Genomic DNA, 72089 nt, shown 5'->3' with positions numbered 1-72089 from the left:
CATTTGAACCCCGATGCGATCATCCTCAATGGACCTTTCGTCTTCTGCGAATGTTCCCGCACATGCGCAGGGGCCAGGAACCCAGGAAATTTTAAATCTCCTTGTACACTCTCCCTATGTACGCTGTACAAAAAAAACTGTTTTGAAAATGACAAAATTGCCAAAGAAATGAAAATCGTAATTTTGTGCTTTTGCTATGCTTAGATTAATTTAATAACTGTTGGGTCAAAATATGCAGTACACCCCTAGATGAATTCATTAAGGGGTCTAGTTTTCAAAATGGTTTGAGCACCGTTGTGCATACAGACATAATATTAGGGCCACAATGGGTATGTTTCTGAACAAGGGACAAACAGGGGTATCCTATTTGGGGTGTAAATTCTCATTTTCATGTGCACTATAGAAAAGAATCCTGTCTTTAAATGGCATATTTGCAAAAATATGAAATTTTATTTTTTCTTCTCTAAATTGCATTATCTCCTGAAAAAAACGGTGGGGTCAAAATACTCATGACACCCTCAGTGAATACATTAAGGGGAGTAGTTTTTAAAATGGGGTCATTTGCGGGGGAATCTATAATTCTGACTAGAGATGAGCGAGCACCAAAATGCTCGGGTGCTCGTTGCTCGAGTCGAACTTTTCGTAATGTTCGAGAGCTCATTTCGAGTAACGAATCCCATTAAAGTCAATGGGGGACTCCAGCATTTTTGTATTGGACTGATGCTCCTCATAGGGGATGATTTGTGAAACCCTGGAAAACCTCAGAAAGTCATGGAAACACCACAGAAACGGATAGGGAACAGCAGGGGCAACATGCATGGCTGCATCTGAGCCTCGCAGGTCCCACTGTTAAGCCAATATGGGGGCAAGAGCCTGGCGGTCACCCCCCTAACAATTTACTTGGGACAGACCATAAGCAGCACGGCACACGCGCTGGCACATCTTAGCTAAGCACCACACTAGGTGCAAGAAAGAACAATCACCGCCTGCGGGTGACAAAACTGCCACAGGCATAATAAGCCTGAGAAACCGTGACCGAGGTAGGACCCGCAATACTCTGTGTGGGAAGCACGTGAGCATAGGCGAGCCCATGAAACCCAAAGACAGTATTACACATGAAGAAATGAAAATGCCCAAACATGGCATGGAGTTTCACCCCAGCCAGGACCTCGGCCCACACTTCTGCCCAAATCATTCTGTGTATTTGTTCCAGACAGCTGAACACCGCTATGGAAAACCTTTGTGCACCCACACAGGACGGACCCCTGAAACAATTCTGTAGTAAGTGTATAGGCGGACCCCTGTAACATTTCTGTAGCTAAGGTATAGGCGGACCCCTGTAACATTTCTGTAGCAGGAGTATAGGTGGACCCCTCAAACCTTCCTGTAGTAAGTGTATAGGCGGACCCCAGAAACATTTGTGTAGCAAGAGTATAGGCGAACCCCTCAAACCTTCCTGTAGCAAGCATATAGGCAGACTCCTGTAACATTTCTGTAGCAAGAGTATAGGCGAACCCCTCAAACCTTTCAGTAGCAAGTGTATAGGCGGACCCCTGTAACATTTCTGTAGCAAGAGTATAGGCGGAACACTCAAACCTTTAAGTAGCAAGTGTATAGGCAGACCTATACACAAATAAATCTCATTGCAGTGCCCTGGACAGCAGAGCTAACGTCACATTAAATACAGGTGGGCTTCGGCCCACACTGCATGCCCTAGTCAGTCTGGGTTATTTTTTTTTTTGGCCATTAACGTTGAACACCGCGATGGAAACACTTAGTGCACACATAGTATGCACAGACCCCTGTAATACTCCTGTAGCAAAGGTATAAGCTGACCCCACTAACAGTTATGTTGCAGAAGTCTAGGGAGACCCTATTGACACTTCTGTAGTAATAGTATAGACGGACCCCAGTAACATTTCAGTAGCTGCAGTATAGGCAGAGCCCAGTATCAGTTACATTTCAGTAGTAACAGTATCGACAGACCCCTGTAACATTTCCGTTACAGCAGTATAGGCAGAGCCCAGTAATAGTGGGATTTCAGTAGTAACAGTATAGACAGATAGACAACACCTATGTGGAATAGCTAGTATTTTCTGAGACAAGACAAATTTGATTGCAATGAAAAGGATATTCAAGGTACTGAAAGTATGCACTCCTCCTCATCTCAAGCTGAAATATGAAAAGGCTTCATTCATATGTTTTCTGTTGTCCATTTCAAAGTGTTAGCAAATAGCAATCCAAGTTTCCGGCAACTACCACGCATCTTTCTTAGGAATTACCAAACATGATCACAAGTAAAGGCCTCATCATCAGTCAGTCCAAAATCATTGGAGGGGGGGTGGGGGGCTTTCTTATTGTGTCGTTTAAGGTGAAATTCTTGGACTGCCGCCAGACGGACCACTGCGAAAGCATTTGCCAAGAATGTTTTCATTGTTGGAGAAGGAGGAGGGGGATGTTTTTGAGGCAGTACATGTCCTGTCCTCGTGTCCGTGGTTATATGCACCTTCCCAGTAACCGCATTGGTGGAAAATTGTCGCGACTGTGGACCTAGTAGCGCGGTTTTATTTAGTTGGTTTTCGGAATGTGGCCAGGATTAAGTGGGCCATGGCGGGGTTGGGGGGGTGGGGGGCTTTCTTATTGTGTCGTTTAAGGTGAAATTCTTGGACTGCCGCCAGCCGGACCACTGCGAAAGCATTTGCCAAGAATGTTTTCATTGTTGGAGGAGGAGGAGGGGGATGTTTTTGAGACAGTACATGTCCTGTACACATGTCCGTGGTTATATGCACCTTCCCAGTAACCACGTTGGTGGAAAATTGTCACGATTGTGGACCTAGTAGCGCGGTTTTATTTATTTGGTTTTCGGAATGTGGCCAGGATGAAGTTGTGGAGTGTGGACATAGTAGCTTGGTTTTATTTAGTTGGTTTTCGGAATGTGGCCAGGATTAAGTGGGCCATGGCGGGGGGGAGGGGTGGGGGCTTTCTTATTGTGTCGTTTAAGGTGAAATTCTTGGAATGCCGCCAGACGGACCACTGCGAAAGCATTTGCAAAGAATGTTTTCATTGTTGGAGGAGGAGGGGGATGTTTTTGAGGCAGTATGTGTCCTGTCCACGTGTCCGTGGTTATATGCACCTTCCCAGTAACCGCGTTGCTGAAAAATTGTCGCGCCAGGGGACCTAGTAGCATGGCCTCGCCGCCATCATGTCTTTGGGAAGCCTGCATTTCCACAACCCTTTAACATAGCAGTAGCAGCAGTATAGGCAGAGCCCAGAATTAGTAACATTTCAGTGGTAAGCGTATGGACAGACCCCAGTAACATTTCCATAGCAGCAGTATAGGGAGAGCCCAGTATAAGTAACGTTTCAGTTGTAGCAGTATAGACAGGCCCCAGTAACATTTCCGTAGCTGCAGTATAGGGAGAGCCCAGTATTAGTAACATTTCAGTAGTAGCAGTATAGACAGGCCACAGTAACATTTCAGTAGTATCAGTAGGGACAGACCCCAGGAGCATTTCAGTAGTAACAGTAGGACAGACCTGAGTAACATTTCAGTTGCAGCAGTAGGGACACACCCCAGTACCATTCCAGTAGTATCAGTCGGGAAAGACCCCAGTAACATTTCAGTTGCAGCACTAGGGACAGACCCCAGTAACAGTTCAGTAGTATCAGTAGGGACAGACCCCAGTAACATTTCAGTTCCAGCAGTGCAGACAGACCCCAGTAAGATTTCAGTAGTATTAGTAAGACAGACCCCAATAACATTTCAGTAGTAACAGTAGGGACAGACCCCAGTAACATTTCATTTGCAGCAGTATAGACAGACCCCAGTAACATTTCATATGCAGCAGTATAGACAGACCCCAGTAACATTTCAGTAGCAACAGTATAGACAGACCCCAGTAACAGTTCAGTAGTAACAGTAGGCAGAGACCCCAGTAACATTTCATTGGCAGCAGTAGGGACAGACCCCAGTAACATTTCAGTAGTATCAGTAGGGACAGGCCCCAGTAACATTTCAGTAGTATCAGTAGGGACAGGCCCCAGTAACATTTCAGTTCCAGCAGTGCAGACAGACCCCAGTAACATTTCATTGGCAGCAGTAGGTACATACCCTAGTAACATTTCAGTAGTATCAGTAGCGACTGGCCCCAGTAACATTTCAGTTCCAGCAGTGCAGACAGACCCCAGTAACATTTCATTGGCAGCAGTAGGACAGACCCCAGTAACATTTCAGTAGTATCAGTAGCGACAGGCCCCAGTAACATTTCAGTTCCAGCAGTGCAGACAGACCCCACTAACATTTCAGTTCCAGCAGTGCAGACAGACCCCAGTAACATTTCATTGGCAGCAGTAGGGACAGACCCCAGTAACATTTGAGTAGTATCAGTAGGGACAGGCCCCAGTAACATTTCAGTTCCAGCAGTGCAGACAGACCCCAGTAACAGTTCATTGGCAGCAGTAGGGACAGACCCCGGTAATATTTGAGTAGTATCAGTAGCGACAGGCCCCAGTAACATTTCAGTTCCAGCAGTGCCTACATACCCAGTAACATTTCAGTTCCAGCAGTGCAGACAGACCCCAGTAACATTTCAATGGCAGCAGTAGGGACAGACCCCAGTAACATTTCAGTAGTATCAGTAGCAACAGGCCCCAGTAACATTTCAGTTCCAGCAGTGCAGACAGACCCCAGTAACATTTCATTGGCAGCAGTAGGAACAGACCCCAGTAACATTTCAGTAGTATCAGTAGCAACAGGCCCCAGTAACATTTCAGTTCCAGCAGTGCAGACAGACCCCAGTAAGATTTTAGTAGTATTAGTATGGACAGACCCCAGTAACATTTCAGTACTAACAGTAGGGAGAGACCCCAGTAACATTTCAGTTTCAGCAGTGCAGACAGACCCCAGTAACATTTCAGTAGTAGTAACAGTATAGACAGACCCCTTTAACATTTCCGTAGCAGCAGTGTAGGCTGACCCCAATAACATTTCATATGCAGCAGTATAGACAGACGCCAGTAACATTTCAGTAGTAACAGTATAGACAGACCCCAGTAACATTTCATTTGCAGCAGTAAAGACAGACTCCAGTAGCATTTCAGTAGCAGCAGTCTAGGCAGAGCCCAGTAACATTTTAGTAGTAACAGTAAAGACAGACCCCAGTAACATTTCCGTAGCAGCAGTATAGGCAGAGCCCAGTAACATTTCATTTACAGCAGTATTGACAGAGCCCAGTAACATTTCAGTAGTAGTAACAGTATAGACAGACCCCTTTAACATTTCCATAGCAGCAGTGTAGGCTGACCCCTGTAACATTTAATTTGCAGCAGTATTGACAGACTCCAGTAACTTTTCAGTTGTAGTAACAGTATAGACAGACCCCAGTAACATTTCCGTAGCAGCAGTATAGGCAGAGCAGCACATTAACATTTCCGTAGCAGCAGTGTAGGGAGAGCACAGTATTTGTAACATTTCAGTAGTAGCAGTATAGACAGACCCCAGTAACATTTCCGTAGCAGTATGGGCAGAGCCCAGTATTAGTAACATTTCAGTAGTAGCAGTATAGACAGGCCCCAGTAACTTTTCCGTAGAAGCAGTATGGGCAGAGCCCAGTATTAGTAACATTTCAGTAGTAGCAGTATAGACAGGCCCCAGTAACATTTTTGTAAAAGCAGTATAGGCAAAGCAGCAGATTAACATTTCTGGGGACAGAGTAGCGTGGGGCCGCCGCCATCATGTTTTTGAAAGCCTCAGTTTCCACAAGCCTGTACGGGAGCATCTCCAGGCTGATCAATTTGGCTATGTGGACATTTAAAGCTTGAGCGTGCGGGTGCGTAGCGGCGTATTTGCACTTTCGCTCCAACGATTCTCTTAGCGACAGCAAGACACTGCGCTGAGAGACATTGCTGGATGGGGCCGAGGACAGCGGAGATGAGGGTGTGGGTCCAGGCCAGGAGATGCTTGTGCCTGTGTCCTGAGAGGTGGGTTGGATCTAAGTGGCAGGTTGGGGCCCAGGGGGAGAGGCAGTGGTGCAACCCGGAGGCAGTGAACGGCCTTCGTCCCACCTTGTGGGGTGCTTGGCCATCATATGTCTGCGCATGCTGGTGGTGGTGAGGCTGGTGGTGGCTTCCCGGCTGATCTTGGTGCGACAAAGGTTGCACACCACTGTTCGTCGGTTGTCCGCGGTCTCAATGAAAAACTGCCACACCTTTGAGCACCTTGGCCTCTGCACAGTGGCTTGGCGCGAAGGGGTGTTTTGGGAAACAGCTGGTGGATTATTCGCTCTGGCCCTGCCTCTACCCCTGGCCACCCCACTGCCTCTTCCAACCTGTCCTGCGGCTGCAATTGCCTCCCCCTCTGAAGACCTGTCCTCAGTTGGCTTATCACACCAGGTGGGGTCAGTCACCTCATCGTCCAGCAGCCCTTCCTCTGAATCCTCTGTGCGCTCCTCCCTCGAACTTACTGCCCTTACTACTGCCTCACTGATAGACAACTGTGTCTCATCGTCATCGTCCTCCTCACCCACTGAAAGCTCTTAAGACAGTTGCCGGAAGTCCCCAGCCTCATCCCCCGGACCCCGGGAACTTTCCAAAGGTTGGGCATCGGTCACAACAAACTCCTCAGGTGGGAGAGGAACCATTGTTGCCCAATCTGGGCAGGGGCCCGAGAACAGTTCCTGGGAGTTTGCCTGCTCCACAGAATGTGTCATTTTCATGGAGTGAGGAGGCTGGGAGGAAGGAGGAGCAGCAGCCAGAGGATTCAGAGTTGCAGCAATGGACGGCGTAGAAGACTGGCTGGTCGATAGCTTGCTGGATGCACTTTCTGCCATCTACGACAGGACCTGCTCACACTGCTCGTTTTTTAATAAAGGTCTACGACGTGGACCCAAAAATTGTGATATGAAGCTGGGGACCCCAGAAACTTTCCTCTCTCCTAATCCCGCAGCAGCCGGCTGCGATTCACCTGGACCAGGAACTGGGCCTATGCCCACACCCTCACGTGGAACTCCGCGTCCTCGACCGCGTCCTCTACCCCTACCCGTTCCCCTCAGCATGGTGGATTAAGAATCGAGCAGACACTAAGTGGTGTAAAAATTTTTGTGAATTATTGCCGCGCAGTTGGTGGCTGCCAGTGGTTATACAACTCAAAATGAAGCCAGAGATAAATTATAAGGAAGGATGCAAGCAGGACTAGCTGTGCAATATGCAATTGTGATGCACCTGAAGTCCCACAGGCCACACAGTCAAATGCACTGGGTCACAGGTAGCCGTAAAAAGGATTTCTTTTTTAATATCTGTTTTTTTCAATGCAATGCAGGCTATACAGCGTGTATCGGACTTTCCCTCTATGAGCATCTGTCACCGTACACTGTGCAGGCAGCTGACGACTAACACAGAGCGGTGTAAAAAATGTGTTGTATGTTGGTGTGCACTTGGCCGCAGACAGCGCTTACGATACGCTAACTGCACCCAGCAAAAAATTTTACTGAAGGCTGAACGCAGGCCTTGCTCTGCACTATGCAGTTTTGATGCACCTCAAGTCCCACAGGCCACGCAGTGAAATGCACTGGGTCACAGGCAGCCGTAAAAAGGATTTCTTTTTTAAATTATGTTTTTTTCAATGCAATGCAGGCTATGAAGCGTGTATTGGACTTTCCCGTGTATGGGTGTCTGTCACCATACACTGTGCAGACAGCTGATGGCTAACAGAGCGGTGAAAAAAATGTGTGGTTTCTTGGCGTGCACTTGGAGGCAGACAGCGCTTACGTTACGCTAACTGCACCCAGCAAAAAATTTTACTAAAAGCTGAACGCAAGCCTTGCTCTGCAATACTGAGGTACTACAACTCCCAGCAACCACAGAGTTAAATGCACACGGTTACAGATAGCCCTAAGAAGGACCATTGGGATTGTTGTAGACAGGATTCCACACTACCACTGTCCCTGCCTCACCAATACTTCCCCTATACTACGTAGTACAGACTGCAGCCTGAGAACGCTATAGCTGTAAGGGGCTGCACGCCCGATATACAAAAAAAAAAAAAAAGTGCACAACAACTCCCAGCAGCCACAACAGTAGTGCCCTAGGTGAGCTGTGGCCCTAAGAAGGACCGTTGGGGTTCTTGTAGACACTAACCCTCTCCCTATAGTAGCAGCAGCACTGTCCCTAATCTCTGCCAACGTACGTCTGTGGCGAGCCACGGGCGGGCCCACATTATATACTCGGCTGTCACTTGATCTCGCCAGCCACTCACTGCAGGGGGGTGGGATAGGGCTGGAACGTCACAGGAGGAAGTTGTAATGCCTTCCCTGCATGTCTATTGGCCAGAAAATGGCGCAAATTTTTCAGGGAAGGAAATGGAATTGACTCGAACACCGCGTGGTGCTCGTCACGAGGAACGAGCATCTCGAGTACCCTAATACTCAAACGAGTATCAAGCTTGGATGAGTACGCTCGCTCATCTCTTTTGCTTAATTTGTAACAGAGCCGGGAGGCAGTCCACCAAAAAAATTGGTTTAAGTTAACCCTTTCCAATCCAATTTTTATCCTGGTTTTCCTAGGGGGCTTACTCTTTTTCCACTGCTATACAACGGTGCTAAATGCTGGCTAAAGCCAGTACCGTAGGTGACACATTTGATAGGCTCTGACGGCAGAGAGACTGGCAATATACAGTAAGAGAACCCTGGTGGACGTCTTCCAACATCGGAGCTGTACAGCCTTAAATCATAATATCTTACGACTTCAGACAGTGGATTGGAAAAGGTTAAACTTTTAAAACTTGTAAAACTTTTAAAAATTTTAAAACTTTTAAACAGAGCCTTTTGGGCCGTAGAAAAATTGTCAGTTCAGCGTGATTACATGCTGCTTTAGGAGGAAGAGGAGGAGGAGTAAAATCCGAGAGGGATAGACAAAACTAATTCTCACCTTTTTTGGGGTGATAGAGGATGCATTTTTCTCCTGTTGCAGCGAAAAGAATCTTTAGGATCCGCTGCTTTCTACTCGTGGGGAAGAGAAGTCTGGGGAAATCCAGCCTTTGTTCATGTTTATGAGGGTAAGCATGTCAAAGCTGTCAGTTCACAGGCGGGTACGCTTATCCGTAATGATCCCCCCAGCAGCACCAAACACCCTGTATGACAAGACGCTAGCGGCAGGGAAGGGCCAGCACCTCCAGGGTGTACAGCGCAAGTTCTTGCCATGTGTCCAGCTTTGACACACAATAGTTGTATGGAGCAGAGGCATCACGGAGGACGGTGGTATGGTCAGCTATGTACTCCCTCACCACCTTTTTACAGTGTTCCCTCTGACTCAGTCTTGACTGGGGAGTAGTGACACAGTCTTGACTGGGGAGCCATAAAACTGGCAAAGGCCTTGGAGAGTGTTCCCCTGCCTGTGCTGGACATGCTGCCTGATCCCCGCACCTCCCCTGCTAGTTGGCCCTCTGAACTGTGTCTTCTACCGCTAGCACTGTCAGATGGGAACTTTAGCATCACTTTTTTTCACGGGGGCCCTGTGGTATTGCATAACTCTCGTACCGCTTTCCTCTTCGGGAATGAGAGGGGAAAGGTTCTCCTTATACCATGGGTCGACAAGGGTGTACACCCAGTAATCCGTGTTGGCCAGAATGCGTCTAATGCGTGGGTCACGGGAAAGGCAGCCTATCATGAAGTCAGCCATGTGTGCCAGAATCCCAGTACGGAACACATCGCTGTCCTCACTAGGAGGATGCTCCTTCTCCTCCTCCTTAGCCCATACACGTTGAACAGATGAGAAGGAATGAGTATGGGTACCCTCTGCAGTGTGGCCAGCAGTCTCTTCCCCCTCCTCCAAACCGCGCTGAGATATAGACGGGAGGGTGGTCTGGCTATCAAGCAACATACTGTCATCCTGTCTCCTGTTCTAACCGCAAAGCGTCGGCCCTTATGCTTAGCAGCGTACTGTTCAGCAGGCAAAGCAGCGGGATGGTAACGCTAATGATGGCCGCATCGCCGCTCAGCATTTGGGTAGAATCCTCAAAGTTTCCAAGGACCTGGCAGATGTCTGCCATCCATGCCCACTCCTCTGTAAAGAACTGCGAAGGCTAACTACCACTCCGCCGCCCATGTTGTAGCTGGTATTTTACAATTGCTCTACGCTGCTCGTAAAGCCTGGCCAACATGTGCAGCGTAGAATTCCAGCATGTGGGCACATCTCACAGCAGTAGGTGCTCTGGCAGCTGAAACCGACATTGCAGTGTCCTGAGGGTGGGAGCATCCATGGTGGACTTGTGTAAATGTGCGCACACGTGGCGCACTTTGCCAAGCAGGACAGACAAGTGGGGGTAGTTTTTCAGAAACCGCTGAACCACCAGATTGAAGACGTGGGCCAGGCATGGCACATGTGTGAGGCTGCCAAGCTGCAGAGCCGCCACCAGGTTACAGCCGTTGTCACACACGACCATGCCCGGTTGGAGGCTCAGCGGCGAAAGCCAGAGGTCAGTCTGCTCTGTCAGACCCTGTAACAGCTCGGGGGCCGTGTGCCTCTTGTCACCCAAGCTGATTAGTTTCAGTACAGCTTGCTGACGCTTGCCCACTGCTGTGCTGCCGCGCGCTACCGACTGCTGGCGACATGCTCACCCTTCTTAATTGATAGGTAGAGGTGGCGGAGGAGGAGGTGGGGGGGTGGGAGGGGGTGGCATAACACGCAGCAGATACCAGCACCAAGGTAGGACCCGCTGTTCTTAGTGTGGGTAGCACGTGAGCGGTCCCAGGCTCTGACTCGGTCCCAGCCTCCACCAAGTTCACCCAATGTGCCGTCAGGGAGTTATAGTGTCCCTGCCAGCCAGTACTTGTCCACGTGTCCATCGTTAAGTGGACCTTCCCAGTAACTGCACGTCTCCTGCTCAGGATCTGTCATTTTCCTGGAGTGACGAGGCTGGGAGGAAGGAGGAGCAGCCAGAGGATTCAGAGGTGCAGTCCCTAGGCCGGGAGTAGTGGACTGCGTAGAAGACTGGGGGTTCGATACATTGCTGGACGTGTTATCTGCCATCCACGACAGGACCTGCTCGCATTGTTCTGCTTGTAATAAAGGTCTATCATGCAGACCCACAAATTGTGATATGAAGCTGGAGAACATAGGGACTTGGCGCTCTCGTAATCCCTCAGCAGCCGGCTGTGATTCACCCCGCCCAGGACCTCGGCCTGTGCCCACACCCTCACTTGGACGCCCGCGCCCGCATCCACATCCACATCCATGACCCTTACCCCTACTCCTCATCGTGCCGGATTAAGGATACAGCAGGGCCCAAATAAATTACCCCACTGTATAGCGCTGAGAACTGTGGCTAATTCACCGTACACAGAGACTTGTAGATACCAGAGGCTCTATGCTGCAACCAGAAAAAATTAAATCGCTGTCTTGCACTGATACCTAGGGGTCATTTATCGCTCACAGAGACTTGTAGATAAGATAGGCTGTATGGAGTGGGAGAAAACTAGAAAGCCAGTGGATAGTGCTGGTAACTGCGGCTACCTCAACCCCCCCAAGGAAAGGGTATTGTGAGACGCTCTGCACAGGGGCAGAAAACTCTTAAGCCAGTGGATAGTGCTAATAATTGCAGCTACTTCACCGCACCCAAGGAAAGAGTATTGTGAAACGCTCTATACAGGGGCAGAAAGCTCTAAAGCCAGTGGATAGTGCTAATAACTGCGGCTACTTCAACACACCCAAGGAAAGGCTATTGTGAGACGCTCTGCAAAGGGGCAGAAAACTAGAAAGCCAGTGGATAGTGCTAATAACTGCGGCTACTTCACCTGCACCCAAGGAAAGGGTATTGTGAGATGCTCTGCACAGGGGCAGAAAGCTCTAAAGCCAGTGGATAGTGCTAATAACTGCGGCTACTTCAACACACCCAAGGAAAGGCTATTGTGAGACGCTCTGCAAAGGGGCAGAAAACTAGAAAGCCAGTGGATAGTGCTAATAACTGCGGCTACTTCACCTGCACCCAAGGAAAGGGTATTGTAAAACGCTCTGCACAGGGGCAGAAAACTCTTAAACCAGTGGATAGTGCTAATAACTGCGGCTACTTCACCCATCACAGAGAATGGTATCTGTGAAATGCTCTGCAGTGGCCCAGGAAATATTGGCATACTGTTTAGCGATGAGACCTCTGCATAATGCACTGCACACTAGAGATGAGCGAACGTGTTCGTCCGAGCTTGATATTCGTGCGAATATTAGGGTGTTCGGGATGTTCGTTATTCGTAACGAACACCATGCGGTGTTCGGGTTACTTTCACTTCCTTCCCTGAGACATTAGCGCGCTTTTCTGGCCAATTGAAAGACAGGGAAGGCATTACAACTTCCCCCTGTGTTGTTCCAGCCCTATACCACCCCCCTGCTGTGAGTGGCTGGGGTGATCAGGTGTCCGCCGAATATAAAAGTCGGCCCCTCCCGCGGCTCGCCTCAGATGCCGTGTGAGTTAGATGAGGGACAGTGCTGTTTGTACCGGAGCTGCTGTAGGGAAAGAATTGGTAGTTAGTGTAGGCTTCAAGACCCCCAAAGGTCCTTATTAGGGCCACTGATAGCTGTGTGTTGGCTGCTGTTAGCAGTGGCAATTATTTTTTTTCTCAAAATCGCCTCTGCAGAGCGTTGCACCCGGCATTAGGGACAGAAGTGCTGCATAGGCAAGGAGAGTGTTAGGAGTGAGTGTAGCCTTCAAGAACCTCAACGGTCCTTTCTAGGGCCATATTTAACCGTGTGCAGTACTGTGCTGGCTGCTGTTAGCTGTGCTGCATTTTTTTTTTCTTCTCAAAATCGCCTCTGCAGAGCATTGCACCCTCCATTGATACTGCAGGGAAAGAATTGTGTAGGCAGGGCCACAACACAGTTATTATTCATTGAATATACGCAGTGCTGCCTTTTGGTGGAAAAAAACTGAAAATAATTGTATTTGTCCTGCCTCTGTCCGTCCTAAGGGCGGTGGACACGTGTCGGCTGCGTGTGCAACGTTTAAAAATCAGACGCACCCAGCTACGTTTTACACCTGGCTTCGCCATTTGCTTTCCTTAATTGGGAAAAAAAATACCTGCTCTGCCAGAGTTAATAACTCTGCTACCCTCACGTTCTGTGCCACATTAGCAGGGCCACAGCACAGTTATTAAACTTCTCATGTTCATTGAATATACGCAGTGCTGCCTTTTGGTGGAAAAAAACTGAAAATAATTGTATTTGTCCTGCCTCTGTCCGTCCTAAGGGTGGTGGACACGTGTCGGCTGCGTGTGCAACGTTTAAAAATCAGACGCACCCAGCTACGTTTTACTCCTGGCTTCGCCATTTGCTTTCCTTAATTGGGAAAAAAAATACCTGCTCTGCCAGAGTTAATAACTCTGCTACCCTCACGTTCTGTGCCACATTAGCAGGGCCACAGCACAGTTATTAAACTTCTCATGTTCATTGAATATACGCAGTGCTGCCTTTTGGTGGAAAAAAACTGAAAATAATTGTATTTGTCCTGCCTCTGTCCGTCCTAAGGGCGGTGGACACGTTTCGGCTGCGTGTGCAACGTTTAAAAATCAGACGCACCCAGCTACGTTTTACTCCTGGCTTTGCCATTTGCTTTCCTTAATTGGGAAAAAAAATACCTGCTCTGCCAGAGTTAATAACTCTGCTACCCTCACGTTCTGTGCCACATTAGCAGGGCCACAGCACAGTTGTTAAACTTCTCATGTTCATTGAATATACGCAGTGCTGCCTTTTGGTGGAAAAAAACTGAAAATAATTGTATTTGTCCTGCCTCTGTCCGTCCTAAGGGCGGTGGACACGTGTCGGCTGCGTGTGCAACGTTTAAAAATCAGACGCACCCAGCTACGTTTTACTCCTGGCTTCGCCATTTGCTTTCCTTAATTGGGAAAAAAAATACCTGCTCTGCCAGAGTTAATAACTCTGCTACCCTCACGTTCTGTGACACATTAGCAGGGACACAGCACAGTTATTAAACTTAGATTATTCATTCACTAGAGGCAGTGGGGCCTTTCGTTTTCAAAAAAGGGAAAAAATTATATTTGGCTGCAGTCTTGCGCCAATTTATTTCCTGCCTGTGAAATCAAATCACTGGTAATACAGCATGCTGAGGGGTAGGGGTAGGCCTAGAGGACGTGGACGCGGCCGAGGACGCGGAGGGCCAAGTCAGGGTGTGGGCACAGGCCGAGCTCCTGATCCAGGTGTGTCGCAGCCGACTGCTGCGCGATTAGGAGAGAGGCACGTTTCTGGCGTCCCCACATTCATTGCCCAATTAATGGGTCCACGCGGGAGACGGTTATTAGAAAATGAGCAGTGTGAGCAGGTCCTGTCCTGGATGGCAGAAAGTGCTTCGAGCAACCTATCGTCAACACGCAGTTCTGCGCCGTCCACTGCTGCAAATCCGAATCCTCTGTCTGCTGCTCCTCCTTCCTCCCAGCCTCCTCACTCCACTACAATGACACCTGCTCAGGAGCGGGAACACTCCCAGGAACTGTTCTCGGGCCCCTGCTTAGATTGGGCAGCAGCGGTTCCTCTCCCACCAGAGGAGTTTATCGTCACTGATGCCCAACCATTCGAAAGTTCCCGGGGTCCGGGGGAAGAGGCTGGGGACTTACGCCAACTGTCTCAACAACTTTCTGTGGGTGAGGAGGACGATGACGATCAGACATAGTTGTCTTGCAGTGAGGTAGTAGTAAGGGCAGTAAGTCCGAGGGAGCAGCGCACAGAGGATTCGGAGGAAGAGCAGCAGGACGATGAGGTGACTGACCCCACCTGGTGTGCAACGCTTACTCAGGAGGACAGGTCTTCAGAGGGGGAGTCAAGGGCATCAGCAGGGCAGGTTGCAAGAGGCAGTGCGGTGGCCAGGGGTAGAGGCAGGGCCAGACCGAATAATCCACCAACTGTTTCCCAAAGCGCCCCCTCGCGCCATGCCACCCTGCAGAGGCCGAGGTGCTCTAAGGTCTGGCAGTTTTTCACAGAGACGCCTGACGACCGACGAACAGTGGTGTGCAACCTTTGTTGCGCAAAGCTCAGCCGGGGAGCCAACACCAACAGCCTCACCACCACCACCATGCGCAGACATATGATGGCCAAGCACCCCACAAGGTGGGACGAAGGCCGTTCAGCGCCTCCGGTTTGCACCCCTGCCTCTCCCCCTGTGCCCCAACCTGCCACTGAGATGCAACCCCCCTCTCAGGACACAGGCACTACCGCCTCAAGGCCTGCACCCACACCCTCATCTCCGCTGTCCTCGGCCCCATCCAGCAATGTCTGTCAGCGCACCGTCCAGCCGTCGCTTGCGCAACTGTTGGAGCGCAAGCGCAAGTACGCCGCCACGCACCCGCACGCTCAAACGTTAACCGTCCGCATAGCAAAATTCATCAGCCTTGAGATGTTGCCGTATAGGGTTGTGGAAACGGAGTCCTTCAAAAGTATCATGGAGGCGGCGGCCCCGCGTTACTCAGTTCCCAGTCGCCACTACTTTTCCCGATGTGCCGTCCCAGCCCTGCACGACCACGTCTCCCGCAACATTGTACGCGCCCTCACCAACGCGGTTACTGCCACGGTCCACTTAACAACGGACACGTGGACAAGCACAGGCGGGCAGGGCCACTACATCTCCCTGACGGCACATTGGGTGTATTTAGTGGAGGCTGGGACAGAGTCAGAGCCTGGGACCGCTCACGTCCTACCCACCCCCAGAATTGCGGGCCCCAGCTCGGTGGTGGTATCTGCGGAGGTGTATGCTTCCTCCACTAAAGCACCCTCCTCCTCCTCCTCTGTCTCGCAATCAAGATGTGTTAGCAGCAGCATGTCGCCAGCAGTCGGTGTCGCGCGGTGTGGCAGCACAGCGGTGGGCAAGCGTCAGCAGGCCGTGCTGAAACTACTCAGCTTAGGCGATAAGAGGCACACGGCCCACGAACTGCTGCAGGGTCTGACACAGCAGACCGACCGCTGGCTTGCGCCGCTGAGCCTCCAACCGGGCATGGTCGTGTGTGACAACGGCCGTAACCTGGTGGCGGCTCTGCAGCTCGGCAGCCTCACGCACGTGCCATGCCTGGCCCACGTCTTTAATTTGGTGGTTCAGCGCTTTCTGAAAAGCTACCCACGCTTGTCAGACCTGCTCGGAAAGGCGCGCCGGCTCTGCGCACATTTCCGCAAGTCCCACACGGACGCTGCCACCTTGCGCACCCTGCAACATCACTTTAAGCTGCCAGTGCACCGACTGCTGTGCGACGTGCCCACACGGTGGAACTCTACGCTCCACATGTTGGCCAGGCTCTATGAACAGCGTAGAGCTATAGTCGAATACCAACTCCAACATGGGCGGCGCAGTGGGAGTCAGCCTCCTCAATTCCTTTCAGAAGAGTGGGCCTGGTTGGCAGACATCTGCCATGTCCTTGGTAATTTTGAGGAGTCTACCCAGGTGGTGAGCGGCGATGCTACAATCATTAGCGTCACCATTCCTCTGCTATGCATCTTGAGAAATTCCCTGCAAACCATAAAGGCAGCTGCTTTGCGCTCGGAAACGGGGGCGGGGGAAGACAGTATGCCGCTGGATAGTCAGGGCACCCTCCTGTCTATTTCTCAGCGCGTACAGGAGGAGGAGGAGGAGCATGAGGAGGATGAGGAGGAGGGGGAAGAGACAGCTTGGCCCGCTGCTGACGGTACACCGGCTGATTGCCTGTCATCCTTTCAGCGTGTATGGCCTGAGGAGGAGGAGGAGGAGAAGGAGGATCCTGGCAGTGATCTTCGTAGTGAAGACAGCCATGTGTTGCGTACAGGTACCCTGGCACACATGGCTGACTTCATGTTAGGATGCCTTTCTCGTGACCCTCGCGTTGCACGCATTCTGGCCACGACGGATTACTGGGTGTACACACTGCTCGACCCACGCTATAAGGAGAACCTGCCCACTCTCATTCCCGAAGAGGAAAGGGGTTCGAGAGTGTTGCTATACCACAGGACCCTTGCGGACAAGCTGATGGTAAAATTCCCAGCCGACAGCGCTAGTGGCAGAAGGCGCAGTACCGAGGGCAAGGTAGCAGGGGAGGTGCGGAGATCGAGCAGCATGTACATCCCAGGCAGTGCAACAGTCTATTAAGGGCCTGGCCAGCTTTATGGCTCCCCACCAAGACTGTGTCACCGCTCCCCAGTCAAGGCTGAGTCGGCGGGAGCACTGTAAAAGGATGGTGAGGGAGTACGTAGCCGATCGCACGACCATCCTCGGTGACGCCTCTGCCCCCTACAACTACTGGGTGTCGAAGCTGGACACGTGGCCTGAACTAGCGCTGTATGCCCTGGAGGTGCTTGCTTGTCCTGCGGCTAGCGTCTTGTCGGAGAGGGTGTTTAGTGCGGCTGGGGGAATCATCACAGATAAGCGTAGCCGCTTGTCAACCGACAGTGCCGACAGGCTAACACTCATCAAGATGAACAAAGGCTGGATTTCCCCAGACATCTGTTCTCCACCAGGGGACAGCAGCGATACGTAAGCAATACGTAGGCTGCACCCGCGGATGGAAGCTACGTTCTCTCTCACCATCCAAAACGGGGACATTTCTGCTTCATCAATCTGTGTCTAATATTCCTCCTCCTCCTCCTGCTCCTCCTCCTGAAACCTCACGTAATCACGCTGAACGGGCAATTTTTCTTAGGGCCACAAGGCTCACTCAAATAATTTTTCTGAACAATTTTTATAAGTTTCAATGCGCTTAAAAGCGTTGGAACTTTAACTTGAACCAATTTTTCGTTACACTGGGCTGCCTCCAGGCCTAGTTACCACTTAAGCCACATTAACCAAAGCGATTCACCTGCCATCTTGGTTGGGCATGGCCAATTTTTACTGAGGTACATTAGTACTGTTGGTACACCAATTTTTTTGGGCCCTCACCTACAGTGTAATCATAGCAATTTCTATGTTCTTCGCCTGCACTCATGGTACAGAAAGGTGTGTGGGGTTGGCCTACACTTTAGCTACATAAATGTAACTTGGGCCTTGGCTATACTAAGGCTACTGAAATGGAACTAAGACTGCGCTCCCGCTATACTGCTGCTTCGGAATTGTTACTGGGGCCTGTCTTGAGTGCTACTATTGCTGACATGGAACGAAGACTGCGCTCCCGCTATACTGCTGCTTCGGAATTGTTACTGGGGCCTGTCTTGAGTGCTACTATTGCTGACATGGAACGAAGACTGCGCTCCCGCTATACTGCTGCTTCGGAATTGTTACTGGGGCCTGTCTTGAGTGCTACTATTGCTGACATGGAACGAAGACTGCGCTCCCGCTATACTGCTGCTTCGGAATTGTTACTGGGGCCTGTCTTGAGTGCTACTATTGCTGACATGGAACGAAGACTGCGCTCCTCCTATAATGCTGCTAGTGATATGTTAGTGGGGCCTGTCCTAATGCTACGGCTGAAATGTTACGAATTCTGGGCTCTGCCTATACCGCTGCTAATGGTATGTCTCTGGGGTGTGGAAACAGAGGCTTCCCAAAGACATGATGGCGGCGAGGCCATTCCCCACCAACGCGGTTACTGTTAAGGTGCATATAACCACGGACACGTGGAGAGGACACGTAGTGCCTCAAAAACATCCCCCTCCTCCTCCAACAGGGAAAACATTCTTGGCAAATGCCTTTGCATTGGTTCGTCTGGTGGCAGTCCAAGAATTTCACCTTTACCGACACAACAAGAGAGCCCCCACACCATCCCCCCGCCACGGCCCACTTAATCCTGGCCGCATTCCGAAAACCAACAAAATACAACCGTGCTACTAGGTCCGCAGTCACCACCACATTACCACCAACGCGGTTACTGTTAAGGTGCATATAACCACGGACACGTGGAGAGGACACGTAGTGCCTCAAAAACATCCCCCTCCTCCTCCAACAGGGAAAACATTCTTGGCAAATGCCTTTGCATTGGTTCGTCTGGTGGCAGTCCAAGAATTTCACCTTTACCGACACAACAAGAGAGCCCCCACACCATCCCCCCGCCACGGCCCACTTAATCCTGGCCGCATTCCGAAAACCAACAAAATACAACCGTGCTACTAGGTCCGCAGTCACCACCACATTACCACCAACGCGGTTACTGTTAAGGTACATATTACCAGTCTGACTGGGGCATGCAGACACCTTGACAGAATGAATAATGTGTGGCACATAGGTTCCCCATTGCTATGCCCACGTGTGCAGCTCCTGATGGCGGTGGCACAGGATTATATTTCTCATTGCTTCTGTACAGCATTGTGGGCTATCGCCCCGCCCCTTTTAAAGAGGGTCGCTGCCTAGCCGTGCCAACCCTCTGCAGTGTGTGCCTGCGGTTCCTCCTCATGGCAGACCCACTTCTAAATAGACATGAGGGTGGTGTGGCATGAGGGCAGCTGAAGGCTGCGCAGGGACACTTTGGTGTGCGCTGTGGGGGGAGGGGGGGCGGTTGGTCAGCATGTAACCCAGGAGAAGTGGCAGCGGAGTGTCATCCAGGTAGTGATTGTGCTTTGTTGTAGCTAGTGTGGTGCTTAGCAAAGGTATGCCATGCTAATGAGGGCTTTTCAGAAGTAAAAGTTGTTGGGAGGGGGGGGCCCACTCTTGCCGGTATTGTGGCTTAATAGTGGGACCTGTGAACTTGAGATGCAGCCCAACATGTAGCCCCTCGCCTGCCCTATCCGTTTCTGTGTCATTCCCATCACTTTCTTGAATTGCCCAGATTTTCACACATGAAAACCTTAGCGAGCATCGGCGAAATACAAAAATGCTCTGGTCGCCCATTGACTTCAATGGGGTTCGTTATTCGAAACGAACCCTCGAACATCGCGGGAAGTTCGTTTCGAATAACGAACACCCGAACATTTTGGTGTTCGCTCAACTCTACTGCACACATAGAACGGTATAGCTGAAATGCTCTGCAGTGGCCCACGAAATATTGGCATACTATTTAGCGATGAGACCTCTGCCTAATGCACTGCACACATAGAATGGTATAGCTGCAATGCTCTGCAGTGGCCCAGGAAATATTAGAGTACTGTTTAATGATGAGAAATCTGCCTAATGCACTGCACACATAAAATGGTATAGCTAAGAGGTGTGGCTTGCCAATGGCGGGATAAGCGGCATTGAGGACGACCTCCCGGACCGGCACCAAAAAAACAGGTTTACAGCGCAGAAGCAGGCACCCCACCAGCACTTACCCGACAGGATGGGCAAGAGGAAGACCCAGCCACGCACACCGGCACCAGCAGAAAGAGACCCCGGCGGTATTAACCGCTTCTTCAGCCCGGCGGCTACAGCTGCGGAGGACGGAGCGGGGGCGGGCATGGAGAGACGGCGGGAGGACGCGCTGGCACCACCACCGGCAGCGATACAGCTCACCCAGCCCAGCGAACCAGAGGCTGTGGCAGCCGAGGGGGCGACGTGGAGGGAGAGCGAGGAGGGGGAGAGCGGAGCGGCACCAGACACCTCTGGGGAGTCGAACGGGACGGACGGAGGGCAGAGGCATGAACACCCCTTCACTGCCGGGATCCCAGACGCACCAGCCGACAGAGCCCAGAGGGCTGCAAGGTGTGTGTCACAGGAGGAGGGGGGGGAGGCGACAGAACAGAGCTGGGGAACACGGGGGACTCGCACAAAAGCGACAGTAAGCTCTATAAACAGAGCACAGACCCACAAGATGGCGGACATAGAGCCCCCCCACCCACGTGGAGCTGGTGGAGCCCCAGGGAAGGGAAGACCTACACCCCATGATCACCTGCAGCTGCCAGCAGATTATAATGAAGGCATGATTGCCTCCAGAGGTCCCAACCCCATGCCTCAAAACATACCAGGCAGGAGTCCCCACAGCCATTGCACTAACAGCTCGGGTGCTGTCCACACCCCCTCCCCCCAGAAAACACGAGGAGAGTGGGCCTCACGCTCCCCATCACCCAGCACACACTCAAACGACGGCGACTGGGACTGGAAGGCCCATCTTAGAGCTCTCCCTACCAGAGCGGAAATCAACTCCTCCTTCTCACATCTTGAACAAACTCACAAACAAGCTGTCGCAGAGATTCAAAAAGACATACAACAAATCGGGCATAGAGTACTAGCCATAGAAGAAGCCCAAGAGCAAACTAACGCCACGATCGAAGCCCATAGACAAGTCATCATGTCACACTCTACCCAGATTACCAGCATTCTTGCGCATATTGATGACTTAGAAAATAGACACAGAAGAAATAACATCAGGGTGCGGGGTCTCTCAGAAGATATCACTAATGCGCAATTAGAGCAATGGGCCCAGGATTTCCTTGGCACCCTCGTACAAAGACCACGCGACAAACCTATAGAGATCGACCGTAAACACAGATCCCTCGGGCCCAAAAACCCCGACCCAAAACGACCCCGAGACATCATCTGTCGCATCCACTTTTATAAGGATAAAGAGGACATATTGAAAAAAGCAAGAGAAGCGGGGAACCTAGTCCACCAAGACCGGCCCATCCTACTACTACCAGACTTAGCAAAGAGAACTCTCCAATTAAGGAAGGCGTTGAGACCGGTCCTGGAGGCCCTGAAAGGGAAGGACATCCCATATAGATGGGGATACCCTTTTCAACTGACGGCCTGGAAAAATGGCAAATCAGCCACCTTTCGCTCCCTAGGGGACCTCCCCAACTTCCTGGGAACTTTCGAAATCCCGATGGTATCCATTCCAGATTGGCCGGCTCCGCCGTTCTTGCCAGCCCAAGCATCTTCGGAGACCTGGCAAACCGCCGGCCCGGCACGCAGACGAAACGACCGCAAGCCCAGAACACCACCAAGATGAGGATTCCATGTCTCCCCCACATAGGGGACCCCTGAGCCCCTTGTGGTCCGGGAAGGGGAACACAAGACGCCACTCCCTGGACGACTTGCGGAGTTTCGTCTCGTTGTCCCACGTCTTTCTCCTTTCCCGCTCCTGGTCTCTTCTGCCTATACCTATAGAAAACCAATACTCGCGTGCTATACGCTTCTCCTACAAACTAAAACCACCTGTCCTACTGCTACTTTTCACCTAGCTACTTTTCACCTAGCTGATTTGCCTTGCTTCTCAAAACTAATCTTCTTTGTCATTTAATAACCTGGTACCACTTTGGTCCCCCTCCCTACTCTGGTAGGGGGACACCTGACTCATACAAGTGACGGATGGGGGCACTCCGCCCCGCTGTTGTCAACTACTACCTCCACTTGGCCGGACGACACCTTGTGTGGTCCAATACCCGACATTGATTGGGAATGGCCTACTATGTTCTGGGTTTTCCCGGATGTATAACTTGTTTTTGTGTTTGCACCTTCCCCTCTTTCCCTACCCTGTCCTCTCCTAGGTTGTCGGTGACCAGTGCTCTCTTCGCAAAAAAGGATAATGCATAGCCTAACGTTTTGTACCTACAACGTTAGAGGTCTGAACAAACCCTCCAAAAGAGGACAAATACTCAGACATCTCCACAAGAACAAAGTCATGATCGCGCTCATTCAGGAAACTCACTTTACTCTGAACAATACCCCTAACTGTAAGTCCAAATTTTATTCTTCCTGGTACCATAGCGCCCACCCAGAGAAAAAAATTTGCGGCACCTCAATAGGAATCCATAAAAACCTCCCCCACCAAGTCATTGCCTCGGAGATAGATCCGGATGGGCGATTCGTGTTTCTCAAAATATCTGTCGGCGCCAGGGTCCTAACTATTGCAAATGTTTATTTTCCCAATCAAGCTCAGGTTCCTTTTGGTATCCGGACTCTGGAAGCCCTCTCGACCTTCGCCACAGGCTCACGGATAATCCTGGGAGGAGACCTTAACCTCTGTCTCGACCCCGCCCTGGACTCTGCAGCGGGTAAGTCCGGGGTTTCCCTCTCTGACCTTAGAAAATTTAAAAGAGCACTAATCTCCCTAAAACTAGTGGACTTATGGAGGCTCCTGCACCCCAAAACCAAAGACTTTAGCTACCACTCACTAGCTCACAACAGTTATAACCGCCTAGACTACCTGTTCATCTCCCACGACCTTTTGGATCTATCACCCTCTAGCTCAATTGGGATTTTCCTCTGGTCTGACCACGCTCCGGTCCTGGGGTCGCTACAGGGCCTTACGGATAGGAGAGGCTGCCAATCGTGGCGCCTCAACGATAATCTTCTTAGGGACCCTCTCTGCCTCGACGAGGTTAAACAAATGATCCAGAACTTCATGACGGATCACCTACACGACCCCACGTCTCGCCCCAACCAATGGGAGGCCCTAAAATGCGTTGTAAGAGGGGTCCTCATTTCCCATGGCGCATGGCTGAAGCGTGAACGGACGCAAGGGTTGAAAACCTTACTATCCAGACTAGGTAGTCTAGAAACAGCTAATAAGAGCTCGCCCTCTGAGGCTACCAGAGCAGAACTATCAGATACTAGGAACAAAGTGCTGTCCATCCTAGAACAACAATCATTATGCGCTAGGGACAGATGGAGGGGTAACTTCTATGAACAGGGTAACAAATGCGGGCGAATGTTGGCTGGGGCCCTCCATCCTAGGACATCCACCCCATACATAGCATCTCTCAACTCCCCCTCTAAGGGAACAATCCATTCAAATAAGGATATACTGGACTGTTTTAAACAATATTACCAGAAGTTATATAATCTACAGGGAGATGAGGGGAGCGCACAGTCTCAGGCGAGGGCAGAATATCTGGACGGGTTCGCCCCGGGCTCTATCCCAGAAGACACAGCGACTAGCCTAGAGAATAACTTCACAGAGGGAGAGATAAAAGAAGCAATCCAAAACCTCAAACTGGGGAAGAGTCCTGGCCCGGACGGGTTCACTCCCCGCTTCTACAAAGTGTTCGCAGACCTCATATCCGCCCCACTTGCTGAGGCCTTCAACGCTATCTCTGGATCATGCCCCTTCCCGTCCCAGGCCCTCCAAGCAATTATCACTATTATTCCAAAACAGGGGAAGGACCACATGCTCTGCTCCAACTACCGCCCTATATCCTTAATAAACATCGATACCAAAATGTTTTCAAAAATCTTAGCTTCACGCCTGAGGCCCCTCATCCCATCCCTAATCAACCGTGAGCAATCTGGTTTTGTCCCGGGCCGTGAGGCTAGGGACAACACTATAAGAACGATCTCCCTGATCTCGCGGGCACGCCTCTCGGGGATCCCCTTGTGTCTGCTGTCAGTAGACGCAGAAAAAGCGTTCGATAGGGTCCATTGGGGGTTCCTGGAGGCGACTCTGCGGAAGATTGGGCTGGGCCCCAGGTTTATTGATTGGATCATGGCACTCTACCGCGACCCGTCAGCCAGAGTTAGAGTCAATGGGACCCTATCCACACCATTTAAAATTAAAAACGGGACAAGACAGGGGTGCCCCCTCTCCCCCTTTCTCTATGTCCTGGTTATGGAGTCCCTAGCCAACGCCCTAAGAAACAACCCTAACATTCAAGGAATACAGCTAGCCTCCACTGAACACAAACTTTCCCTATTTGCAGACGATCTCTTAGTGTTCATCACGAACCCCAGAATTGCCCTCCCAATAGCGCTAAAAGAATTCGAAAAATACGGGAAAGTTAGCAATTTCAAAATCAACATAAATAAATCAGAAATTCTCAATATTTCAATCCCCCCTGAGGTGGTTTCTGCGGTCAGCAAATTCTCTACCATGAAGTGGAGAGACGACCACATTAAATACCTAGGAGTAAATATTACCAGAGACCCCAAAGACCTTTTTGAAGCAAATTATAAGCATATGCTCGACAGCCTCCGAAAGGACTTTGCCAAATGGAAACCCCTCACCCTTTCGTGGCTAGGGAAAATAAACGCTCTGAAAATGGATGTTCTGCCCAGGCTCCTGTACCTTTTCCAAATCCTCCCGATAAAAATCCCGCACCTATATTTAGCTAAACTCCGTAAGAACTCACTGGAGTTTGTCTGGGGAGGATCTAAACCGAGGGTTAAATACAAGACGCTCATCAGAAGGAAAGGAGATGGAGGAGTAGGTATACCGTGCTTCTCCACATACTACAAGGCGTCCATATGTAGATGCGTTTTGGACATTATACATAACAACCCAACCAAGCTATGGGTGGACTTAGAGCGGGAAGAGTTCCCTGAAATAGCAAAGGGCTCCTTCTGGCTACCGCCGTCAAAGGTGGCTGAAATGGACTCGATCTCGCCCCTATTGAAACGGGTCTTGGAGGCCTGGAACGGGTTTGCCCCACACCTGGGTCTGGTTTCCCGCCCCGGTCCACTTACTCCGATCACAGGCAACCCAGAACTGCCGGCTTTTATGAAGGGCAACACGACCTTCTCAGAGGGGTCCTCTTTGCCTCTTAGGGTTAGAGACGTGGTGTCGCCGTCGGGGGTCCGATCAATGTGTGAACTGCTGGAGGGGGGAGGCCCCCGGACCGGAGTGTGGTATCAGTACCTACAAATGAGACATTTTGTCCTATCTCTGGGCTCCCTGACTTCCCTGCAGGCCCCTCTCTCTAGTTTCGAACAACTATGCATGTCCTCGACCCACAGGCCAACCAAAGTGTCGGCTCTTTACAGCCTCCTCCTAGAGGCGGAGACACGAGAGGACCCACCGAGCTTTGTCGCTAGTTGGGAGAGGGAACTAGGGAAGTCTTTCCAGGAAGAGGCTTGGAAAAACGCCTTCACTTTAACCCATGCGATGGCAACCGCCTCTAAATTCCAGGAAACCAACTATAAGATCATGTCTAGATGGTATAGAACCCCGGCTCAGCTAGCCAAAATGTATTCAGAAACCTCGGACGCATGCTGGAGATGCCAGGGCGGCAAGGGAGATCTTACTCACATATGGTGGTCCTGCCCCATGATTACGCCTCTGTGGCAGGAAATCACAAATCTCTACAACGCAATCTACAAAGACAATGTGGCCCTGACACCTGAGGCGGCCCTACTGTCCATGGTGCGGGGACCTATCTCCAAATCAAAGAAAAGCATCTTCAGATTCTTTCTGATAGCCATGAGACAGAACATACCAAGACTCTGGAAGACAACCTTGTCTCCCACGAGGTCCTCCTGGTTGGAAATCATGGACAGCATTTGCCGTATGGAGGACCTTGGTGCCGCGGACAAAGGAAACTCACCTAAGTACTTCGCCGCTTGGACGGCCTGGATTGTATTCAGGAACTCCCCCGACCTAAAGACATGGCTTCTAACAGGTACTTTACCCCGCTAACCTAATCTACATCGGTTGTGTCATTGTCACGCAACTTCTGGAATCCGACACAGAGCGCTGGTCGCCGACGGCCCCCCCCCCCCCTTACTTTGCTCCCATACCCCCACTCACCTTATAGACATGTTACTAGTAGTGTTCTCATAATGTTACAACACCAAATTCATACAGCAGCAGCCCTTTAATAACGCCGGAATGTCGGCAAACAGGCTGTCAAAGTTCTCAACTTCTCAACGATGCTACACTAAGTTCACTTAACTCGCCTTACTGCTACATCTATGCCAATTTGCTGTTGCTGTTGATGTCAATCTGTTTTTCGTTGTCATAAAACCAATAAATACATTTTGAACCATAAAATGGTATAGCTGAAATGCTCTGTACAGGCCTAGATGCTTTAAAAAAACAAAAAACTGGTGCACTACTGCTCCCAGCCAGCCACAAGAGTAATGCACACAAGGAGGAGTAGCCCTAAGAGGGACCGTTGGGATTCTTGAAGAGAGGATCCCTACTCTAACACTTTACCTATATCAGCAGCAGCACTTTCTCTAACTTCTGCCAGCATGCGTCTGAGGCGAGCCGCGGGCAGCCCCAGTTTAAGTACTCGGCGGTCACCTGATCCCACCACCCAATCACTGCTGTAGACCTGCACAGGACTGGCACTTCCCAGCAGGAAGTGCTAATGCCTTCCCTCTATGTTTATTGGCTAGAAAATGTTGCTAAACATGCGGGGAAGGGAAATGAAATTGACTCGAGTACCGCGTGGTGTTCGTCTCGAGTAACGAGCATCTCGAGTACCCTAATGCTCGACCTACCATCCAGCTCAGACGAGTGTGCTAACTCATCTCTAATTCTGACACCTATGAGCGTTTGCAATCTTGGCTTGGTGAAGGAAAACAAAGTGTTCCTCAAAATGTTGATATTCAATGTTAAATATGTACGTCTCCTAAATGGTTATAAAAAATGAAAGCTTTTCAAATGTGTATCCAAAATAAAGTAAATATAAATCTTATCAAAAATGTGTACAGTATTTTTGCACATATTAGATATATTACAATTGAAAATGTGAAAAAAATGACAATTTTAAAAATGTTTTCCCAATTTTGGCGCTTTTAATAAATGTACTTTATTTAGGTGGTTAAAATAGTCTGATAGAATTTGTGCATAACATGTAGCAAAAAAACAATATCAGAATCACTTGGATATGCAAAACCTTTACAGAGTTATTCTATGTTAAGGTGGCACGTTAGATTTCCAAAATTTGGCTTGGTCATTAAGGCGCAAACAGGCTTTGTCACTAAGGGGTTAAACTTGGTGATCAAGATAAGTCTGTGTGCAAGCAGTGTGTTGGGATATACGGATATGGACAAAGGGAACATGTGATAAGTTGCCATTTGGTAGATCTATGGAATGGCAAGAGCCAAGAGATCATTCCAGTAACTGTTACTTTTATATAGTGAAAACTTCAGAATATAAAGAGAAAAATAAATGTTAAATATCCCAGTCTGCCATCCGTTATACGTCCGGTGTCTCATTCAGCTAAACTCCCAGTACCAGTTTTCATTAAACTACCCTCTCTGGAAGAACATGATTATGGTAAAGAATAGAGATGAGCGAACGTGTTCGGCTCCGCCCCTTTTCGCCCGAACACCGAACTTTGCGAGCAATTCCGTGCTCGGGCGAAAAAAGTCCGGGGGTCGCCGTGGCAGCGCGGGGGGGTGCGGCGGGGAGTGGGGGGGGAGAGGGAGAGAGAGAGGGCTCCCCCCTGTTCCCCGCTGCTGCCGCCCGCGCCGCCGCGCCTCTCCCCGCCCCCCGGCGCCCCCCGAAGCTTTACGCGCGGACACTGAAGTCCTCGGCAAAGCCGGTGTCCGGGTGCGTAAGTGTTCGTTAAGAACACGTTCGCTCATCTCTAGTAAAGAACTAAGGGCTTAGTCAGACGGGCGTTTTTTCGCGCGATTTGCGGATCGCATGATGGATGCGCATCCGCAAATCGCGTGACCGGTGCGCGCAAGTCGCCCGCAAATCGCCCGAAAATCTGCTCCTAGCCGCGTTTCATTAGAAACGGGCCGGAGCTGTCCAGCGCATTGCATTCAATGGAGACGGCAATACAGCCGTCTCCATTGAAAGCAATGCGCTGCGGGCGAGCCCGGGATGAATTGTCGGTAAGGGCTTAAATATATAAGCCCTTCCCTGCAATTCATCCTAAAATGTGTTAAAATAAAAAAAAATTGCATACTCACCTTCTGCCGGCAGCTCCGAGCGGCCGTCCTGCAGTGGGTGTGAAGGGGGTGTGAGTCAGACCTGCCCCCTGATTGGCTCAGCGCTGAGCCAATCAGAGGCATGCCTCACTCACACCCATTCATGAATTCATGAATGGATGTGAGTCAGACCTGCCCCTGATTGGCTCAGCGCTGAGAGGCAGCAGTCACTCACCCATTCATGAATTCATGAATGGGTGTGTGAGTGAAACCGGCCTCTGATTGGTCAGGCTGTGACCAATCAGAGGCAGATCATTCAGCAGGCGGGGATTTTAAAGCCCCGCCGGCTGAATAGTGCCGAGAAGCAGTTCAGGAGAACTGACAGCGGCTGCGGCTGGACTCCGGCTGCAGCGGAAAGGTGAGTATACAATTTTTTTTTATTTTAACACATTTTAGGATGAATTGCAGGGAAGGGTTTATATATTTAACCCCTTCCCGACAATTCACCCCGCGCACGCCGGCAGCCCATTGCTTTCAATGGAGCGGCTGTATTGCCGCTCCATTGAATTGAATGGGCAAACATCGTTCTTCTCTGCCACAGCTGTTACAGCTGTGGCAGAGAAGAATGATTTGTCTTCTATATGTTCTCAATGGGGTCGGCGCTGCTGCCGCCGGCCCCATTGAGCGCATATACAGAAGCGAACAGGAATCGCAGATCGCAGATAGGTGCGATCTGCGATTTTTTGTTCTATAATTTATTGGACGAGCGCATAAAAAGCGCTCATGTGTCCGATACCATTGCAAAGCAATGGTTATAAAAAATCGCCGGACGCATGCGCAAATCGCGGCTAAAAACGCCCGTCTGACTAAGGCCTCAGTGACATCAATGATGAAGATTTTGAAATTGAAGATGGCTTGGTTCATAAGGGATTTGATCAGCATGAGCTAAATGATTTGGAATGAGATTTAGGAAAAAAGGCTTCAGAACTCCAAGCATCAAGACTGCATGACAAAAAGTTGCTTGAAAATAAGAGCAAAGGTATCCTACTTTCGATCCAGAGAAATTGCATTTCTGCAATACTTTAGAAGTGACAGTGGTTTGGGTATTGCCATAATGTACATGGTTTAACCCCTTTAGTGGCAATTTTTTTTATCACCATGTCAGTGCAGCAAGCCCCAGAGATTTGCTTGAGGTAATTAGAAGTGGCAAACGTGTACAGTGGCACAATAACTGTGTGTCCTGGCCTGCATTTCAGCACTAGAGCTGTCCAAGGAAATCTTCCGGTGTTTAACTGCATGGTCAGTGTAGCAAGCCCTGGAGATTTTCTGGGCGTGCCACTTAAGGGGATAATGGAGGAATTGGGAAATCCAATCTATAACTGACCCGACTGTTCATCAAAAGTCCAAAGTGGAGCTTAAAGTCTGTCCTCCTCCACAATGGCAATTTATTTGCTGCAGTCTCAATTGGCCATTCAGTTTCTCTTTGTGAAGAACATGGAGACATAAAGAGAGTCATTGAGTTGTTGCAATATCACAAACACATTTGGATCATCTGTGTTGACGTTAAAATGGTATGCTTACTTCTTGATCAGCAATGCGGATGCACCAAGTATCCCTGTTATCTGTGCATGTGGGACTGCAAAGCTTGTGAGAAACATTGGGTGGAAAGGAATTTGCCTCCAAGATCTGGCCTTAAATTTGGCGATCCAAACATTATACATGAGCCACATGTTGACAGAAAAGACATTATATTCCCACCTCTGCACACGAAACTGGGTCTTATGAAAAAATTCGTTAAAGCTTTGCCAACTGCAGGAGGCTGTTTCAAGTACCTCATTTTGGCATTTCCTAGCCTGTCATTTGAAGAGATAAACGCCGGTGTGTTTGATGGTCCACAAATTTGGCAACTCATAAAAGATGAACATTTCATCGGGACAATGTCAGAACTCCAAAAGAATTCTTGGTTATCATTCAAAGACTTTGTCAAGGGCTTTCTTGGAAATAAGCGAGCAAAGAATTACATATAAATTCTCCAGAAACTCTTGGAGAACAACAAAATAATTGGTTGCAACATGAGCTTCAAGGTGCATTTTCTGCGTAGTCATCTTGATAACTTTCTGGAAAACCTTGAAGGTCATGGAGGGATGGTATCAGGGTAGATGGAATGTACATATGATGACCGACTTTTGCTGGAGCATCAGGCGAGATTGTCCACAGATTGAACACTCCAGGAAAAGCTATAAGCGTAAATTTTTACCTTACTGTTACTACTTACACACAATTTAACATACAAAAACAATATATTCCCTTGTATGGACAAGATAACTTTAAATAAACATTACATTCAGGTAATATTTTGATGTTCCATTGCATGTACATTTTGTATGGTTTTTAAGAAGAATGGAGGGTATTCTGTATCTTAAAAAGTTTATGTAATAGAGAAAAATCTGGGCCATTTTTGGATTCAGAAGCCAAAAGTTGGTAAAAAAAACAAGTGTAAGTCAACCAAAATTGTGTTCCCCAGTGTTATAATTGTTTAGTTTCACGATTTTGGACCCCTGACACTCCACAATTTATTGCTGTCCAATGCTGGAATAAAGTGCAGGATTATCAAATTTTCTAGATTATTAAATTATGAGTCGGGCTGCAATTGGTTCAATGTAGCTTGCTTGTGTGCGCCATCTATTGCACCCAATAATAAACTTGTCTTTTCACATGTCTGACTGTTTTGACACATTTGAGGAAGCCGGATGCATCCTGAGCAGCAGGAAGAAGTCAGAATTAGGAATAAAAACCAAACTAATATAAACAGTAAAACTGACCCCACCCTGTCCTACAGCCGTCTTCTAGATAAAATTTAGGGACTGCCAAATGTAGCGAGTCTCCAGCGAGGAAGGATCACAGTTTACTGATTTCTGTCAGTGCCCAAAAAGCTGAGAATCAGCATGGACCCCAACTATGCAATGGCAAAGTTTGGATTGGAGTCCAAGGATATGATTACATCTAAGCACAGAGGCTGCTGGTATTATACCAAATATTTCTTCCTTTTCTCATCTATCATCCAGTTCCTCATCATCCTTGGTTTGGTTTTGTTCTTGTGTTATGGAAACGCCCATGTTGGGACAGAACTTCGGCTGAAAAGTTTAGAAAATCGCTACGCAGACCTGCTAACCGATTACAGCTCGGTGTCTAAGAATTTTGATCAGTTGAAACCTAAAGTCGCCAGCCTGGAGAATGTAAATACGAACTGCTCAAGCCTACTGACTACGGCTCTTAGAGAAATGCATAACAGAAACAGAACTGTAACCATCGTGGTGAGTACCTGAATTTATGTATATTCCAGCTGTGTTATTTACGACTGATGCATGATCAAATCTGGGCCATAAAGCCAGTTAAATATCTCATGATTAACTTAATTACTTCCAGGAATATCTGTACTAATAGGAAACATGAAGGCTCCAAAGCGTCATGAGAGTTTCTAATGTATGTATCTGCAAATACACACCTTGAAAAGATTGTGACAAATGGCCCTACATGTCTGCTGGACCTCGATAAACTTTGGTGTTTGATTATAATAAATCAATATCTGAGCTGAATTACAAAAGAAAAATAAGTACAAGTAAAATATAACATAAGGCTGGGTCTCGACTGTTGGCAGCGTGTGAACGAGATTTTTGCAAATCTTGTCCATTTTGCTTTTTAGTCTCAGTTTTAAATACATACGGAATTTCCATGCGGAGGGTCTGCACAGAAATTCTGCCCCGTGCGAACCCAGCCTAACAGAGCCATGACAGCTAAGAAAGACAGACCAACAATTAAAATAGTTCCTAACAAGTCCTGATGGATCCCATTGACTTGGAGGTCGTTATATAACAGTCAGGGTTCTGTTTTCTTTTTTTCAAACAAGAATAGTGCTGCAGACTACTCATTTCTTACAACAGTAGTGAGAACAGAGACTAAGATGGATATTAAAAATGAAAGCAATACACAGTTTTTTTCTTGGTATGTTCTTCCATAATTGCTCTACTGAATGTTTTTTATTAGTTATAGTAAAAGAGGGAAACAATATAAAATATTTAAACACTTGTATGTCCTTATTGTGTGAAGCTGGGTCGCTCTGGTAAAAAAAGCCAGATCCCACTCTAAACTTCCTCCCTCTATTCTGGTTGATGGTATGGAATGCTCATTAGTCAGAATAGAAAAGATGGTAGAAGATGGGTGTCCAAGGTTGTTCATTAATGAGGGAGAATTTTTTTTGCTAAGGACTTGGTCTATGTAGGCATCTTGAATAAGGTCAAATAAATTTTTCTGGATGGAGATAGTGGGATCTGAGGTTAACGGAATATAATAATTTGCATCTGACAGTATGCGTATGGCTTCTTTAATGTGATTTCAGAGGAAAGGGGGGATATGGACCATTGGGATGGTTGTGAGAGTAAGCTAAAGCTCTCTCCTCCCTTTCCTTCCCACTAAGAGTATATCCATCAGTTATTCATTATTTTCAGGGTCGTGTGCTGTAGTTGTGGCTGACTGGAGATCAGGCTTATTATTAAGCGGAGTTTCCTGAATGTGGTGATCGGATGGATATATTGGATGTGTTAGCCATGGTTGTAGATGGGTGTTCAGATTGCTAGCGCCCCTAGAGTATACACCTGGTTGGCGGGGTTCGGGGTGTGTCACTTTCATTTCCATAAGTGAGAGGATCGCACTGCCATGTGGTTTGCTAAGTGGTTTTCTAAAGAAGGACATACTAGTCGGGTTTCTATTTTGGAGTTCTGGTGGTCTAATCAGTGTATTTCTGCTCTTAGTTTTGTTGGTATTGGAGGAGGAGCGAGGATAAGTCCCCTTTTTAAGTCAAAATGTAATATTATCGGTTTTGTAGTCTTCAAGATTCCTTTGTACGTTTTGCAGTTTTCTACACACAATTTCTTTGGTTGCTATGTGTAACAAAGAGAGTTGTCATTTTAGACAGTTTTATAAAACTCCCACAGTTTGTTGGTTGACTGTTTAGTCATGATATCTTATGTTTGCCCTAGCTAAAGGTACTATAGAAAATTTAGCATGAGAGTTCATAAGAGTCACATCATAGATACACATCATCAACCAGAAAAAATATTAAATAGTGATGTCACGCGCATTGAAACATGGCAAGGGATTTATGATGATTGTTTAGCCGACAGTTCATCGATGACCAAATACATTCTGTCACAAAACAGTCTAGGGCTTGATAGGCTTTGCTGCTCTGTTTTAGAATGTGTATGTTTGTTAGGTAGATCTGTCTGATAATAGGTATATAACTTATGCAATTCACTACCGTATAAGTATACGTCACCAAATGTTACTGGCCGTAGGTTTTTCTTTATTAGAAAAAGATGAAGATGTTTATCCATTAATATTAATGTCCATTGTATGTTTTACTTTTAGCACCCAGTTTCAACATCCTGTGAAAGTATACAAAATGCTCTAGATCGGTGCAACACAACCTCTATAAGTAAGTAACTGGTTCAGAGTAAATAGAAATTTTTCTATACCTAAAACTTTGATTTATTTTATTCTCAACCGAGGATAGTGAGACGGAGGTCTTGATAAATCTGCTGGCCACAGTCCAGGCCGGCAGAACCATGGAAGATGCTGAGATCAACCTGAAGCTGCCCAGGGACCAACAGTCCCAGCTGCAGACGGCCTTGATCCCCTTCCTAGCCACCTTCACAGGGAAATCGGGCAGAACCCAGTTGGCAATGTCAGACTCCACTGTCAGGCAGTCCACCTATCGAGTTTCCATAGAAGTGCAGGTGGATATGAAGCGGGAGATTGACGAGATGCTGCGCCTGGGCATCATTTAGAGGTCCTAGAGTGCATGAGCCTGCCCTGTAGTTCCAGTGCCCCCCAAAAAACGAACGATCCGGTTCTGCATTGACTACAGGAGGTTGCATGTGATCATGGTGTCCGACGCTTATCCGATGCCCCGCATCAATGAGCTGTTGGACAAACTGGCGGGTGCTCGGTACCTCACCATAATGGATTTGAGCCGTGGGTATAGACAAATACCCATGACCCTGGAGGCACAAGAGAGGTCGGCTTTCATCACGCCATTCGGACTCTATGAGTCCAAGGTAATGCCCTTTGGCATGAAGAATGCTCCGGGTACTTTCAAGTGCTTGGTGGATCAGCTGCTTGAGGGGCATGGGAAGTATGCCGTCACATACTTAGATGACATTGCTGTTTACAGCCCTATTTGGAACACCTGGAGCACCTCTCGCAGGTGTTCAGGTGGATCCAGGCAGCAGGACTCACCATCAAGCCTGGGAAGTGCCAGATCGGCATGCAACAGGTACAGTACCTAGGGCACCTTGTAGGCAGGGGAACACTGAAGCCAGAGACCTGGAATGTAGATGTCATCCGGGCCTGGCCCAGCCCCAAAACCAAGAAGCAGGTCATGCAGAAGAAGAAAAACATTTGTTTAGTAAAGATTTCCTGCGCTCACAGAACCCACTCTTCCCACAGATAGCACAATGCATACACTTTCAAGCAGAGAAAACTTACTTTGGAGGAGGGGGTATTCCCCCTCCTGTTTCCAATAAGTCCACCAAGAATTTTCCTCAGTCAAGGAATGTTTTTTCCTTTATTTTATAAGAGTTGTTCATTACAATCCAAGTATAACAATGGCAACGCGTTTCGATATCCTATAGTACCCTTATCAAGCCATATATACATGTTAAAGCAATACATATATATAGAGAGATTTACCTGCTGGTAACCCGGTGCCGCTCATTTCAACTCCCGTAATGAGGGGGAGTGGTTAGCTATCGGCGATCTTTACTAAACAAATGTTTTTCTTCTTCTGCATTATATATGGGGGTAAATTTTTTGGGGTGAACCCCTGAAGTTTTCCAGCAGCTCTCCTCTTGAATAGTGGATGACTTTGGACACAGAATCACAGGGACTCCTATTGAGGTGAGACAACTGGTAATATACACCAGGAGTCTGTACCAGGTGAGATAAAAAAAAACAAAAAAACTTTTTTTATTTTATTATTTTTTGTGAAATCACAATTCTATTTGTTGATTTTGGAATCCATTTTTTCTTTGGCGCTTCCTCTATATTTTTACTAAGAAGCAGGTCATGTCCTTCTTGGGTAACACCGGGTACTAACGTAAGTTTGTACCCAACTACAGTGCCCTGGCCAAGCCCCTCACCGACCAGATAAAGAAAAATCTGCTTCATGTGGTGAGCTAGATCTCAGAATGCGAGCAGTCATTCATAGCCCTTAGGACTGCTCTATCCAACATTCAGGTTCTACAGGCCCCAGACTTCACCAGGAGGTTTGTGGTGCCGACTAAGGCTAGTGCTTATTGGCTTGACACTGTCCTCAATGAGGTAAATGCAAAGGAGGAAGAACACCCTGTGCTTTACCTCAGCCGGAAGCTCCTGCCTAGAGAGGTGGCATGGTCGAGAAAAAATGTTTAGCCATAGCTTGGTCCTACAGAAGTTACAGCCATATCTACATGGGCGTAACCTCAAGGTAGGACCATGTGGCTGGAGAAAATGGCAAGCTCCTACGCTGGAGTCTGGCGCTGCAATCCTACAACTTCACTATCCAACACAAGAAGGGCAGTGAACATGGCAATGTGGACAGAGCTTTCCTTCAAGATGAGTTGACAGGGACAGGCTTTGGAAGTGGGCAGTAGAGATCAACCACCATCGCCCATCAAAAAAGGGGAGGTGTGATATAGAGAGTGGTAGGTGGTCAGCCATTTTGTGTGTGTCAGGCCCAGCCATATCAACCTGTTGTGCCATTGTTATCTCACTCAGGCCTTGAGTAGTGATAATACAGTATGTGTCAGGTCTTCCCCCTCCACCCATTACTCACTCCTGCCTGTTGATATTTGCATTTAGAAGGCCATTGTCTGAAATTCCCCTGAAAAAGAGCTGTGATGTATGTAAATTACCCCTGCCCTTTCTTTTCTCCACTTGCTTGTTTGGGGTAGAATTAGCAGGAGTGAACCACATTGTGTGTCAATGTACTTGTTAATGAAGTCTTAGGAAAATCTTTTACCTAGAAGATCGCTTCTCACAGACACACTGGAGCCGAAATTCAGATTAGAGAAAAAAATTTTAATGAGTTATTCGCTGTGTGAAGGTCTTAGGGCCAATTTAGGCACAACGATTATCGCTCAAAATTGTGCGATAATCATTGCATCCAAACGCGCGGCCATCCTGCACTGTTCATGCACTGTTTGTTCATTGCTCATTTCTAGCCAGCTAGAAGTTAACAATGAGACTTATCAGTGCCATAGACTGATATCTCAGCGGGTGGTGCTGATAGCATTATTTCAGCTGGTATCCCGCTGGCAGTTCTCAGTGGGACACCAGCTGAAAACCTTGAGAACAATGTAGCTGTTTGCATATTCAAAACACCTGCTTTGTTCTACCAGCTATCACAGCAGGATTCCGCTCTGCCTGCATAACTCTTAAGTAGCTAATTAGCTACTTAGAGTTATGCAAAAGTGATCACTCAAAACTGTCACTCAAACTGTCGTTTCAGTGATTTTTGAGTGATCGTTGCTCCCTGTAAATGGGCCTTTAGCCCAATATGAATTAATTTTTCAGAATTGTACAGATCAGCTGAACAAAATGCACCTTAACTCATTGAGGTGCGTGGCCCAGAATCTCCCTAAATGGTGTATCTGCAAACCTGGGCATAATTTATTTGCCATGCTTGGTATCCCTTAATAGATAAAATCATGACCGGAAATATGCCAGACACAAATTCCCAATCAGAGGATCGCTTGCAGAGATATGGGAGAAATAGGAGATTATTATTTTTCCATAAGAGATGCATGCCCCACCCCAACCCTCCTGAATTACATCAGAGGGGGCGGGGTAAGGTGTGTCCAGAAGCAAACTTTTAAAAAACTTGGGCATCAGAAAGTATTTTGTCAGATACCCCAGTGTAAGGACTTTCTCATTGTTTCAGCGACTTGGCACGACTAGGAATTGGACCGATATCCAGCCCAGTATCTTTCTGTTATGATTGTTTTATTTTTAGTACTGTTGGTGTGTGTATACCTGTATATCCTTATACTCCTGTGTAACAACATTTTTGTATATCCTTTGTATATATATATATATATATATATATACACACACACACACACATATTATATATATGTTTGCACTGCAAGTCTTTATTAGAATAAATCTGCAATTTATTAGTTAAGCCTTGTCTATTTTAAAAGGAACCATAACCTCCAAAGTTTGTGTTCCTAATTCATAAGTCTATGTTCCCGCTCGCCCATAAAAAATTAGTGGTGGCAGCGTGTGTGTCAGTGGCATTGTGTAGTGCTGGAGTGTGTAAGACCGGATCAGGGGGTGATTTGTGCTTTTTGTCTGTATGTGGTAGGACCCCGTGAAAGCTGGTTACAAATCCACCTGTAGTCTGGTAACTCCATACTCGCAATCCCGGTACAGTGATTGATCGTGGCTCAGCCGTGACATGCGGTCATAGCAGCGAGGCACTTGGATTAGTCGGTCCGTGAGTAATCAGGGACAGATGCAGCATCGATGGGTATCCTTCTCCCCTCTCCCCTTCTGTGACAGTGACCAGCACTCCACTGTAGAACAATTACTTTAGTAATAATATTTGTTTGCCCCTTATTACAGTACAATATCTGAGTTCTTATCTGTCACTTTTTTTCTGGACAGTTGATACACTTCAATTAAAGCATAAAAAATTAATTCTTCAGAGGGAATATGACACGTTAAAAGAGAAATGCGAGCAAACAAGTGCCTTTCTTACCAACAAATTCAATGTGACCGCTTATGAAGTAGGAAAGCTTCAGGAGGGGAAGGATGACCTGGAAACTAAAATCAAAATTCTACAAAATGTTTGTACTAATATCAATGGGAGGTTTCAGATGGAACTGGAACGTATGAAAAGAAGCTTTGAAGGCATTATCAGCGAATCTGAACACTCCCAGTATTCAAAATGCGGGTCCATAAGTAATGACATTAACAAGAATGTTGATCAATCTATAAAATGGTTGAAAGATGATGTAAAGAATGTCATGTTTGAGAACAGCCAGCTGAAGACAGACAACGCACGAGCGACGGTCAATTTCCAGAAATGCAGCGAAGAGAAGGTCGCCATCATTTCGGAAAAGAATCATCTGTCCATAGAGAAGGGGCGATTGGAGAAGGAATTGTTTGAAAAAAAGGAAGAACTTTCCAAGTCTTTTTCTATGTATATGAAAAAGGAAGAAGAAATACAGAATTGTCGGAAGATGCAGGTGGGTGGCAACTTATAAGGGTGGTAGATGTCTGCATGTGCATACTTGTTTATATGGAACTATTGCAATGATAGTCATTACTGAGGTCATCTATTTGCATCTTTGTCTTATTCCTTTGAGGAGCTGCAGTCACTTGCTAGTACATCATCGGATTGTAACGTCATCATCATCAAATGTATTAACATTCGTCAACTTCCGGGGAGCAGAATATTTTTATGCCCCAGTACATAGTTTATGGAGCAAAATGCTGTCATCATGGTAACTGACAGGCAGGGCACATGTAGGCACAACATATCAAATAGTTTGGCACATAAACGGTCAAATACAGTAATGAGAGAAGCAGATAGATAATTTTTCATTCATTATTCTTTTAAAACATTTGAACATGAAAACAACTTAGTGTGAACATGCTGGAGGATGCACAACTAAATCATTACCCTTGTTCACTCAATTTAAAAGATGGTAATTATATACATCTTCTAAATTGCATGGATAAAGCCGGTTTCACACGGACGAGATTCTCGCGCGAGATTTGTGCGTTGCGAGACTCACAAATCTCTGCATGTCCTATCTTTTCATGTCCCTCGGAACGTATTGCCCATTGTTTTCAATGGGACAGTAAAACACAGCGCACGGTGTTCGACATACATGCGAGTGCGATGCGAGGTTTCTCATTGAAAACAATGGGAAACACTTATCGATCCTCTAATGCGCCTCTTGGTTTGTGTATGGTTTTATTCTCATCCAAGGCCGGGCTGTTTTAGCACTTTGGTGGGCCCAGTACAAAGGTGTTTCGAGTGCCCCCCCTCCAAAAATTATTTCCCTCCAAAAATAATCAAGACTTCTACACACATCGGCCCCCTGCATTGCAAAACGCAATCTTATGCAGACGGCTGCGATTTGTCCGCATGAAAATACACGCGGAAAACAAATCGCGGCATGTTCAAGGCCTGCAAAGAAATGTCACTCCCGGTGCAGCCGGACCATCACAGAGCTGGAGCCGCGGAAGCAAGTGAGAGCCGCACTGGTCACTGCAGGGACGCAGGTCTGCAGGCGGCCTTAGGCCCACACTGCACTAACCTGTTGCTGTGCCCCGTTACTGTGAGCAGACACTGCTACTGCATCTCTCTGGATGTGAGCAGGGTACACAGGGGTGGATGCACACTGGCAGGATGTGAACTGTGTTGGATGACAGATAGGGTTGGTGCTGCAGATTCTCTGCAACTGAAAAAATGCACAGCAAATCTGCATTATTTTGTGTGGACTTTGAGTTGTATTTTAGTGCAGATTCACAGCAGATTTCACCCAGTATGGATATTGACATGGACTTTTGGTGCGGATATGCCAATTTTGCTGCAAATGTGCCAAGTGTGAACATATCCTTACAGTGGAAACACACACAGTGCAGCTGGACATACTCAGACAAATCATGATAATTGTTACGGCAAAAATATATGGCCGTCTAGGGAAAGCGGAGTGTACCTTGTGAATGACGTCATATGACCCAAGCTACGGCGATAGCCTGATGAGGGACAGCAGTGTACCCTGTGACTGAAGTCCAGGTGACCCGTGCAGTAGGGCTGCTACACCCAGAGTTCAGTACGTCATATGATGGAGGAATTAAATGACAGAGCCCACACAGTTATGGATTCATCAAAGAATTCCCAACAAATCGATGTCGGGCATCTTTATTTATAGCCTCCTTACATTGGAGTGTCGCAACATCATTGGACAATTAACTACGGACGTTTATTGGTTAGTTTCCAATCCAACATTTCTCATAGGACAACTTAACCCTCCTTCGTGTCCATTGGTTACACCTTATTAATCCAAGTAATATCATAGTTCTTTGCACAGTTCTCAATCCAAACTGTGATTGGTTACTTCTCAGTCATTTCATGGCATTCACTGGGTACATTCTAATCCTTTATTTGCATACCTTCCAGAAACTTCCAAGTCAGCAGTGAATACCCTCTTGACGGAGTGCTGAGAGGCCCAAGTAGCTCAAAGTTCTTATCTTATCTCGACATATGTCTTAGCTAAGAATATGGTTACGCGATCTGTGCAGGATGATTCTGTGGTGTAATATTTCAAATATCACTTATATACATATATCTATATACATACAGGCATACACATGTACATATATATATATATATATATATATATATATATATATATATATATATACACATATACATATACACTCACATATATCCAGTTCATGAACTACTTTATTCTCTATTCTAGGTGTGAGGCGTCAACCCCTCCCTTAGTATCTTGATATTCTGTGGTAGGGCCTCTTGAGCCGACATGTGGAAGCTCCTTGATATTCTTATCTCATCTAGACATATGTCCCTAGTTTGTGAAGTAGATTAACCTGGTATATTTCAATGGTGTCTGTCACTGCGCATTTTTTAAATACATATAACAATTATAATACCTTACAATCAAATATTTTCCATTACAATAATATAATACTAAAATTTCCCAGCTCATCTGGTAGAAAGTTTTAAAAACATTTCCAAGTTCACAACCTTCACTGAATAGATCAATGTTGAATAATAACATTTACTACTTTCATTGTTTTTCTTTTCTTCAGCCTGGGGGACTTATGCCAGGAGTGTTTATACCACGGACTTAAAATTGGTAAGAAATTGTGAAGTTCACAGCGTTATCGAAGAGGAACGAATTATTTTATAATGCATATTCAGTGTGTTTATCTACTCTTTTTATTATTATTAGTAATGCACCAATGTAAGATAAAGTGATGTTTTTGCAAAAACTGAATGTACTTAAAGAGGTTGGTCCAACTGACAGTGGTGCCCACGTATGTCAGAAATATTGGCCTTGTTACTGAAAACAACAAATCAGAGCCCAGCTATTATCTTCAAGACAGCACTGGAAAACAAATCTTGGAATCCGAGTCCTATGTGAATAAGAATGCTATTGTTCCTTTTTTGAGACAGTTTTGCTAAATGAGCATCAATATAACTATAGTTAAAAGAGCTGTTTAAGTCATTTTGTAATAAAAAGAACAAAAGATACTGGAAATCAGGAGGAGAATTCAGATGTATTACGTTCTAAGCATATACTAGGGCCAGATTCTATATTTACTGCACATTCACCAGGAACACATGAACAGGTCCAGCTAAACATGTCTAACTAAACAGTTGTAGAAGTCTGACTACAATTGAAAAACAAGGTGCTGTCAACTGTACTCTTAAATAAGGTCAGGGCTGCAGTACACCAACATATTCTGGCCCAACATATATCAAAAGAAATTTCTTTAACACTGGAACTCATGCTTTTGAACTGTCGAAGGAGTTATAAATGACTCACTCGGCGGATTTAGTGTTAAAGCTTATGGATACATTAGCATATGCTGTACAACAGGAAATTCCCAACATATACACCAACAGTCCATAATAGTACCATAGTACATAATGGGTAAACTGGTTTCTTATGAAGCCAAACACAAAATAGAAGTACCGTATACACTATTCAAAAAAATATTAAATTAATAAATAATTTTAAAGCACATCTAGACACCATAACAATGAGAATTATATATATTAGTACCCTCACTTCCCACAGAGTAGCAAATGGATGCCATCCATCTTTTAAAATTAGAAACTGACAATCTGTCATGTCTGACCAGGACGTACCGAAACCTGTGCCCCGAACAGTTCTCAAGCTATGTTCACACAGTGGAACAAAGAACATAAACCACCACAGGTAATGTGTGGAATAATAGATGGGGAGGAGAAGTTTCCCTATATGACTCAGAACACGAGACCATACCTGCTTATAGCAAATGTCCCGTCCTAATAAGAACAAACCCGACACACGTTCCTCAGCCACTCATTATTCCTACCTAGAACAGACGAAAACTACTAAGTATAAATACAACTACCACCAGTAACCACCATACTTAGCTTAAGATCATCAGGAAAAAACAGCAGACCAAGATCAATCTCTGATTCAACAACCATCAGATGAAGACTGAGAATAATCAGCACAGGTTCACAGCGAAGACAGGAATACAAGCTCTACCTAATTACAAGGCAGGTGCAACAGGTAGCAGGACAGTCGTCCCATAGACATTATTAACAGTGCTAAAGAAAGTGGAGAGGAAAATCCAAAACAGAACTAACAAAAACCAGACCTCCGTGATTGAAAACCAAAACCTTCCGCAACACAATCAAGACAGTGGTATAAGCATCACAATTTTCTCAATAAATATCATAAGTCCCACATCTATTGTGATCATTTAGCATCCAAATAAACATTACCCATGGGAGAGGAGCAGCACCCCCAACGCATATAGTGCACTTTCTTTTTCAAGGGATGAACGGCGATGACCCCTTGACAAAAAAGGTGCAAAACGGGCGTTAGGGTGTGACCCCTCTCCCATGAGTAGGGTTTCTTTGGATTTTAAGTGATCACAATGGACGCGAGGCTTATGATATTTATAGATTGGGATAATTCTACCACTGTCTTGATTGTCAGTTTATACTATTGATAAACAGATATCATCCATTTATTGCTGTATGGAAATTACAAAGTGTATTTGTAATTCTCCTTGTTATGGTGTCTATATAGATATTTAAATTATTTATTAATAAAACATAATTTTCTCTGTTTGGTGTCAAATGTGCTTTGAGCTACTCTCGCTTTACTGATACTATTATGGGGGGCAATGTGCCCAGCCCTATTACAATGTTAATAGTATTCCTATGACATTAGCCATAGAGAATGCATGTCTGATATATGGAAATCTTATTATAAACCTCACTGTATACAGAGATCTAGGTCAAAGAAATTAGGAGAATTCTGGTAATTATGATCAGTTTACAGTGCTGCAGAATATGAAATACATGTAATCAGAAGTAAATACGGACTATATCATTGAGTAACAATATATGAATCCACCAATACAAATACTAATATTATAAACATCCTGATATTACATTAATGATTGTCTGTTTGTTTTGTCTGCAGTTCAAAGATGTGAAGAAAAGCGTGATGTTAATGAAGATGAAGATGCTTGCCACCCATGCCGGCGGTTCTTGTCATTGCAGAATTTTCTCAGTCTTACTCTAGCTATATCTACCAGTAACACACAGTATCATTTTTCATGTAGAATAAACTCATAAATAAAGTCACATAAACTAAGATTGTGTCGCCACATGTTGTTCAGGATTCAGAAATACGAGAAATAACTTTATAGTATTATGTTTATTGCCTGTAAAACTACCGAATGTTCTAAATACATATATAACAATGATTATTTACTAAAGCATTCTGTCTGGTATGTTGTATATAAGATTATCAGATGACTTGCCTGTATTGGACTATAACCTCAGGGCTGCAGGCCTCCAAGGGTGTTCTGTCATCTCATTGTATTTCTAAAACATATCATGATATAGACGGAGAGAAATAATACACCGATACATGCCTAGATTTTAGTAAAGAGCAGTTCCATCTAAAACACCCACAAATCAGATTTCTCAAGGTTTGTCAGCAAATACTCATACAACATGTAATATCCTGCTGTATGAAGTCTATACATCAGCTTACAATAGTTTATAGGATATTTTACTGAAAAACTCCCAAAACATTACGGTGGCCAGGAACATTTTTCTAAAGTTCATCAAAATAAATGTTTTCAAGCAAAATGTTTGTGTGTTGGGTAAAATTTAACAATGAACAATCAATTTAGCTGATAGATTACAGCCCGCCATCACCTGGAAAAAAGTGATTTGTATCCATCAATGCTCTTTTTGTTACAAAATCTCCCCAGACTTGATTGCTTACCCATCATCCAGTATCACTATGAACAACTATAACCTGCTTGAAGAACTGAAACAGCCAATATGAGCTAAAATGTGTATGGCTGAGTCATGAAAACGATTGTTTAGCCGAACTATTGTCCTACTTCCATCTACTATGTAAGACCACCTTTAGCCTATTCAGAAGTAACTAAGATATGGTGCTTACAGAATTGGTCCCAGTGAGTCTAGAGATATAATTTTTATGTGACCTGACTCCCCATACCCATGCTGTCACCCCAGGAACTCAGTGTACCATCTATTAGTATGCCTCTTTTCATTCTTTCCATGCGCCCGCACTCCCATAGAGTGGACGGAATGAAAAGAGTCATATTGACTGACCATGTGCCGACTTCCTGGGCGGACAGTGTGGAAGCGGGGAGTCCAGTAAGTATAAGAATGACACCCCCAGACTCAGCAGGACCTATCCTATAAAAACTATAACTTTGCTTATGTGATTATAGGAAGTGACAGGTTCCCTTTAACTGCTCATAATAACACATCTAACACAGATTACTGCTTTCTGCAAAGCCGTCCTCCCCCTCCGCTGCCAAGAAATTTCCTGGATATTTCTACGAAATCTTGCACTGTGATTAATACACTCATTACAGGAAACCCCTGTTTCTGCTGTTGGCCTTCATATACTGCTGTTTTCTTAACAGGGGACATAAACACACGTCATATGCTGTTGTTGCGGATATGGAGAATAAATATTCAAGTGTTCACCCCAAAATATGCTAAGTCATTTCTCCCAATTACGGAAAGGCTCTATATTTGGCCATGACCTGTTTGGGCAGATCATAAGGCTCAGAAGGGAAGGGCACTATTTGGTGGGAATAATGCCTGGACACCATGTTGCGTTATTGTAGACTCCGTAGTATCCAGAACAGTTGACCTCCCAAGAGTGTCTCCATTTTGGAAAATATACACCCCAAGAAATTTATCAAGGGGTACAGTGAGCATTTTGATCCCACAAGTGTCTGATGAATTTTGTTAACAATGAACCATGAAAAGAAAAATTACAATTTTTTTCCATTAATGCACATCTTGAGCCCCATATTTTTCATTTCATGAAGGGCAATAAAAGAAAAAAGACACCATATAATTTGCTACTCAATTTCTCCTGAATATGGAAATTCTGCACATAGTTAGGTCATTTCGAATGTAGCAATACCAATTCTGTAAGGGCACGTTATTATCTGTGATTTTGCAATAATAAATAGGTTTTAGTGAAACATAGTGAGTTTTTTAGCCATTTTTTAACTACATTTATTTATCCCAAAAGTGAACATGAACGCGTTCGTTTGATCACTTACATAATACACTGCACTACCACCACTACTGTATTAAGTATAGCTGTCATTTTTCTCAATGACAAATGGGCATATTAGACCCTTTTCTGGGCCTTATAAGCCACCGTATACTGTAAGCCCACAGACTACTATTTGGCCTCCAGCTGTGATAGCACCCATCAGCACTCCACAATTACATGAGCATGGAGTGATGGGATGAAGGAGGGGGCTCCACTCCACCTAAGTGCCACGGTAATCATTGACCACGCCATCTAATAGGTTATAGCGATCATAGGCAAACACTACTGGTCTCTCATCGCTACCCAGCGCCAAGGATGTTAAAAATAGCCTTAGGCATTGGCCCAGCAGCGCTCACAGAAATGCTAACGTCTTCTGAAGTGCTGCCATAAAAAGGCATCAAAAGAAGTACTACGAATGTCTGCTGTAAAAAGGCTGTATGGCGGCTGTAAATGAGTATCTACAAGTTATTAAATGAAATAAATTATCTGCTTTTTCTCCTTGCACTATGGATGTTCACTCAATGCGCTCAATAAAAGACATGAACAGTACAACTGTTTGTGTGTTATTAGTTCAGTTAGATTGTATTTGCGTATAATTGTAATTTAGATTACTAATGTGGTCTGGTTGTTATCTGCAGAAATCCAGGAAATTCCAAAAGGTTCACTTACTTTTTCTTGCAACTGTAATCATATAAATCCTAATTTTTATATATAAGCCACAACTACACGACCAATACCTTTATTGACAATGAATACAAAACTGTATTTTCCATTTATAAACACTAAAACTCACTTAGTTCATTTAAAAGAGTTATGCAGCCCTTTAAAAATTGATGGCCTGGTATTAGGATAGGTCATCAGCATCTGATTGGTAGATTCTCTCTTGGCAGCTGCTTAAAGGGCCAGTGCTGCAGTCACTTCAATTCTTACATAATTTTGACCCTGCTTCAAACCTGTAAATTTGCACGAACGTGACAGGATTTTCAAACAGCTAATCACTTGGGATGCCAACTGTCGGACCCCAACTAATCAGATAATAATAGCCTGTCCTAAAGAGAGTTCATCATTTTTACAAGGCTGGATAACCCCTTTTAAGGTATGTACTGTACATATGGTCTGCTCTCTGCCTCTCTACCTAACTGCTGTCAGAAAAAGCAAGCAGCAAAACATGCAACAGGGCATTTGGAGAGCAGGTGCCTTTTGCCAATCTACATTACGTCTATGCATGGTTTGTATATTCCGCAGACTATTGCCCATGCAATACATCATTCTTAAAATAAAAGAACACTAGTTTGGTCATATTGTTATATTGAGGATTCCTTTTTGAGCATCATACTTCATTAACTTCGTAGGTTGTTGCAGTATATTTTCCACATCTGCCTAAAGCTTTTACACAGTGTGGGGGATGATGGAGAGGTTTGCCATTTGGTAGGTGTATTATCTGCTGTTCAGCTGTCTAGATTTAAGATGGAGGACACTACTTGGATTTCAGTCTTTAAACCTCCTTAGGGAAGGGACCATACCCCCATATGAAATGAGAGAGTAATGTATTGTTCACATAAACAGGTTAAACTGGTCTCTTATCTTCACATGAAACTAAAGTGTCATTTACATGCAAAGATAATCTTTCAAAGAGTAAAAGATTGAAAGATTTACTGATCTATTTGCATAAAGTAGTAATGGCCATTAACACTTTATCATCTTCATTTGCATGTAAAAGGACCTCCAAGAGTTGTTTGCAGAGCCCAGTGTGTGTTTACTCACACACCTAGCTGTGCAAACAGCTACATTGTTCTGCTCTAGGCTGTCAGCAGATTAGATTGTTACCTCCTGACTAGTGTAAGATAACAGCTTGCTGTCTATTGAGAGATAAATGTGTTTGCTTTATCTCTCAATAGCTGGACAATGGATTTTATTTTTTATTTTCGGTCATCTGAATGAATTTTGAGCAATAATCACTACGTGCCAATGGGCTTTAACAGAGGAGCTTCAAAGGACCAGAACACACAAAAACTGCAATACAGTTGAGTTTGTCTGGGTCATCAGGTGGGCTCTATCATGCGAGTGGGCCAGGGCCGATAGCCTCGCTTATCCCCATGTCAACTATATCTATGTTTGTAACTTATTATGATATATTTACATAAATTACAATCACATCAGGATGGGAAATTATCCAAAAGATATATTACATGTAATGGCAAATTATCTGATATCCTTGTTAATCTGCCATAAAAAAGTATAAACTTATGAAAAGTAGAGATCTTTGAGGAGACCCGAAAGAAAAATGTAAATCAAAATATGTAGCTATAACGCTGTTGCCTTTCCTAATTTATAATTGTTCAGTCTTGCGCTTTTGAACCCGTAAAATTCCACTATTTATTGCTGTCCGGTGCTGAAATAAAAGTGCAGGATTATGAAATTCTCTAGATTAAAAAATGCCAAAATAAAATATTTCCGCTTTACAATCTTTAAATATACATAAATATATGCATTATATATATATATACACATATATACATATATATATATATATATATACACATATATATACATATATATACATACATACACACACACATATATATATATAGATATATACACACACACATATACATACATATATATATATATATATATATATATACACACACACACACACACACACACACACACACACAAACACACACACACACACACATATATGTAGATATATAATGCATATTATTATAATTATGGGTCAAGCTGTGATTGGTATCCTATAGCTTGCTTGTGTGTGCCGTCTATATAATAGACACCCAATAATAAAGCTGTCTTTTCACATGACTGTTATGACATATTTGAGGAAGCTGGATGCATCCTGAGCAACAGGAAGGAGTTAGACTTGGGAAGTTAGAAAAAAACTAATCTAAACAGTAAGTCTGTAAACTTATTGAGACTGACCCCACCCTGTCCTACAACCTTCTTCTAGATAAAATGTAAGGACTGCCAAATGTAGCGAGACTCCAGCGAGGAAGGTTCGCAGTTTACGGATTGCGGTCAGTGCCCAGAGAGCACGGCATTAGCTGAGAACCAGCATGGACCCCAACTATGCAATGGCAAAGTTTGGATTGGAGTCCAAGGATATCCTCACATCTAAGCACAGAGGCTGCTGGTATTATACCAAATATTTCTTCTTTTTCTTATCTATCATCCAGTTCCTCATCATCCTTGGTCTGGTTCTGTTCATGTTGTATGGAAACGCTCATGTTGGCACAGAACTTCGGCTGAAAAGTTTAGAAAATCGCTACGCAGACCTGCAAACCGATTACAGCTCGGTGTCTAAGAATTTCGATCAGTTGAAAGCTAAATTCGCCAGCCTGGAGAAAGTAAATACAAACTGCTCAAGCCTACTGACTACGGCTCTTAGAGTACTGAATAACGGAACCAGAAATAAACCCTTTCTGGTGAGTAGCTGAATTTTATGTATATTCGATTATTATTAATGACTGATGATTGATCTAATCCGGGCCATAAAGCTAGTTATATATTTGTTATGATTAACTTAATTACTTCCAGGAATATCTGTACTAAAATAAAACATGAAGGCTCTAATGTATGTATCTGCAAATACACACCTTGAAAAGATTGTGACAAATGGCCCTACATGTCTGCTGGACCTCGATAAACTTTGGTATTTGATTATAATAAATTAATATCTGAGCTGAATTACAAAAAAAAACGAGTACAAAATAAAATATAAAAATATTTTCTATAATGATAAAATAATATGTTTAGCATGGCGGTAGGCTTGCTGACTTTAAGTAAATTCAAAAGATTCATAAAAATATTGTACTTTTGGCCAGTGTTGGAGATGTCCAAATGTCAAGAATGTCATCGAAGCTGGAGATGCTTCTGCAGAACTACAAAAGACATTGGGCTGATTTTGGATATAACTATGTTGGTCTTGTATTGTCTGTTCACCCATTCTGTTCTACAGCAACAATAGGCTCTTCTCTATATAGAATGGGAGATAAGTACTATTCTGTTGGCACTATGCTATAACTTTATTGGAAGTATAGTTAGTACTAGGTCTGGTTACATGTTATGGGTTCTGTTGACAGTACCACCAAAGTTAAGTAAAACTGCTGACTTGTTGACTTGGCCTTCGTGATCATAAATTTATAATTTTACACTTCATGTTATTTGTTTCAGATGGGTTAAAGTGTTGTCTAAGAATTATAGATACAATCATACTACCATCTATACAGTAATATATTTTAATTGTCATGCATTTTTATAATTATCTGCCAGCACAAAAATGTTGACTGTCCTTGATTTTTGAACACTAAGGTGTCTGTCCTTAATACAGTCATGACAGCTGAGAGAGATATACCACCAATTAAAACATAGCCTAACAAGTCCTGATGGATCCCACTGTCTTGGAGGTCATTAGAGTTCTGTCAGGTTTCCAAAAATAAGACCTAGTAATAGTTAATTTAAAAAAAGGTCAATTTAAATAGTGTCCAGGCAGCTATACAAGTAAAAAAGTCAAATCTTTTGGAGCAAAAATAAATATAAGACCCAGTCTTATTTTCAGGAAAAACAGGGTAGTTAAAGAGTGACAATATACAAAATATATATCAATACCTGTATGTGGTCAAAATGAGTATTGTGTAAAGCTTGGTCAGTCTGGTAAAATAGCCAGACTCCACTCTATCTAAACCTCACCCCTCTATTCTGGTTGGTATAATGGGAAATTGAAAGCCAAGCAATAGTCGAAGGCTTTAGGTGTCTTTAGTAGCATGGAAGGGCTGTGACATTGTCACATTTGTGTCCATGAACAAAGAGGCTGCTGGTTTCCATTTATCATATTATTCATGTTCATGATTCAAATGTTGCATGGTTTTACAGGTAACTAAAATAAGTTAAGTGTGTTACATAATGGATACACCCAGTAGCTTTGTGAGAAGGCTGCCTGTCCACGGGTGTTGCCGCGTGGGAGCAGGAGCCTGCAGGCGGATCTCCGCGTTCAGCCTTATAGCACAGATAGGCTGACAGCGGAGAATCGTGGCAAATCGTAGCATGCAGCGATTTGCCACCCGCGAGCGGAGAATCCCTATGATTCTCCACTCGTGGACAGGGGGGGGAAGCGCCCTTCATAGCAATGCTATGGAGAGCGTTCATTGCATTCCCCACAGCCGGATTATCGCCCATGGACAGGCAGAATAACATTGCATTTCTTTTCTCAGTGACCACCACAAGTGAATGGTGTCCAGGGATCCTGACTTTTTATTATGTCTAATAGGTGGCATCATGTCTACATTTTTATTGACATTTAAAATGTATTTTCATTTGAAATATATGTTTAGCAAATAAAAAGAAATGTGGCTTCTTACAGCCTAACTCAATTGAAAGCCTGAAGCTTCACATTTCACATTTAATCCCTTCACTCACATCTAAGTAACAGTGACAGAAAACGCGGATCAAATCTGGAGAGCTGCTTGGCCCGATTTGGCTGAATCCTGTCCATACAGATCTGATAAATAGAGAAGATTTCAGTGAATTTTCCCAATATATTACCTCTGCAGGGTTGAGAAACGAATGCTATCTACTTCATAAGCAATTGTTATGATTACGGGGCTGACATCATCCAATTTGTGACGTACGGCGTCCGGGGTAGACCACAGGGTAAACGGACTCCCAGCTCCCCAGATCCTGCACTCATGCAAGATGGAGCTTAAATCACAACCAAACACGGTCTTCCATGTCCCAAAACAATTCTCACCACTGACCATTTCTGACAGACAGCGAGCAGAACCAAGGTGGTTGACCTATCTGGATTATGGAGCTTTCCAGTTTCCAAACACAGTTACACACTTTGAGGTTATAGATCGCTTAGAGGACAAGGACAGACTAATAAAGTTTAAGCTATATTCTAAAAAGGTTACTGGTGCTTGGTTAAAAATATACTAAAAGAGATAATATACAAAATGGGTAAGGAAAAAACAATATATATGCAGAACGGTTCCAAAAACAATAAGGGACAACTACGGGAGTGGATGTATTGAACTCACGGTTGACTTTCGATTCCAAAAACATAACTGGTTTTGGGCTAAACCTCTTAGATAACTCAGAATTCCATTTGTTAATTTCTCCTTTGATTGATTGCAGCGTTTCATTTCCAAGGTCCATTTACACAGTATGAGCTGTTGGACAAATGATGCCCAGCAGCTCATCCCAGTGATGCTTGCTCCTGTGCTGATATACAGGAGCGAGTATCACTGGCATCGCTTACAGGACAGCCAGCATGGAGGGGGAGTGGGCTGGGGAGCATTGTCTTCCCGCCGCCTCCATTCATAGTAAACAGATAGTCATTCAAAAGTGTACAACTGCTGTTTACACTGAACTGCATGCAGAAACTGAACAACTGACCAATTCTCATTCAGTCGCTGCATGCCTTTACACGGAACGATTATCATTCACATTCCTGAGGGAACATGAATGATAATCATCCCATAAGAAAATGGCCATTAGAGCCTGGGATTTGCAGATTGAGAGAAACTGGAGGAACAATGTTATCTCCTGTGTCTTGATAACTTCATTATCATGGGACAATAGACATCCTGGTCTGTCACAAAGGGGCAGATGGGATAAAAAGCCTGTTCAGTTGTGAATGAAAGTCTTAAGGATATTGATTGAGCTTTCCTTGTGACAGGATGCACACGCAATAAAGGCCTATTTAGATAGGACGAATGTTGGGCAAATGATGCCCGACACTCGTCCCCACACATACTCAATATCTCATGCTGTGGCACAGGAGCTAGTATCACTGGCTCGTAGCGGGGTGGCTGGAGGAGATTTTCTCCTCGCGCTCCCCCACCCCTCTCCATTGACTTAACATAGCGGTCGTTCAATACTGAACGGTTGCTATTTACACTGAGCGATTATCGTCCATCGTTTATGCAGCATAAATGATGGATGAGGAGCTGAACAATGAGCGTTCAGTGTAAATAGCGCCATTCAGTATTGAACGGCCCCTATGTTAAGTGAATGGAGAGGGGCGGGGGAGCGCGAGGAGAGAAATCTCCTGCAGCCTCCCACCTCCTCTGCTGGCCTCTCTGTGAGCAAGCCAGAGATACTAGCTCCGCTGCAACAGCTTGGGAGCGAGTATGTGTGGGGGCAAGTGTCAGGCATCGTTTGCTCAACATTCATCCTGTCTAAATGGGCCTTAACACATGTACTTAATTGTTTCATAGCACAAGCAACTTGAACTCCTGACAAAATTCTCTAGTGTAATGAATTTTCACTAGAGTCTGTAACTATAAATGCCCATGTAATGACTATTGCGCAAAATTTGTTAAAACGACCAAAAATGAGCGATAATCGTTACATGTAAACACGGGCATTGTGCATTTTTCATTTGAACGATGATTCTAAGGTGAACTTAATATCCATCGTTCCTCTATTAAGAGACAAGTGAACAGATTTATCTCTCAGTAGATCGCATGCTTCTTATCTCCACGGGAGCTGGCAGATAACATTCTAATCAACCTCAAGCAGAACAATGCAGCTGTGTGCACGGCTGGGGATGTGATTAATCACACCCTGGGATCTGCAAACAGCTCCTGGAGGCCCTTTTACATGCAAATGAAGATAAATTGTTAGTGGCCATTATTGGCCATTAACAATTTAGGCAAATAGATTGCAAAATATTTTAATCTTTCAGTCAAATGCATGTAAATGGGCCTTAACAGGGTTCTTTAGTTTAGGATATTGACAAGAGATGAGAATATCTACACCTGAAAACGTACCCATCTTGCCAATTTTTATTGTCGTTCTGGCTCACGTGAGGGCTCCTTACAACTGCTCAGATACATTTGAAAGACTCTGAGTAGCCAGAAGAAGGCCTCACATGAATCCCTTCAGCCAGTAAGATGAGCCAGTAGGACTCAGGAGTTTTCTTTTGTATACACAGGGGGTAATCTGGCAGCTAAGTTGTTTAAGAGATATAGATGTAGCTATTATGTTGCCTTCAGAAGTGGATCACATAGATCCCCTAAAATAAAGAGCTCTGTCTGGAGAAGCCCAGTCTGAATATACACAAAGTCATACACAAGACAGTTCATCTATGACCAACACATGAAGCAGGAACATACAAGTTGTTATAAAATAGTCTAGGTCTTGATAGGCTTTCCAGCTCTGTTTTAGAATGTGTATGTTTGTTAGGTACGTCTGTGTGATAATAGGCATATAACGTATGCAATTCACTATAGCATAAGTATTACACGTCTTTTGTTTTTCTTTATGAGAAAATAATTAATTGATTTCTATCCATAAATATTAATGCCCACTGTATGTTTTATTATTAGCCCCCATCTATACCACTGTGTCCAGGTTTCCCAAATGCTCTAGATCGGTGCAACCTAACCCATATGGGTAAGTAACGGATTCAGAGTAAATAGAACATTTTCTCTACCTAGAACTTTGATATGTTTGATTTCCCAGTAATTAAGACTGCTGATGGCTCTTTTCCATCAGTATAATGTTGTACATAGTGATCTGTAGATCTGATCTAACATAAATCAAATGTGATATCCCTTTTGACTAAATTTGGCATTGCACCATGAAAAGTTAATAAAGTGAAAGTGCTTAGCATCTGAGATGATTGATGAAAAGGGAAAAAAATCCAATACAATATCCAAATATATTGGAAGCTTCTACTTCCACCACCATCATGCTGCCATTCAGAATACAAAGAAATATAATTATCTGTAATACTCAGTTTTATGTTTCAGTGCATCACTATGGTAGCACCATAAAGAAACAGAGCATATACTATTAAAGACCTACTCAAACACCAGGCTTTCATATACTGTTACTACGCTGCACAGGCAATAGAAATGGCTTGGTTAATATGTCCCGTCTGCAGCAGCAACATTTAGTGCAATGTTAGACATAAATGAAAGAATAATGGTAGAGATTTACTGAACTAAAGAACTCGGTCTCAATTTGTGCCAAAGAACTGGTTTATGTGCCTTGCACCAGATTGATCTTGTGTTTAGGTCACTTTTTGAGACTAACTAAACAATGACTTAAGGTTCTTTCAGACTAAGCAATTTGCGCTGGTAGAGGAGCATCAACTGAGATTGCTGCTCATTTACTGTGTCTTTACATAGGCCAATTCAGATTGTGGAATCATAAATAGAATCCTAGACTGGTAGAGTTGGAAGGGACCTCCAGGGTCATCAGGTCCAACCCCCTGCTCAGTGCAGGATCACTAAATCATCCCAGATATGTGCCCAGCCTTTTTTCGAAGACTTCCAATGAAGGAGAACTCACCACCTCCCGTGGTAACCTGTATTATGATTCAGATTCTATTACAGGATCGAACAATCATTTATGATTGCAGTGTGCCAGGTCAATAGTAAAAGTCCCACGCAACACCTTTAAAACACTTCCAGCTCCCGACTGTAGATGTACAGCATTGGAAGTGTCGCCTTAGGCCTCGTTCACACAAACGTAACTTTTGCGCTGCTAGCTGCACACAGAATGCGCTTCTATAAGGAAACAATAGGTTCCTGCAGAAGCATCACATGAGAGAATGTTAGGCGTGAAACGGCGTGCACCTAACGAAGATAGGTTCACATGTAGCTCCGTGGTGCGCAAAAAAAATAGGATCGGTCCTATCTTTGCTGGGTGCTTTCCATAGGCTCCTATGAAAGCTTAAAAGCACGCACCAAGGATAGTGTGAATGAGCTACTTCAACCAGCTGGAAGCAGCCCGTTCACATGATCTTCTCCATTATCTGACTGTCATTGTGATCGGATTATCATCCACCATTCTGTTCCTGTCATCTGTTGGTGAATCCCTAGTCCTGGGGGTGTTTGAGTACTAGGAAACACCATTAGCACCCAGGAAAGGTAACTATTATAGCTAAATTCACGTTCTGCTATCTAATGTCCAGCTTGCATCGTTACACAAAATTGTTTGGCCCTTAACTATTAATTTGAACATGCATCCCTTCATGTGGCCTCCAGTATGTAAGACCACATCCTCACAGGTGTGTTATCACTGTTTAATCGCCACCGTGATCACCAGATGGCTGTGATTGAGCAACTGAGACTTAATTGTGATAGGTGACTCCCTTTATGTTCTCACCATCAGCCAAGGCATAGACTCTGCAATTAATTTAAGGAAGTTATATCTGAATCTTCAGGCGGATCAAGGCTGTTTTTTCAGGCAATGCTACCAAAGCTTTTGACAGTGTGGAGTGGAACTACAATTGGGCTGTTCTTCATAGTATCGGTTTTGGTGAGAAATGTGTGGCATGAGTTAAACTGCTCTATTCAATGCCAGGGGAAAGAGTGAGAGTAAATAGTTGTATTTCTGGATGGATGGTGTAGGAGAGGGGAACAAGGCAGGCCTGTCCTCTCTTCTCTTTGCCTTATAAAACCAGCCATGCGCTCGATTGCCAAGGTAATCACCAGATATAGTTAAATTGCAGTATGGAGAAATGTATCTCACTATATGCAGATGATCCATTGTTTTATACGGGGGATGTGAGTAAATCAATGGGTTCTATTATGTCCATCTTGGATATATTTGGTAAGATGCTGGGTCTTACTATTAACTGGGGAAAATCTGTGATTCTTCCTTTAGATCCCTTGCCAGTGGACTATTCATTGGAATATACACAATTACAAATAGTTAAGGAATTAAAATGTTTGGGAATTGTGGTATCTTCTAAGTCTCAGAACCATATTTCTGCCAATTTGCTTTCATTGGTACGTAAAATTTGAGAATAAGGTCAAGGTCTGGAATCGCTTCCCATTGTTCAGATTTGTTAGGGAAAATCTTATCAAAATGGTTTTGATGCCACAATTCCTTTATATAATTTAAAATTCTGTAGTTTGGATTCCATCATGAAATTTGTATATACTCCAAACAATATTTAGAAGTTTATTATGGAACAAGAAATCTGCTAGCATTAAATTGGAGACCCTTCAAAGGTATATGTAGTGTGGAGGGTTGGCAATCCCAAATGCTTAGATATATTTTTTGATGTCTCAATTGTAATAGTTGAAGAGGTGGAAAGAAAGAAATGGGGTGGGATTGAATGACAGGTTGGTTTCTAAAATGACAGGTTTTAACTCCATATAACGGTATGTGAGAGAGGGATGAAAAGAGGAAAGAAGGGTCTATATCAAAGTATTATATTATTGATTAAATTCTGAAATAAATTTAAGCAGATATTGCAATTATACGGTTTTACTATATATATATATATATATATATATATATATATATATATATATATATATATATATACACACACACACACACACACACACACACACACATATATATACATACACACACACACACACATACATATACACACACCCTTCTCTGGAGGAACCCTAAATTGCCAGAGTTTTTTTTTAAGTTGAAGAGACTTTCCCCATGGAGGAAGAGAGGGGTAATCTTTTTGCAATAGATACATTCTGATGATCTTTTTTATAGTTTTGAACAATTTAAAGAACTTCATAATGTTCCCCATAGTTATTTTTTCCAGTTCTTTCAGTTATGATATGCATTGGCTGCTAAGACCTGGTGAGTATCTGTGCTTACGGTTTAAAACCCTATGGTGAATTTTCTTGGGTGCCCTGGAGTTATGAAGGGTGTAATATTTTATTTATATAGACAGATACTTTCTTACTATTTACAGCTATTACCAATAAAGGTTAAAAAAAAAAAATGGAAAAAGTTTTAGGCCCCAGTATCAAAGATAAACAGGCCGCAGTGTTGTGTATGATTCCAATGATATCTCTATCTGAAAGTCAACAAGTATCACAGTTATATTTAGTGCAGAGATTTATCGTCCTCTATTACAGTTGTTTAGCATTGGTATTAGACTAAACTCATACTGTCCGAAATGTTATATGGATGATGCAAATTTTATGCATATGGTCTGAGATTCTGTAAAATTTGTGTGAATTTTGGAATGGGGTACTATAATTAAAAATATATATATCTTGTCGATGTTGTTTTTAATCCCACAGTTTGTATACTGGCTATTGTTGATGGGCATACTCTTTTGGAAATTCAGAGAGCATTGTATCAGTCACGGAAGTTGATTACTACTTGTTGGATGCAACCTGCCCCCCCCCCCCCCCCCCCCGACAGTAGGAGATTTTGTCGTAAAAGTAGGAGAGGTTATATCTATGGAAAAGGGTATATATATATAAAAAAAGGCTGTTTGACTAAGTTTGAGGAACTTTGGGGAAAGACGGTCTGATATATATAATATTTCATTTAGGTATCATAGAAAAGCTAATGGGATTTGCAGGCGGTGATGGAGAGAGGTGAGAAGGTGGAGTGGAGTTAGTTTTTTTTTTTTGCATATGCCTACTTTTTTTTTGTTGGGGGTGAGGGTGATTATGATTTGCTTAAATATAGTCATGATTGACTGTATTGTTTGGGTGGGGTAATAATTAGAGATGAGCGAGCATACTCGCCAAGGACAATTACTTGATCGAGTATTATCCTTAGCGAGTATCTCCCCGCTCGGAAGAAAAGGTTCGGGTGCCGGCGCGGGTGAGAGGTGAGTTGCGGCCATGAGCAGGGGGGAGCGGGGGAGAAAGAGGGAGAGAGATCTCCCCTCCGTTCCTCCCCACTCTCCCCCGCCCGCCGCTCCCAGCCGGCAGCCGACTCTTTGCTCCCGAGCGGGCAAGTACTCGCTAAGGGCAATACTCAATCGAGTAATTGCCCTTAGCGAGTATGCTCGCTCATCTCTTGTAATGATATATTCTGTGTATAAATATATTTATGCATATAAAAATAAATGGAAAAAGGAATATCAATAAAAAATTATCTGATTTAAAAAAACAAAAAAATTATAATGTACGATATTGCTCAACTTCTGACAGAGCATGATAAACGAGTAGAAAAATGTCCAAAGTCAGCCTCCTCTGTGCATAAATCATTATCTAAATTCTTGTGTCGCACATGGTAAACGTGGCCCGATAGTGTAATTTCTTTAGTAATAGTAATATTTTTGTTTGCCCCGTGTTACAGTATAATATATTTGTCATTTCTTTCTGGACAGTTGAAACATTACAATTAAAGAATGAAATAATATCTCTTCAGAGGGAGTATGACAGGCTAAAAGAGAAATGTGAGCAAACAAGTTCCTCTCTTAACAACAAGTTCAACGTGAGCACTTCTGAAGTAAAAAAGCTTCAGGGGGAGAAGAGTGACCTGGAAAGTCAAATTAAAGTTGAACAAAATGATTGTACTAATATCAATGAGAAGTTTGAGATGGAACTAGTAGATATGAAAAGTCGCTTCGAAGACACCTATGAAGACTCCCAATTTGCAAAATGCTGGTCCATAAGTAATGACATTAAAAACAATATACACCAATCTCTACAACGGTTGAAACTAGATGCGAACAATGCCATGTCTGAGAACAGCCAGCTGAAGACTGACAACGCACGAGCAACGGTCAATTTTCAGAAATGCAGCGGAGAGAAGGTCGCCATCATTTCAGAAAAGAATCATCTGTCCGTAGAGAAGGGGCGATTGGAGAAGGAATTGTTTGAAAAAAAAGAAGAACTTTTCAAATCTTACTCACAGTACATTAAAAAGGAAGAAGAACTACAGAACTGTCGGAAGACTCAGGTTGGTGGCAACTTATAAGGGTGGTAGATGTCTGCATGTGCATACTTGTTTATATGGGACTGTTGCAATAATAGTCATTATCTAGGTCACCTCTTGTCATCTTTGGTTTACTCATTGAGAATGGCGGTCACTTGGTGGCACATCATTACATTTCTTCCTCAACCCCATCCACCAAAGATGTATTAACATACTCATTCTATGAACCTCAATATATTTATGCCCTGATGTATAGTCTATAGAGCAAAATGCCGTCATCATCAAAACTGACAAGGAGGTACATATAGGCACATCATGCTAAAACGGAAGGGCCAAATAATGTAATGAGATAATCAGATAGAGGATTCTTCATTCATTGTTCTTTTACACATTACAACATCTCGGTGTGATGTGAGTAGATTAGTTTAGGATTGTCTTTGCTGAGGTTGAGAGACACTTATCTTCTCCAAAACATGCATTCAGCAGCCAGGAATATATTTTAACTGACACTTAGGCCGGTCTTACACGACCGGGTTTGAATTGCGGAATTCGCAATCGTCACCCGCAAGGACGATCCGCGGTATTCCGCACACATTCAAGCAATAGAACATTCGCATGTCCACTTGCGAAGATAAAATCGCAGCATGTTCTATTTTAGTGTGGATTCCACACCGACGGCTTTCATTGCAGCCGTCCAACCCACGGCCCATCCGCAATTGACATTGCAGAGGGGTTGCAGGTACCTGTGTCATTGCATAGCGACTATGTGGTAAAAAAAAAACCTGTACAGTGCATGCTGCAGCCATACGCAATACAGATATTCAAAGGAACACAGTGTCGCTGGCCGGGGACAGGGACAGATTTTTCTGCAGGCTCCCACGTTCGGAATCCGACTTGTCCGTGTGAGACCGGCCTTAGGCCTCATGCACACGGGCACACATGGATTCCATGTCGAAAATCCCGCACGGAATCCTCCCTTGCCCGCTGCAGGCGGCCCTGCGTACCTGTCAAATAAATCTTCTTCTGTAATGCGAATATGCCGCCGGCACTCCGGCGCACATGCACAGTACAGATCTTCCCGCACCATTGCCTAAGCGATGACGTGGATCCGCAGCACTTCTGCAATGCTCATTGCATAAGTGCACCGGCAGGAACAGCTTCCATTGACTTCGGTGAAAGCTGTCCCTGTGTATCCTCTCTGAAAATAGAGCACGCTGTGATTTTATTTAGGCAGGCAGCGGCCACAAATAAAATCTGCTTGTGTGCGTGGAGAGAAGAATCTCCACACATATTAATGGGCACATTGAGGAACAGATCGCCAAAACCTGCTGACAAGCGCGGGATCCGCAATTCAATTTTCGCAGAATTTCCGCCCCTGTCCGCCTGCATTGCAAAATGTAATCCTATGCAGACGACCGTGATTTGTCCGCGTGAAAATACATGCGGAAAACAAATCGCGGCATGTTCTATTTCTGCGAGACCCGCATAGAAATGTCACTCCTGGCGCCCCAGCTCTGCACATGCACCAGTTGGGCGGCAGCTGGCACATCACAGAGCCGGAGCTGTGGGAGAAGGTGCGACCCTCTCTGGTCCCTGCAGGGGCGTGAGTTGGGTCCCGCTGCGAGATTTCTCACAGGGGATCCGACTCGGCCGCCTGCAGGCAGCCTAAGGCCACCTGCACACGGGCGGAAATCCCGTGGTGGGATTATCCACGGGATTTCCGCCATTGAAAGCCTGCATAGGAGTGCATTACAATATGCACTCCTATGCAGACGGCCGCGGTTTGGTCGCGCGGCAAACAAACCGCGGCATGTCCTATTTCTGTGCGGGGCTCGCAGAGCCTCGCACAGAAACGTCACTCACCTGGCCGCCGGCTCCGGTCTGCACATGCGCCGGCTGCAGGCACATGAAAGAGCCGGGGCCGGTAGGCGCGGGTGAGTACGTGCTCCTCCCTGCAGGCACTGTGGTCGGGTCCTGCGGCGAGAATTCTCGCTGCCAGATCTGACCCGCCCGTCTGCAGGCGGCCTAAGTCAGATTTTTATTCTGCACAGCTGCATTTTAAAATAAACAAAACAGCACAGGAACAAATCAGAACCGTGCTATGTGGCACCTACTATACAGAATTATCCTGGGGCTGCTCCCTACTAGCTCAGGTTTCAGCAGCTGCACCTACAGTCCACAATGTTAGCTCACACAGACTAGCTTTCTTTGTTCCCGAAGATAGAGCCACTCCCTATTCTCAGAGCTGCTGTTAAATACCCATCCACTAGATTAATTACCCATCAGGTAGGCTCTCTCTGTTACCTCACATGGGTGAAGAATCCAGTGAAAACGTACCTTTCCTCACTAAGCACTCCCCTAGTTTTATCACATTGAAGATACAGAACTAAAACATAAGCTTTACTCATGCAATGTAATAAATGGTGGCTCTGTACATCTTTTAAATTGGATGGCTAAAGGTTATGTGTCTTCCAGTATGTTCACACTCAGTGACAGGGATTTGTTTGCTGTGCATATGGTTTTCTTCTCATCTGAGGGGTAGTTCTTGAGTTTAGAGCACCTATATTTTGATATATAGTCAGACCTGTATTGGTAATTGGGCTAATTGCTTACACAATATCCACGAACCATCCATGTGATTTCAACACGTGGTGAAATACTAGCAAATTAGTGATCTGAAAGAAAAAAGTCCACATGTAAGCACAGATGAAAATGAGCCCTTAAAAATGAAAGTCTGCCCTTAGGGCTTATTTCCATGAGCGTATATCGGCTGGCGTTTTCACGGCCTGCCAATATACGCTTGCATCTAAACAGTCCCCCCTTTCCTCCCACTCACCGACTCTCTCCTCCACTCCTGTGTTTGCAATGGGAGGGGTAGAGCTAAACTCAGCTCTGTCCAGCCCACTCCCATTGCTGGCTATGGACAAGGAGTGGGGAGGGGGCGGGAGCTTTGCTCCACCCCCATCATGCCCACTCCCATTGCAAACCGCTCAGAGGGGAAGAGAGAAGCAGAGAGCCAGTGAGTGGGAGGGATAGCGTATATCGTCCGGGAGTGAAAACCCAGCCGATATATGCATGTCTGAATAAGCATTAAGTAAGTATTCACACGTGAGTTCCATCCGATATGGACGTGTGTTAATAACACATTGATTTCAATGTGTTTATTCACATCAGCAATTTTTCTATTGCAGTGATGCTGCGAGATTCAAAAACCGCTGCATGTCCTATTTTGGAGCGATTCCTTGAAAGGAAGTGCTCATTATTTCTTTGAGATCTTTAAAAATATTGCATTGCACTCACAGGCAAATTGCATGGCGTGAAAATGGCAAGTACGTAAGGTGCGATGCTTTTGTTAAAGCAAGAACAAATTGTGCTCGAATTCAGAATTGCATGTTTACGAGGGCGATACCGGTCCTTGTTTCTCAAACCGATATCGCATTCGCCCATGTGAACTCATCCTGAACAGGTTTTTGTTACTTTTTTTTTTTAAATCTAAGTAAGTCTAAAATTGTATACAGATCAGCTTGTAAATATTGCAGTTTTTTTCTGAAACATGGCTCAAAATCTTCTATATAGAAATAAAAGTCTAGCTGATTTAAGTGTCCAGCAGGAGACGGTTGGCAGTGCCCAGGGGGGCTAAAGGCAGGCGAGTATACATTATTTTTTATTTTAACTAATGCTCAGCCATTACATATCTTTAAGTTGGAACCACACAATCCCTTTAACATAGCGTTTCCTTGATCTATGGGTTGTTACACAATAGGAAGGAGGGGAGAATGCACACAGGCTCATCCTCCACATTGATGTGTGGGGCTGACTGTGGATGTGAAAGCTAAGTTTTCCCAGCTCATCTGTAAGAAATTTATTTTTTAATATTTCAAACTTCACATACTTAATTGAATTTATCAATATTGAATAATAACATTTACTACTTTAATTGTTTCCTTTTCTTCAGCCTGGGGGACGTATGCCAGTTATGTCCTATCCACGGACTTCAAAATAGGTAAAAAAAATGTGAAGTTTACAGTGTTATCGAAGAGGAACTAATTATTCTGTAAAGCTTATTCAGTGTGTTTTGACTAGTAATGTACTAAGTGACATGCAGTAACAGAATGTACTTATGCCATGTTCCCCCCCCCCAAAAAGGACACTGTCTTATATTAATTTTTGCCCCAAAAGAGGCACAATGTCTTATTTTCGAGTGGTGTCTTATACTCACCTAGCCGGTGGCATCTGGGTCCCTTGCGCTGGTCTCCGGCCATGCAGCAGGCTGCAGTGTAATCCTCAGCGCTGAGCAAGCATTCTCTTTCTGGTAACGAGGCTTTGAATATCCCGCCTCCAGCAAGCGAGTGCTTTCATTGGATCACGATCGCCGTTGCTCAGCCACTCAGAGCCGGCGCTCAATTAACCCATCACAGCCATTCAGCGATGCAATTTACTGAATTCCTGTGAATGATTGAGCACCAGCTCTGGAGGAAGGGTATTTCAAGCCCCGTCACAAGAAAGAGAATGCTCCATCAAGGCTGAGGATTACACTGCAACTTGCTGCAGCGCCGGAGACCACCATGAGGGACCCAGACGCCGCTGGCTATGTGAGTATTTTTTTTCTTTTCTTTTCATCTTGTGTAGCTAAGTCTTATTTTCAAGGGAGGGCTAATATTTTAAGCCACCACCTCCCTCCCCTGAAAATCAGGGTAGGGCTTCTTATGGGGGTAAGTTTTATTTGCGGGGAAACATGGTAGAAGTTGTTGCAGCAGACAGTGCTACTTATGTCAGTACTCTCATAGAAAAGCTACCTACATTTCAGACATAAGGAACTTTACCTGCAACCTGGTCCTTTCCCCTTAGCTTCCCTATTGGCCGTGCTGGCATAGCAACATAAACACTCACCATGGCCATCCAACATGTTATGCCCCAGCATTTACTGAAGAAGAGGTCTATCCTCGAAGTGCATCTTCTGCTGGTTATACTCCTCATCTAATAAAATCTTCTTATATTGTACCATCATCATAATTTTTTGGATTCGTTGCATCTTGAAGCCATTTTCCTTTTTCTTTCTCTTTCACCGTCTACTCCTTGACCTGTCTTGTACAGGTATACGTCCGTCCGGCAGCACCTCCCATGTACACTTGTACCACTATTCACCAACAAACGTTGTATACCCACGGAGTAGCTTAACCACTCTCCTTTCACACCCTCATAGAAAAGCCAAAAACAACCAGAGCCCAACTATTCTGAATAGCACTGGAAAATAAATCATGGCCTCTGATTGCGCCATGTGGCAACAAGAATGCTAATGCTCCTTTTTTGAGACAGTTTTACTGAATAAACCACAATATGACTATAAAATGAAATGAACAAAAAAAAAATTTGGAAAATTCTGATTTCTTACTTTCTATGAATATGCTAGGGCCAGATTCTGTATTTACTGTATATTCATCAGGAACACTTGAACAGGTCCAGCTAAACAAGTCCATCTAAATTGTGTAAGTTTGTCTTTGACTGCCATTAAAAAAATAATGTGCTGTCAACTGTGCTTTTGAATAAGGTTGAGGCTGCAGGACCCCAACATATCCGGTCCAACAAACACCTAAAGGATTCCCCTTAAAGCCTATGCACATGTCAGAATATACTCTGGGTCAGGAACGCTATCTTTTCTCCTTAGGGAGAGCACCTAGAAGGTGAGTGGGAGACTTCATGCTCCTCTGGGTAATATGCATTAAGGGAGATGGAACAATACTTCTGCAGCGCCAACTATTGGAAGGCAGCATTTCTGCAAGTCAATGTTAGACTCTTTATGCGAGGCTTGTAACAATGACTGTGAATTCAAAGCCTTATCTAAAAGCACAGTTGCAGCACATTATTTTTTTAACCCTTTCCAATCTACTGTCTGACGTCTAAAGACATTGCGATTGAGGGCTGTACAGCTTCGATGTCAGAAGACGTCCAGCAGGGTATTCTTACTGAAGATTATTGGCTGCTCCGTTTTGGGGGGCCTCTCCGGCATGTACCATACCACAATACTGGCTCTAGCCAGCAGATGGCGCCATTGTATAATGGCAGAAAGAGAACACCCCCCCCCCCCCCGCCCCCCTAGGAAACTCTGAATCCAAAATTGGATTGCAAAGGGTTAATGGCAGTCAAAAGCAAACTTCTACAACGGTTTAGATAGACTTGTTTACTCTACGACGTGAGATTTTCCCGAGTATACACTGATAGTACACCACAGCACATAATGCATACATGGGTTTCTTACGATTTAGCCTTTAGAGTATGCATGTCTGATATATGGAAATGTTATTATAAACCTCCCTGTGGACAGAGATATAGGTGATTATGATCCGTGTACAGTGCTGCAGAATATGAAATACATGTAATCAGAAGTAAATACGGACTATATCATTGAGTAACAATATATGAATCCACCAATACAAATACTAATATTATAAACATCCTGATATTACATTAACCCTTTCCACTCCACTGTCTGACGTCTGAAGACATTATGTTTTAAGGCTGTACAGCTTCGATATTGGAAGACGTCTGTCGGGGTTCTCTTACTGTATATTGCCAGCCTCTCTGCTGTCAGAGCCTATCCAATGTGTCACCTCATGCAGTACTGGCTTTAGCCAGCAGATAGCGCTGTTGTATAACGGCAGAAAAAGAGTAAGCCCTCTAGGAAAACCAGGATACAAATTGGATTGGAAAGGGTTAATGATTGTCTGTTTGTTTTGTCTGCAGTTCAAAGATGTGAAGAAAAGCGTGATGTTAATGAAGATGACGATGCTTGCCACCCATGCCGGGGGTTCTTGTCATTGCAGAATTTTCTCAGTCTTACTCTTGCTATATCTACCAGTAACACACAGTATCATTTATCATGTAGAATAAAATTGATTAACTCATAAATAAAGTCACATAAACTAAGATTGTGTCGCCACATGTTGTTCAGGATTCACAAATACGAGAAATAACTTTATAGTATTATGTTTATTGTCTGTAAAACTACAGAATGTTCTAAATACATATATAACAATGATTATAAGATTATCAGATGACTTGCCTGTATTGGACTATAACCTCAGCGCTGCAGACCTCCAAGGGTGTTCTGTCATCTCATTGTAATTCTAAAACATATCATGATATAGACGGAGAGAAATAATACACCGATACATGCCTAGATTTTATTAAAGGGAAGGCGACACGGGGCTGTGCTGCTGAAGCCATGAGCAGCATGAATCCGGGACAGATATGCACAGTGTATCTGTGTTATTCTGAAATACTGGGGCATTTCAGAATAAACACACTTTAAAGTTTGACTCACAAGGGAGCTCCAAGTAAAAGAGGCCGTCAGCGCCTACTTCTCCCTGCCCACAGCATATTGACAGACTGCTCTCTTGCTATACACGATCAGGGAGAGCGCTGTCAGCCAACATGAAGCGGGCGGGGAAAGGACGGTACTGCTGCGTCCTTGACTCTGAGTCGTGCTCTGAGTCAAACTTTAAAGTGTGTTTATTCTAAGAAGTTGAAGTGTCTCAGAATGACATATATACAGGAGCACTATACGTATCTGTCCCAGGATCATCCTGTGATTGGGGCAGTATGAACCCCATGACAGGTTCCATGTAAAAGAACACATTAGATCACATAGGTCACATAGGATAAGTGGCTTGATAAAGGCCAATTGTCGACCGACACATTGCCTGATACTTTGCTCTATGGAACAATAAAGTTACATATGTTTACTTAAAAAAGTTGTTTTGCACCAGTTTATGCTGCCACACCTCTACAAATGGAGTATGCGTAGGTTGACGGTTTACAACCAGACTGTGGCTATTGCAGTGGTCAGATAAGACGTGGTTCCTCCGTATTGTGGAGTTCCGTTTTGCCGCATTGTGAGTGCTGTGGGCTTCTGTATCTTCACATGTTAGGTGAAGTTTAACAGACAGTCAATTTAGCTGACGGACTACAGTCATTCATCATCCGGAATAAAGTTGGTTGCATCCACAAATGATCTTTTTGTCTCCGGAAAGATTCTGTGTCCATCATCCAGTATGATTGAACATGTGTGACCAGTTTGAAAGACTGAAACAGGCAATATGAACTAAAGTGTATATGTCTGTGTCAGCAAAAAGATCATTCAACTGAATTATCATCCTACTTCTATTTAATACATATGCCCCCCTTTATTTAGCCTACTCAAAAGGAACTTGCTTAAAGGGAATGTGTCTCCATCTTCTTGCACCGTCACTGAGGGCACCATAAGGTAGTGCTGGTCCCACTGGTCACCGATCTACACAGCAGACATATAACCGTGCAGTAGTTTTTGAGAAACTTTTCATTTTATTAGTACCAGCACACACATAGAGGATAAGCTAAAGTAATCCTGGATATTCATGAGCTGCGGGTTAGCCACACCCAGCCCAACCTCTAGCCAATGATTGGCAGTTTTCTCTCTATCCACAGCAATAGGCAGCCAACTGTTAATCAGTGGCTGGGGATTGGAGTGGATGGAGCTAGCCTACAGCTCATGAATATCCACGACTACCTCAAGTAGTCCTCTGTGCATGTCCTGCTACTGATAAAATACAAGTTTCTCCAGAACTACTGCACCGATACACATGGCAAACATATCACTGTACTCAGTGTGACTGTCAATACCTTATGCTGCCCTCAGATAGGGGTGCAAAAGGATGGTGAGAGTCTCTTTAAAGGAAATTTGTGATGTACTTTTTGCTGTCCTCACTGAGAGCAGCATGAAGTAGTGGCAGGCATGCTGATTCCAGCGGTCTGTCACTTATGCTGCATTTTGCAGTAGTTCTTAAAAATTTGCAGCTTGTTCCTTCAGCTCCTATCCAATATATTCATTAGGTGCTGCTAGCCCCGCCCTCTGTGATTGATCATACTCTCATAATGCAGTGTAGTAGCTGTCAATCATGGAGCATGGGCAGGGCTAGCAGCATCTCATGAATAAACTGCCCTCCTCTCTTTCCAAGAGCTGCAGGAACAAACTGTAAGTTCTTAAAACCATTGCAAACTACCCCAGAAGTGACAGACCGCTGAAATCAGCACATCTGTCACTACTTCACAGGACAGAATAAAAGTACAGGACCGGTTCCCTTTAACTGACCATAATAACACAGCGAACAGAGATTACTGCTTTCTGTGAAGCCGTCCTCCCCCTCTGCTGCCAAGAATGTTCCTGGATATTTCTTAGAAACCTTGTGCTGTGATTAATGCATTCATTATTACAGGAAGCCCCTGCTGTTGGCCTTCGTGTGCCAATGTTTTCTTAACAGGCAACATGAACGCAGGTACATTGTTCTTTTGTAAATATTTCTTTGCTGTTGCAGATATGGAGAATAAATGTTCAAGTGATCACGTTGCTGTCATTTCTGATTGCTGTTATGAATTAATGTCTTGGCAAAGGCCTGGAATAAGAGCAACCAAAAAGGATGGGAACAAGGTTCGTTAAGTACCATGTACTCATGGAACGGTACATGCACATCGGCTTTTTTTCCATCTGATTTTCAGACCGAAGAATCAGTCTAAAAGTTGGATAGAGATAGCTTCCAATCATTTGAATGGGTGGGTATATGCACACGGGCCTTTTACTTTTTACTTAAGCTGCCTGTCCAAGGGCGTTTTTGAATTGCGTTCCCCGCGGCGATAATCCAGCCAGGGGGAACACAATGCGCGCTTTTCATAGCGTTGCTATGGAAAATGCTTCCCCCCTGTCCACGAGTGGAGAATCATAGCGATTCTCTGCTCGGAGCCGGCAATTCGCAGCATGCTGCGATTCTCTGTTGTCAGCCTATCTGTCAGATAGGCTGACCGGTGAGATCCACCTGCCAGCTCCTGCTACCGGGCAGCGGCCGCGGGATTTCACAACGCCCGGTGGACAGGAGGCCTCAGACTAATATTCCAAGTAAAAACAAATTATAGCATGTCCTTTTCCTGTCTGATTTTAGACGCGTATAGCACATTTCTACATGTAGTGTTCAGCACATCCGACATCACAAGAATGGGATGCTCGAGTGTTGCCTAATGCGAATGGTGTCCAAGAACCTCGGATGCAACTTTTAAAGCGCCTTTGTACATGTATCCTAAGGTGAAGGTTGAGCACATTGTACTGCAGAAGTAAACAACTTTGGCAACATCTGCATTTTTTCATGATTTCACACACAGAATATAGCAACATTTGTTTCGATTGAGCTAGAACGCTGCAACCAGATGTTATTTGTAAGTATATACGGGAAAATATAGTGTTTTAGTATTTTGGAGGTCAGTGATGTTTTTAGCAAAATGCAGTATCCTCTAGGTTTGGATTTTTTAAGGTGTTTTCTTTTCCATTTTTTTCTAATATTGAATAACAGATACAATAAAAAAAAAAACCTGCAATAAAAATAAATGTAAAAACGGATTTAAAATGGCACAAAAAAGCCAAATAATGTAGGCATAGTTTGAAATTCAGTACGTTGTATAAAAAAAAACATGATATAAAAACATAACAGTTTTACACTAATAAAACCGTATTCTGGATGAAGTGTAAAATAACATACGTCATAGTGATAATTTGGAATCCGCGTAAAAAACAAATAGATAATTCATAGATATTTCCTATATGTCTTCAAAATGACATGAAAAAGTGTGAAAGGGGTGTGATATTGCCATTTTTCAAACTTTAACCAAAAAAACTGTTTATACAAAATAATTTGAAAAGGTTAAGTAATTCGGATCGGTTTACATAAGCATCATAAGCCATGACAGTTATGCTGGAAATGCTTTCAAACAGATATGGGTCAATCGTGACAGACCCCAATGGCTTCACTACACCATCATTGCCATCACAAATACTGTAAAGGCCACATGGTATTACAGCAGACAGAAGACCTTAGTACACGTGTGAATAGAGACTTACAAATGTAGCAATCGTTAACTTGACTGGCACATATTGATATCTCTATTTACAGCACTGTAGTACATTGCAGTTACCATAATGTGTTGAATGTCAAGTTAATGTTTGTTATATCCGTAGAATACATCAGAAAAGGACAAGTCATCTATATTTTTAGAACAGAATTTAAATGTTGAATAGACGTTTTCTGACATGTTACTGCTGGTTAATTTCTTAATGTATCTTTCCAACATGTGGGGCCCTTTTTTCTGATACAGTGCTGAAATCCATCTCTATAGACATTGGTGAATTCTAAAATTCTGGAGGTCTGCAGCCTCTACTGTGGGTGCTACTGTATAATGTTTTATTGTTGATCATACTGGGCAGGTTGTACAGAGTGGTAACTGCAGGCAACCATACCGTAACATGAATATCAATTTAACTTACATATGCGTGTTCCCAAAAATAAGCCAATAGGAACAAATAGATGACAATAAAAGTACAGGCAGGACTGCAAAATACATAAAATGAACAATACATAACAAATCATATAGAGCAGTGGTGGCAAACCTATGGCACGCAGAGCCCTCCCTGCTGGCACGTGCCGCTGCAGGCCGCTCACCATGATAGTGATAACCAACTGGGTGCCGCAGCTCCCTGCTGGTAATCACACAGCGGCGCTGCTGGCAGCGCTGGTTCTGGTGCACATTCTTATGTCAGTGTGCACCCGGAAACCTCCTTCCACAACTCCTCTCCTCCTTAGTACCGCAGGAGAGGACAAGGGAGTAAACATTCCAGGCGCACACACTGATGTCAGTGTGCACCCGGGCTCAGTGCAGAGAAGAAGAGCAGCGGCGCTGAACTACAAGGAGGAGGTAAGTATATGAGTTGGGGGGAGGACTATTACTACTGGGGCAACTGAAGGAGTTAATATTACTACTGGGGCTACTGTGGGGAATAATATTACTACTGAGAGTGTTAATATTATTACTAGGGCTGCTGAGGGGGTTACTGTTATTACTGGGGCTACTGAAAGGGGTTGATATTACTACTGGAGCTACTGAAAGGGTTATTATTATTATTATTGGGGCCACTGTGGGGTTAATATTACTACTGAGGGGGTTATTACTGCGGCTACTGTGGGGTTAATATTGCTACTGAGGGGGTTATTATTAATGGGGCTATTCTGGAGTTAATATTACTACTGAGGGCCACTGTGGGAGTCACTATTGTTATTCAGGGCTCTGTGGGGGTCACTATTACTACTGAGGCCGATATATGGGTGCCTATTACTACTGAGGCCGATATATGGGTCACTATTACTACCGAGGCCACTGTGGGGGACACCATTACTACTGGGACTGATATAGGGGATACTATTACTACTGAGGCCAGTGTGGGGGACAATATTACTACTGAGGCCACTGTTGGGGACACTATTACTACTGGGGCCACTGTGGGGGACACTATTACTACTGGGGCCACTGTGGGGGACATTATTATTACTGGGGCTACTGTGGGGGACACTACTGCTACTGGAGCCACTGTGGGAGACATTTTAACTACTGGAGCCACTGTGAGGGTCACTATTACTACTGAGGGCACTATGGGGACACTATCACTACTGAGGCCACCGTGGGGGACACTATTACTACTGAGGGCCCCTGTGGGGGTTACTATTGTTGCTGAGGCAAATATATGGGTCCCTTTTACTACTAAGACCAATATA

General features: G+C 44.7%; 2 protein-coding genes across 2 annotated transcripts; both read left to right on the top strand.

Annotated features, from left to right (window-relative positions):
* Positions 1-31264: 31264 nt before the first annotated feature.
* LOC136628529 (plasmalemma vesicle-associated protein-like) lies at positions 31265-43860 on the top strand. The gene is made up of 5 exons (XM_066604510.1): positions 31265-31707; positions 33818-33884; positions 38099-38682; positions 41285-41331; positions 43687-43860. Exons 1-4 carry the CDS (start codon positions 31339-31341, stop codon positions 41324-41326), a joined length of 1062 nt encoding a protein of 353 aa, XP_066460607.1. The 5' UTR covers positions 31265-31338; the 3' UTR covers positions 41327-41331; positions 43687-43860.
* A 4943-nt stretch (positions 43861-48803) lies between these two features.
* LOC136628530 (plasmalemma vesicle-associated protein-like) lies at positions 48804-66390 on the top strand. The gene is made up of 5 exons (XM_066604511.1): positions 48804-49271; positions 54177-54243; positions 58916-59490; positions 63422-63469; positions 66208-66390. Exons 1-4 carry the CDS (start codon positions 48903-48905, stop codon positions 63467-63469), a joined length of 1059 nt encoding a protein of 352 aa, XP_066460608.1. The 5' UTR covers positions 48804-48902; the 3' UTR covers positions 66208-66390.
* The last annotated feature ends 5699 nt before the right edge of the window (positions 66391-72089 follow it).

Source organism: Eleutherodactylus coqui, chromosome 5 (assembly GCF_035609145.1).
Source record: "Eleutherodactylus coqui strain aEleCoq1 chromosome 5, aEleCoq1.hap1, whole genome shotgun sequence".
In the NCBI taxonomy this organism is placed as follows: domain Eukaryota; kingdom Metazoa; phylum Chordata; class Amphibia; order Anura; family Eleutherodactylidae; genus Eleutherodactylus; species Eleutherodactylus coqui.
Note: the sequence above shows the minus strand (reverse complement) of the source record. Positions and strands in the feature narration are given on the sequence as shown.

Coding starts and splice junctions, on each gene's coding strand:
- LOC136628529 (XM_066604510.1), top strand. CDS start 31,339: ATGGACCCCAACTATGCAATGGCAAAGTTTGGATTGGAGTCCAAGGAT. Junction 31,708..33,817: donor ACAGAACTGTAACCATCGTG/GTGAGTACCTGA, acceptor TTTTACTTTTAG/CACCCAGTTTCAACATCCTG. Junction 38,683..41,284: donor AGAATTGTCGGAAGATGCAG/GTGGGTGGCAAC, acceptor TCTTTTCTTCAG/CCTGGGGGACTTATGCCAGG.
- LOC136628530 (XM_066604511.1), top strand. CDS start 48,903: ATGGACCCCAACTATGCAATGGCAAAGTTTGGATTGGAGTCCAAGGAT. Junction 49,272..54,176: donor CCAGAAATAAACCCTTTCTG/GTGAGTAGCTGA, acceptor TTTTATTATTAG/CCCCCATCTATACCACTGTG. Junction 54,244..58,915: donor GTGCAACCTAACCCATATGG/GTAAGTAACGGA, acceptor CTTTCTGGACAG/TTGAAACATTACAATTAAAG.